A 72,089-nucleotide genomic window follows, 5' to 3' on the forward strand; every position below is an offset into this window, starting at 1 on the left:
GCACAATTGTGCTATTGGTAGAAATCACAAGTTACCTTTTTCCTCTAGTACTAGTAGTGTCTTTGCCAATCTTGAGTTGATTCATTATGATGTTTGGGGCTCAGCCCCAGTTTTATCTGTCAGTGGTTACAAGTATTATGTTCTATTTGTCGATGAGTTCACTAAATACACATGGCTATTTCCATTGAAGGCAAAATCTGAAGTTTTTTTTTCTATGTTTGTCAGTTTTAAAGCATATGTTGCAAATTTGGTTGGCAATAGAATAAAAAATTTCCGATCAAACTTGGGGGGTGAATTCACTAGTTCTGCGTTTAATTCTTTTCTTGTTAATCATGCTATTTTTCATCAATATAGTTGCCCTCACACTTTCGAGCAAAATGGGTGTGTTGAATGTAAACATAGACATCTCACAGAAATTGCTAGAACTCTCCTACTAACTTCAGGTATGCCTCACAAATACTAGGTTGAAGCCTTCAGCATAGCTTTGTATCTTATTAATCAATTACCTTTATCTACTCTGGACAAATCTCCTTGGGAATCACTATTCAAAAAGGCTCCAGATTATTCCAAGCTTAATACTTTTGGTTGCAGTTGTTATCCCTGGCTCAAACCATATGTCTCTTTAAAGCTTGATGGCAAGAGTACACATTTTGTCTTTCTTGGCTATAGTTTGCAACACAAGGATTACAGGTGCTTAGACAATCAAACACAACGGTTGTACATCTCAAGTCATGTCATTTTCCATGAGGATCATTTTCCTTTCAAATTTCAAAGGTCTACCATAGTCACAGGACACTGTCACATTGGGGTCTGCAACCACATTACCTATATCAAACTCTTCATCAACTTTTACTCTTCCATTTCCTGTCTCTCACACCAGTTTCTCTCAGCCTAATCCCTCAGTCTTGGATATCATTGCATCCTCATCCAGTTTAGCTCAGTTTTCACAGCAATCATCTTCTCCAATTTCAACTCAATCAACAGTGCCTGTTACATCCCAAGAACCTTTGTCCTCAGTACCTATTGCTTCCCAACCAACCCTTGTGTCTACAAATACACATCCAATGGTAACAAGGTCCAAGGCTGGGATTTTTAAACCCAAGATATTAGCTGCTACCAAGCATCCAATTGGTACTAGCAGTTTTGTACCTACTACTTATTCACAGGCTTCAAAACATGAGCATTGGAGACAAGCAATGTCTGAAGAGTTTCAAACCTTGCAAAACACTAGCACTTGGGCTCTAGTTCCATCCTCTCCGAATCAGAATGTTGTAGGGTGCAAATGGGTGTTTAGAATTAAGAGAAAATCTGATGGCACCATTGATAGGTACAAAGCTCGCCTTGTGGCTAAAGGGTTTCATCAGCAAGAAGGGTTTGATTTTCAGGAGATAGTCTTGTTGCCAAACCAGTTGCAATTCGAATCTTGTTAACACTTGCAGTTCAACACAACTGGTTTCTAAATCAATTAGATATCAGCAATGCCTTCCTTCATGGCACTCTCAAAGAATAAGTTTTCATGTAGCAACCACTCTGCTTTATTGATCCATCAAGGTCATCTTTTGTTTGCAAGCTCAACAAGTCTCTTTATGGCTTGAAACAGGCCCCCAAGGCATGGTATGATAAACTCTTTCATATTCTAAGCTGCCTTGGTTTTGTAAACTCCAAATCAGACCACTCTCTATTTGTTCACACAAAGCCCTCTCTAGTTATAGTCCTAGTGTATGTAGATGACATTCTAGTGACTGGTCCAAATGTTTCTCACTTTCAAGCCTTTATTCATTAGTTGAGCACTTTATTTCCTGTTAAGGATTTGGGACCTCTCCATTTTTTTCTTAGGTTAGAAGTTCACAGAACCACAGAAGGCATATTCTTGTCTCAAGGCAAGTATGCCCTTGATTTACTTGTTAAAATCAATATGGATGGCTGCAAACCATGTTCTACTCCACTTGGAACAGCTAAGTTGGATCACACTGGTCCTTTACTTACCAATCCCAAGGAGTACCTTACTTGGACAAGACCATATATCACTTTTGTTGTAACCCAAGTGTGTCAATTTCTGCATTGTCCAAGAGAACCTTACCTTCAAGCAATCAAACGAATTTTGAGATTTCTTAAGGGTTTTGGTACTTAAGGTCTGTTCCCTTACAATTCACAGCCTATTTCGATGCTGATTGGACTAGATACACATTTGACACAAGATCAACAAGTGGCTATTGTGTGTATCTCAATCCAAATTTAATTAGTTGGAGTGCAAAGAAGCAACACACAGATGCTCGATCATCCACAGAGGCTGAATATCGATCTCTTGCTCACACAGCTGCCGAGCTGACATGGATTTGCAAAATCTTAAAAGATGTCACCTTTCCTCTTCGACAGGTTCCTAGACTTTGGTGTGAAAATGTTTCTGCAATCTCTTTGGCTTCTAATCCAATATTTCATGCTCGCACGAAACATGTGGAAATTGACTATCATTATATTAGAGAACTTGTTTTAGCAAATTTGATTCAAGTTCATCATGTTAGTACTCATCATCAAATTGCAGACATTCACACCAAGGCACTTTCCAAGGCCAAATTCAAGTTGTTACAGTCCAAGCTTTCTCTCGGAGATCCTCCATTTAGCTTGAGGGAGGGTAAAGGGACATCTGATCATTAGATATTTTCTGTTTTTAACAGCTGTAAATCTGTTACAATTATGTTGTAACTAATCACTATGATTAGGTGTTAATCTAGTGTTATTAATCACTAAGCTTATTTAGCAAAGTATATATACTCTGTTCCTTATTAAAAAAGTGAATACAGAAAGCAATCTTTCTACCTAATTGTACATGTGCTGTTAGTTAGTATTCATCAACGGTACTGTGAGAGAGGAAGGTTCTTACACGTGATAGAGAGATCAGACACAGCAGAGCAGAGCAGAGGGTACAGAGAGATGAGTGGCATGTGAAGAGGGGTCAATGAGGCGGTGGGGGAGGCACGTGATGGAGCAACGGTCGATTCAGGTGGCGGTGGCAGTGACCGTTGGAACATTTATTGAGTTGACACGTGTACGTACTCTCAAGTCTCATCAACTTGGCTTTGCATTTGCACATTCGATTCGATAGGCTTATTATTTTGGTACACTATGCCATATCAGGGGGAGCTTTCCATTTCCACGCATCATGGATCGGATTCATGCTACTTTATTTATGGTCTTTTGTGTTCTTTAATCTCTTATCCCTTTTTATCTTTATAGTTAGAGGTGACATAATGTAATTTACCATTAAACATCTTAGATGAGGGTTAAATGCATAGTAAGAAGCAGAGACGGTGCTCTAGCCAACTTGAGTTTTTTTAGTTTTAATTTGTCATTACCCTTAATCATTTTCATGGGCCGAATTTTTCCGTAAGTGATTGAGTATCAACTATTGATGTTGTGAAATCTCACATGCCTTCACATGTCTAATTGAAATGTAAATCATACTACAGTATATTAACAACTAACAATTTTCATTGACTGTATATTATATCAGTTAGATCCCACATGTACAATTTTACTGTGGTCCACAAATATATATTGGAGTTGCTTATCTCAACTGAATATTTCACATTATCATTTGATATATAATTATATCAATAATTAACAGTGGTTGGCTCACTGCGTTTCAACTTCGTGCTAAGTTAGCCTTTTTCTTTTTTTTTTTTATTTTTATTTATTTTGTTGTGACTGTGCAACTACAAGGGCATGTTTTTCACTCCGTGCATGGTTTTTTGTTGACGAATACTCTATTTATTAATCGCAAATTACGCGATTTTAAGCAGTCAAGGATTTTTTAAGCCTTCATCCTTTTCATCAATTGCAAGATTGAAAAGCTAACACTTGTTTGAAAAGGTGTGGTGGGTCAACCTAGTCTTTACCTCATAATTTGCCATTAAGTCAGTGGTGGCGGATCCAAAAATAGTTATTTGGAGCGTCTCATGTAAAAGTTTGTAAACTTTTTTTAGGCATATATTAATGATCATAAAAATAAATCATAATTTCATCATTCACTATTTATAGAACAAATAACAATACAAGTTACAATTTTTCACGACACATTTTCATATTTTGAAAACGCTGTCAATGGAAGAAAAAATATTGCTCTCATTATAAACCACTATTCTATCACTCAAAATTGATCTCTCATTTGGTTACGCAATGGATTTTTCACAATATTCATAGCAAAATCATCTCTCCACTGAAGCAATAGCAACTAATAGAACCAAAGTCAATGTAATTAGCAAATATACATGATTATATGCTATGTTCCTCCCTGTTTTCACCTTTTTCTTTTTTAGCAAGACTACCAATTTCTTTCAATTGAGAAAATTCACTACTTGAATGCATATCAAGAATGTACCCAAGCTGATATTTTTCTTATAAAAAAAATAATAAGATCGTCAACTTCTCTTTAAGGCATTTCATCAAGCAGTTAGAGGTCATGTATAAAGGACAACTCCAACCTTCAAAAAAGCAACACCCAAGTCATTTATAAAGATTCACCGGAATTTGAGAGGTCAGCTAACCCCACTTGCTCCTTAATGGATCCGCCAATGCATGAAGTATTGTCTTTTAATATTGAAGTACTAATGGAAGGCTACTGAGTCAGTTAACAAATTTGCTATGCTATTAAAGCAAGTGTATGAGAGGAGATTAATTTATGTAAAACAGGTTTGTTGTTATTGGACGTTTTGTTTTAAATAAAAGAATGATATGTGCAAAGTTGTCAACACATAATATTATATTATTAGATAAATACGATAAGTGATAAACTTGTTTTATATAAGTTGTTCTTAAGTAAGAGTGAATTTTGTAATGCATTTAAGTGCTTTTGGCAACAAGTTCTTGTCAACTAGCAGGATGGAGACTTGGAGAAACCGAGTTATTTAGAAAGCGAAAAGCCAAAAAGCCGTATATGAATTATTCGTACATGCATAATGCATTATGAATAATGCAAATTATTGGACGTTTGCTGAGCACTAATTTGTAAGTTCACCAAACACTAATTTCAAGTTTGAATAAAAATAAATGTTTCAAAACAAGTCCTATATCCGTACTTTCGTACCACACTCCACCACATGGACACAAATTAGATGTTTCCCAGATCAACATGTTGACAAATCAAACACCATGCTCCACAACAAATAAATTTTTTTATTATACTCTAGTGTATAGTAGACACTGCATTATAAATGGTCAAAGGATTTATTTATTTATTTATTTGATCAAAGAGTTCAAAAAAATTGACAGTTTAAAAGCCTAATGCATACCATGCTTCGATACATAACAACAAAACCCTTAAAAATCGAATATCCAAACGACCCACAACACCACACCCCCTCCCTCCAAGAAGTTGATAAATCAACTTCAAGAGTTTGAAACAAATTTGTGAGGACACAATGTGTGAAAGCTCCACTTCTCTAGTCTCACACCCCTTTTAAGTGTGAAAAGTCCAAGAGCTTGCTTGAGAATAGCATTTAAATGATTTAAAGAATTTTTAAAGAAAATATAATTCTTAATAAAAATATAAATTAATTCTGAAAAAAACACTTAAATTGCTTTTGAAATTCAAAAATATTTTCTATAAAAATGTTTCAGTCATTTAAAACTATTTTCCGGACAAGCCCCAAATTAATCTATCTCAAATAGAACCCCACATCACGTGGCCCCCCATCTTGGTAAATATCAAGTTATCAACCATGCCCTTCCACTTCTAAAAATTACATAAATTTTGGTCCAAATGTTTAATCCTTAAAAAGTTCTTTTTGGATGATCTCACATATTCTATTGATAAGGGAATTAAACTTCTTATTGATTTAGCTATGTTCTAGTGACTTGAAGAGAATTAATGTCCTATACAAGCGAGCATCTGCTAAAAAGTTTGCATCTCTATTTAAAAGTGAGATGTTCAAAAGTCGACAAACAATCTTTTGAATATAATCAATCAATGTTTGCATTAAAGAATTGTATCCTCTTAATAGTTAGTAATAGCGTCCAAAATGCATTCATAATCATTTCAACCTCAATTGATCAAATTCTCTTAACAAGAGCTAAATCAATCCATCCAACAAGTCCTGTTGAATGAAACGTGCAAGGCCAAAAATTGCTGAGCAAATTACGTAATTGTAAATATCTTATCGATTGATTGAAGAAAACAAAGTTCAAATAATACATGAACAAAATCCTCTTTTTGGAACCAAAATTCACACACCTTGACCAAGTACTTGTGTTGTGTCTCTTAAAAGCTTAACACACACAAGGTTTTCTTTGTCAGGCTTCATTCACTCTTTCCTTTTCTCTTTTTTTATTTTTTTATTTTTTTTATCAGAATCTTTTTCTTTTCTATAAACCCAATATTTTTCCTCTTTTTTTTTCCCCAAATTTCAAGGAAAACGACCATTAATAATATCCCCATCCTATCGCTATCTCAAAAGAAGCAAATTTTCCCCCAGACATTTTCCTCCTTTCACTTCACACCTGCCATTCTTCCCACACTCCCAGACTCCACCGCAGTCCCAGTGTTTTCACCATCACAAACCCTACTTTACTTTCACTAAAATTTTCCCGGAAAATCGTTCCCATCCAGGAAAAAGCCCTTTCCTGTTCAGGCCCCATGAGAACGGTGTCTTTTAGCCACTGCCTCCTGGAATATATAGCACGAATCATCTCACAGTGTCCCACGCGTTCACAGAAACAGCGCAGCGCATCGCACCATCGCCAACTCTTTGATTCCAGCGCTCAAAATTCCAAATTTTAAAAAGATAGCACACGTGCGCTCTACCCCCTACAAACCATAACCCCATTCCTTAATTCCATAATTGATATTGAGTGTGCAGAATTCCGCTAAATTACACAATAAACTAGCGAATAATAACTTATGATATCCAAAAATCAACTCGTACAATTCGTGACTTGCTCATGAAAGTCAAATAGAAAACCATTAGCCCATAAAAATTAAACTTAAAACCATCACTTACAAGTAAAGAAAAGCAACTAATGGCAAAAGAGAAGCCGTCGAAACCAAAAGGCATGAATAATAATAAAAATAGGTAAATATTATTTTTGTTTTTGTACAGCTAAATAAAACCCACGAGTATCAGTAAGTATGAGCTGTATCCACATAATTAAGGCAACAACATAATTACAGAAACCATAATTTTGTCTAAAAACATAGGATTATCAATTATTTATGTCTATATTATTTCCTTGTAATTTGAACCCTTTCATCTTGTTTTCTTACTTATAGGCTCTGTTTTAACATTCATAGAACAAACGCGTCCCCCTACGTATTTGAATTTTTTTAACCCGATGGGGAAACCCAAATCCAGAAACCCGAGGCCCCATGACCCTTTCAATTTTCCCAAAGAAAAATAAGAATAGTAAAATAAAAATATTACCGGGAAACCGACTCGGCCAGTTTCCCTATCTTTTCCACGAGCTCCGGAGACAGCTTCTTAGCCGGTTTCCTCTCCTTCTCGGGTCGAAAATTGAAGCCCAAAGCCTCCGAAACTTCCTCGGAGCTCCACCCGGCTTTTCGGAGCGAGTCCGAGAACCGATCCGCTTTGAGCAGCAGCGCGTCGAGTACCGCTTGGTTGTCCAACATAACCATCTCTCCCTCGAAAAACCCAGACGCCGATACCGAAACCATCTCCGATATATCCGTATCGCTCCACCCGCCATGTCTCAAAGCCGACCCGATTTGATCAATGTACTCGTCCACCCATTTCGGGATTTCGGACCTCGACGGCATATCGAAGAACCTTTCCGGAGAAGAGCACGACGACGACGAAGAGTTTGAGTTCCTCCGGCGACGATCCACGGCTGCGTCGCTCCAGAACTCGACCCATCTAGGGGTTTTGGTTCCTGAACCGAAACCAGTGTCCAGGCTCCGCCGCGAGAAATTAGAAGACGACCCGGCCGATTTCTCGCTCACTGACCTTTGCTTCTTAAGGATATACGGGTCGGTCTCCGATTTCCGAAACAGAGACTCGCGCTCGAAGAAATCGGATAGATCCAAGCCACAACAGAAGATCCGATTCTCGTCGACGTAGAAGATGGGGTTCCCCGCCAAACAGGGGTTGCACGGAATGTAGCAATGGTTGAAAATTGGTATCAGCAACGGGGCTCTCTTCAAAGCAGTTCTCGCGACCCGCAAGGCCTTTTCCGGGTCGGACGGTCTCAGACCCCAGGATTTGGACCAGAGGGTGTTCCTTGCGATTTGGAACGAAATCGCAGCGATCGGGAGGTCGAGCGAGGCCTTGAGACCGAGGCGGGCACCGGCGGCTCTCCAGTCGGGAAAACCGGGGCCAACAGGCAACCCGGCTGAGAGAATGGCTCTGAGGTCTGGAGGGAATACGAAGCCGAACTCCGCTTCAGCCCGGGCGAACTCGGATTCAGATAGACCCGGCTGGACCTGGAAACCGGAGCTTTTGAGGTGGGATATGACGTTGTCAGCTAAAGAGGAGAAGGAGAGAAGGCCGTTCCGTACGGGAAGAGTGGATTTTGCGGCGGTTGTTGGGGTTGGTGGGCCGGCGGCGGCTCGGGCGGAGAGACGGCGAAGGCCGGCTACGTGACCCGGGTTGAGGCCGGTCATTCTCCGATCGACGTCGACCATTGTGAATCGGAAGTGAGCGGGGAATCGGATGAGATATGGAATGCAGGTGGCGTATGTTGTGAAATGGTCTGTGTGAAGTGAAAAAATATAGGAAGTGTGGGAGGGGAGGGGAGTGGAGGGGAGGAGGTGCCGAGTGGTAGCGCTTTTTGGTAGGAGAGAAGATGGAACACTGGGGCTGTGGAAAGCAAGATTGTATATTTATAGCCGCTCTATAGTGGACCCCATTCAGATTTTGGTCTTGGTTTATTTTAATTTTTTTTTCATTTTCTAGGTTACTATTTAACTAAGCCTAGTCGTTACTCAATTTACTAATTTTTTTTTTAATTTTTTAAAAGAAACAACTAATATCAAATCGCGATTATCTACCAATTTCGAATATCGGAAAAATTCACAGTGGTATTTTAACCACGGATATTAAATTTACTAATTAATTTTCATTGAATTTAGTTTTATAATGACTAACCTTCTAAATTTACCAATTTATTTAACTGACCAAGATCTGCTAGAGCATCAACTATCAAGTTAGGTATGTTTATAGTTCAGTTTTTTCTTTTCCTTTGTACTTGAAATCTTCAATTCAATTTTCCTTTTCATTAATATCACCTGGATTAAAACATAATCTATAAGGTATAGCTTCTCCAAATACTAGTCTAAAAATAATAGAGGTAAATCGTTGCGTGATCTGTTAGATGGATTATTCTTCGATGTATGATTCTAGACATTAAATCCGATTAGTAAATTGTTTGAGAAAAGAAATTTACATTCTTTTAGAATTATAATTTTATCAACTTATTGAGCAACGGTTAAAAGTTAGAATGTGTGGTATTTGGGGATTTGATTGTGATGTGCTGGGACTGGGAGGTTGTCACTTTTTCTAACGGGATTATAGTGCAACAAATGTCAATTTCCTTGACCTAATTAATCATTAAACGAGCTTCCTTTGTGCTAATTGCTGTTTTAACTACGAAAAAAAGGATAAAAAAAGTGGCCCATAAATAATGATGCATTTTGGTTTGATTCTTGGCAGAAGAGATAAAGGGGTAGCAGACCTCATCATATCATACAACCACATTGCTGTACAATAGACGTTAATTTGCTTTCTAAGTATTTTATTTAGGAAAACAAAGCAAGTTTTAACCTTTTTTGCTGCGAAAATATTAATCCCTAATCATTGGTCATCAGAATAATAAGACCAACAAGGAGATAGATACATGTTCCTCAAGGTGCCAGCATGCTTAATTTGATCATTCATTGCCAGGACAAGTGTCCTAGCTAGTCCCCTCCAAATAAAGCTCTCTCCTTATCAATTTAGGTAATGTAACAAGTTAAGTGGTAATTCTGGATTACGTCAGTTGGTTAATTAAGTTAGTGTGTTTATTTTCTATAAAATGAAACAGTTTAAAATAGATAATTGTATATCATTCAAATCTACTTATTTTCGTATAAGAACAAGAACGTTATTAGTTCAGTTAATTTGCAGACTTTGATTGGGGTGTTGTGGTTTATGACATGCATATATACACTAGATGAATGCATCGTTGAAAAAAGTCCAACAGTTAAAAGATTTAACGGCCACAATTTTATCGTATGGTGTAATTATTAGATAATCTCATATTACCATTACTCATGTTTACATATGTCTCTAGCAACGAAATCAAATAGCAGCTTACCAAAAAATAGAATCCAAAAGTGGTACCATGCAAAGGATTTACATTACAAAAGTCAACCTAAATTGATCAGAAAGTCAGCAACAGCGGCCATGGGGGTTTCCTGGCAAGCAGGACAAAGCCAGTTGCATGTTGAAATTCGAAAGTCTGGTTTTTCAAACATTGGATATTGGATTTAACATATTCTCTCCCAATAATAATGACATATTTGAATATTTCCCATGCCATTAAGGACATGTAAGTCATGTTTGATCCAGTAATTTGGTTGGTGTAATAAGATTAGTGACAGAAAAAAAAAAATTTGTACCCTTTTTAAGAAACTACAGAAATAGGACAGATATAAGGATGAATAATTTCGAGTTGCCATCTTATTATATTATATATGTACTCTCACGTTTATTTATTTTGACCAAAGCATTTTACGTACTCTCATGTTAATAGCAAAGTTTGAATCTTACCTTGTTTTTCCTCTACACTAAACAAACAATAAAAACGAAATTAAATCCATGCTTAACACAAAACATAATTACTTAATCCTGCGAAGTACATTGCTGGGTCGATATAAACGGGATATGATCCTCTCCGGATCCAACCCATCCAGATCCTCCCGATCCTTCTTCTTCTTCTTTCATCTCTTTAGTTTTGCTTCTACTTCCTCTCGTTCTTCAATCTTCTTCTTCTTCTTCTCAGTCCTGCTTCTTCTTCTTCATTTTTTCTGCCTGTTTCCGGGGAACTTCTACGCATCCTATTTTTCAGAACGACGAGCGGAGTTCGTCGTTCCAGACGATTATGACGTTGCCGGTTACCAGCGCCTGGGAAGCCACCACGCCGACTCCGGGGAAGCCACCACGCCAACTCCGGGGAAGCTTGGATGCCGACTCGGACTATAACGAAGAAGGATCTGGAGGATCCGGATGGGTATGCTCCGGAGACGATCCTATCCCAATATAAACGGCTACTTTCTCAAGTTGAGCACGTGATGGAAACACTGGTATTTGCCCTAGACAACAAAAACGATAATTAAACTTATTAAACGGCAACTTTTCTCAGGAAGGCTAGTTACGGTTATTGTTCTGAACTTCTTGCTTTGGGCAGCTTAAATAATTCACCTGACCATCTCAGATTATCAGGACATGTGAGGGTGGCCTTGTTTATTTCGGTAAAAAAATTTAGAATTTAGAATTTGAATTACATAATTTATATATAGTGGGTCAACGGTTCGTGCAGTATACTTATATAATTTCACTGTAAAAAACCCATGCAGGTACGGAAATGGTAAACCCAATAAGAGGAAGACACGATGAAGCAAATATCCACTTGCAGCATCTTAGTTTGGAATAAACGCCATGCGAAGCCAAGTTACTAAGCAATAAACGCATCGAAAGCTGCTTTGCATGGGCGTGTTATATAAGCTGCTTTGCATGGGCCACACGCCATGCGAAGCCAAGTTACTAAGCAATAAACGCATCGAAAGCTCATCCACCAAATTTGTACATACGGATATTTACATGAATATACACGCATACATACATTTGTATACGGATATTTGCATACTTTACAAATTTGTAATCAAAACGTGTTGAGAGTATGAATCTCACGTCAAAAAAGAAGAGACATTGTATGTGTTTATAAATAATCGAGCTACTCCTCTCATAATGTCAATTGGTTTTATAGTGAAACTTCAACTTCTTCATGGTATCTGAGCCATGTTGTCATGTGTGAAGCCCAACTATGTCACCTGATTTGTGTGAAAATGAATCCCGCATCCAATATAGAAAAAACCTTACATGTATTTAGAAATAATTGGGCTACTTCTGTATTGCCAAATGTGGATAAGAATTCATCTGATTAGCATGTAGAGGAAAAATAAGTCTTAGTTTGTTAATCTGGAATTGGCACTTCCTCATCTTGCGCCATTTGACATACATAAACGAAATATAATTATAATAAATCGTTTGACATATCATCTACTCGTAAGTCAACTAGAACGATAATTATAATAGATCGTTTAGTTCTTTTACATGAGGATATATAATGATAAAATAATTGATGATCCTAGGACTTACGATGAGGTGATGTTTGATATTGATTCGAGTAAATGGCAAGTCAACATGAAACCCAAAAATGATTCAATGTTTTCTAACCAAATTGGACCTTGGTTGATCTCCTGAGGGTTTAGTTCCCATAGGTAACAAATGGATCTATAAAAGAAAACAAAATTCAAAGGCAAGTCGAAACATACAAAGCTAGACTTATAGTTAAGGGGTATAGGCAAATGAGAAGGCATCGATTTTGATGAGACTTTTCCACCTGTTTCCATGATGAAAAACATTCTAATTTTGCTTACAATAGCCGCTCACTATGACTATGAGATTTGGCAGATGGAAGTGAAAACTACCTTCTTAAACAACTATCTTGAGGGAGAACTATACATGGAACAACCAAAGGATTTATTCCTAAAGTTGAGGAGCATAAATTATGCAACTTCAACATTCCATCCATGGCCTCAAGTGAGCATCTCGACAAGATCGAAAATAGCTATTTTTGGAGGGAAATTTTGGTGCCACATTTATTTACATCGAAACTTGTATGCGTCGGTAATAGTTATAATTTTTACGAGGGCATGTTTAAATTATCAGAAATTGTTTATTTTCAAGGGCAACAAGTGGTCGTCGGTAGTAATTTCTCTATTTTCAAGGATAATTAGTTGTTGCCGGAAGTGATTGTGCATTTGCGATAGGAATTAGAGGCCGTAAAAATAACAATCTATTTTCAAGGGCAATCAATAATGGCTCTCAAAAATGGATATTTATTTATGAGGGCATATAATTGTCAGAAAAGATCATTGCCTAGCTAGGTTATACATTTTGTTCTTCTTCAATAGTTCCTCTTCACTAGTTAGGAGACTGTCAATTTTAGAGTTAATTTAAAAAGATTTTTACGCTCTCTTATACTCATAAATGTTTTATCCTCTCAAACTCACATAGATGAGATTCAAAAGGTCTACAGCATATTAAAGATACTAAAACAATTTTAACATACCAAAACACATAAAAAATTCATAATAATTCATTTATACATGTAAAGAGTGTAAAATAATATGCAAACACTCGTGATTGCATCCTCTATGCTTTATCGATGGGTACTTCGTTATTTGAATTTTTAAAACCCTACAAATCCTTGTGAAAAGTGTTTTACGGGAGTTCAAAATAAATAAAAATTCATAATAATTAATGTACAAGTGTGAAAAAGATATAAACACTCGTGATTGCATCCTCCACGCTTAGACGATACTTACATCGTCATTTAGATTTTTAAAACCCTCCAAACCCTCATGAATAGTGTTTTTGTTTGAGTGAAAAATTATTAAAAATTCATAATATTTATTTTAGAACTATGAAAAACGTGTGTGTATATTATATATATAAAACAAGCTTTACAACTTTTGCAAAGGGATCAAATTCGAAATCCGACACCATACTCCATAAACCCTAGATTTATATTTGTTGATGCACAAAACCAGAGGTCTTGGAACAACGTAAATCTGACCGTGAATCTGCAAGAAAGTAAATAACACAAGATGTATCGTGGTTCACCCCAAGGTTTGAGCTACGTCTACACTGATTATATTTCTGAAGGAGAGAGAGCTCTGAGAGTGAGAGCTTTAAGAGGGGTGAGAAGGCTTTGGAATTCGCCTCCCCTAATTGTGAGGGTGATGAGTCCTTTTATAGAATAAGGGCTCCTCGCTTATTACATATTTGCCCTTTCCTTTATCACATAATTACATTTAAGTCCCCCGAGTATTTGTACGAGATCTAAATACGAGGCCCTAAATATGGTATAAACAGTAGTCCCCTAAGTCTTCAGTCAAGAGGGTCTTTTGGCTGGAGACTTGAAATTCAGTCCATGTGTGGGCCGAAGTAACTAGATGTTGTCTTGAACTGATGCTCGATATGAGGCGGTGCTCAATCTGAAATGATGCTCAACTAGAAGTAGCACATGCTGCGGGCTGCTCGGCTCGTGGCTTATGTTGTCTTGGTTGGCTCGGCTTGTGGCGTTGAAGGTGAGGGAGCCATTTTTATAAAATAAGGGCTTGCTCCTCAATACATGAATGATGGGCTAGAGTTGATGCTCTCTAATGTTGGTGAGGGAGTCTCTTTTATAGAATAAAGGCTCGCTTCTCAATACATAAGTAATGGGCTAGAGTCCCCCAAGTATTTTTCATGAGTGCTCTCTAATGAAAGTGAGGGAGTCCCTTTTATAGAATAAGGGCTTGCTCCTCAATACATAAGTGATGGGTGCTCTTTAATGAAAATGAGGGAGTCCCTTTAATAGAATAAGGGTTCGCTCCTCAATACATAAATAATGGGCTAAGTCCCCCAAGTTTTTTTTATGAGGCCCAATTGAGGCCCAATATATGGTACATAATGTAGTCCCCCAAGTCTTCGGTCAATAGAGTCTGTTGGCTGGAGACTTCAAATTAAATCCATGTATGGGCTAAAATGGCGATTGTTCGGAGGCGGTATTTGTATACCTTGCACTGAAGCTTTGTAGGTGAAGCTTTGCAAGTGAAGCTTTGAAGCTAGAGCTCTGTAAATGAAGCTTTCGAAGCTAGAGCTTTTGTAAATGAAGCTTTTGAAACTAGAGCTCTGTAAATGAAGCTTTTGAAGCTGATTGACATGAGTGATGCTCATGAATGTTTATGTTGATTGACATGAGTGATGCTCATGGATGTTGTCATGAGTGATGCTTATGAATGTTGACATGAGTGATGCTCATGAATGTTGACATGAATGATGGTAATGAATGTTTATGTATGATTGTCATGAGTGATGCTCATTAATGTTTATGTATGAATGACATGAGTAATGCTCATGTATAATTTGGAGTACTGGGCGTACTTTTGTTCACCTGGTTGGTGGCATGAAGGAGAGTACGAGTTGTACATTTCATCACCTGGTTGGTGGCATGAATGGCTAGTTGCCAAATGATATTAGAGTACGGGTTGTACATTTCATCACCTAGTTGATGGTAATAGCGGCAGGTTGCCGAATAATTTTGGAGTACTGGGCGTACTTTTGGTCACCTGGTTGGCGATAATAACGACGGGTTGCCGAATAATTGTGGAGTACTGGGCGTACTTTTGATCACCTGGTTAGAGCTATTTTAGGCTTTGCGTTTTTTTTATTACCCTCTGATAGGGTTTATACATGTATCTCCGAAAGATACGAAAAATAAATTACATCATTCAAAAAACAAGAAAAGTAAATCACATCATTTTGGTAGGGTGTTTATTCCTTGCTTTTGCTTTCTGCCTTTTCTTTTGCTTTCTGCTTTCTCCCTTTGTTTTTGTTTCCTCTTTTCTGCTTCATGGCAAACAAGAATGATTAATAGAATTAATAATAAGAAAAGAATCTTTTCTTTTGCTTTTCTTGATCTCCTCGCTCATTTTCTGTCCCTTCTTTTAGCAGACAAAATGAGTCATAACAATAGAAAGCTTATCTCCGCTTTTGCTTTTGCAGACTTGCTTTACAAACATCTCCATAGCTTTTCCCACCAGGTGCGCATGTACTGGCCAGAGTAGAGCTGGCCGATCCGGCTTGGCTTCCAACTCAACCTTACTCGGCCCTTTCCAATCAAGAAGAAATTTAATTATCTCACTCCTGTTGTAACCAGCAGAAACATGAAGATGAGTTTGTGCCATAACGACGAGATGGGTTTTCCCAAAGCATCTTCTGAAACCCAATAGGGTTGCCGAACTGAGTGCAGCCGTGGATGGTAGTGGGCTTGGCGGATCTCAACTATTGATCTGTACTTTTCTCATTGAGAAGAGATGGACGATATGTGCGAGTACTGGACAGTACGGATCTCGACTGTCGATCGCAGTTGCAGGAATGAAACATCTCGGTCCGGTTCCAAATCAAAGAACGAACCATTACGACATCAACAAATCTGACGCTGGAACCTCTATCTCCAGAACATCCCACAGAATCTCGTTCATGGTTGACGTCGTGGTGGGGTCGTCGTGAATGAGCGAGTTCTTAGATCTGCGACGTGAATAGTTCCCTGAGTCAGATCTCCTCATTAGCACGAATGAAATCGCCTCTGGATTTCGGAAGGAGCTTTCGATTTCATTCTAAGGCACATAACGGAGCTTTTGGGTCGAAACTTTCGACGGCAACAAAGGGCATCCACAAGCTTTAGAAATTCCTTCATTGTTGATGAAACTAGAGTGATAAACCATCTTTCTAAGCCAAACAACGACGTGTCACCACAACTTTGATTCCAAACAACCAATTGGGTCCCTGATCGAATAAAATTTCCGATGGGAGTTTGGAAATGTTGAAGCCTTCAGCTTTCAGAGATTAGAGAAGGAGGGAGAGTTCTCGGAGACTTGGCATTTGGTGGGGCTGGTCAGCGTCGACCCATTAGAAACATTGAAAGATCCAAAAAGGGTCGAATGGGATCTGGGCGGTGGAAGGAAGCAGGTGTGCTTCATCTTCCCTGTGGGCTTGTGAGGTGAAGTTGGTCCAAGAGAGCTTGGCGTTAAGGAGAAGTCTTCGTTGACTTGGTCAAGCTTCTCCACCTCCTTCCTCTTTTTCTTCATCGTTTTCATCAACATAGGTCTGAGACAAAGTAGTCCTCCATATGAGAGATTTCTGCCACTCTGATTCTCTTCTCCGCCGCTAAAATGTTGAGCTTTTGAACCATTTTGATCGGGTTCGAGCTTGATTTGATAGGATTCGTCAGTGGAGATGGACGGTGGCGATGGGACGATGAGGCTCAGTGCTCTTAATTTGAAGCCTGGTCGGGTTGGCGGCTTCGAGAGCCTTGAGCTCCTGCTACTTGAAAGACCAGTCATTAGGAATACCCAGGTCCTTCTTGACCTTCTAGTTTTTGAAGCCGAGCTTTTTGGAGTCCTTGGCCTTCTTTTTGTGGTGCTCCCTCAGCTTCCCTATCACCTTGTACTTCTTCCTCAACGTCACTCTCTTACCCCTGCTCTTTTTGTTTTTATATCCTTCTCTCCCTGTTTCCTCCTACCGCAAGAGAGAGAATTTTTCAGATGAAGCGTGTGGATGGAAAAGAGATTTTGGGAGATGGAAACAGTGGAAGATGAAACAGCTCTGTAAATTGGAAATTTCAGAGAAAGAAAGAGAGAGAGAGAGATAGAGAGCTGTGTTTGTGTCTTTGTGTGGGTTTTGCAGATCCACGACGGAGGTGAAAAAATGAAAGAGAACCGACATAGTTTTTTGTGTTCTTTCCCATAGACGGGGCCAAATGTTGATGCACAAAACCGGAGGTCTTGGAACAACGTAAATCCGACCGTGAATCTGCAAGAAAATAAATAACACAAGATGTATCGTGATTCACCCCAAGGTTTAGGCTACGTCCACACTGATTATGTTTCTGAGGGAGAGAGAGCTCTGAGAATGAAAGCTTTGAGAGGGGTGAGAAGGCTTAGGAATTCGCCTCCCCTAATTGTGAGGGTGAGGAGTCCTTTTATAGAATAAGGGCTCCTCACTTATTACATATTTGCCCATTCCTTTATCACATAATTACATTTAAGTCCCCCGAATATTTGTACGAGATCTAAATACGAGGCCCTAAATATGGTATAAACAATATTTAACCATCGATTGTCGTTTATTTTCTATTCTTCTCACCAGATTTCATTTTTCAGATTTCTTTTTTGAAAACAAGATTTTTAGCGGACGCAAACTAATGAACAGTTTGAATCGTTGATATCACGTTTCGATGTTTACGATTAATCGAAATATGAGTCGATGTTATATAGTTTCTAGAGACTTTATAAACTTCGAGTAATATTTTCACTAATTGTAAAAATCTAAACATGATATCAACAATCCAAAGTGTTCATCTTTCTACATCCGCAAAAAGATCATGTTTTCAAAAGACAAAATCTGGAAAAGGAAAAAAAAACTAAATTTGGTGAGAAGAATAGAGCATAAATAAACGGCAATCAACAAAATTTCGTAATTGACCTCTTCAAAAAAGTTGTAGAGCTTGTCATTACGAGAGCTTGTAAATTTTTCACACTTTTACATTAATTAAAAAACTTTACCACAATAATAGTCCTAGGATTTAATCTCACATAAGTGAGACTAAATTCTTACTGTTGGATTCTTTGATCTTAGTTATATATAAAAAAAATTTGGTCAACTGAAATAAGATTACAAAATCTCACAAGCAGGTTGTGGGATATCTCAATGTATGCTATGTATAAAATCCGATATCTACTTTTTCATTGGGTTGGTGAGTAGGTTCCAAGTGAACCTAGGACGCCAAAACTTTGGGATGTCGTATGGGCAATCCTTAAGCACTTGAGGGGTCCTAAGGATATGATATTAGTGTGTATGAAAAAAACATTGAAGGGATGTTGTTTGTGAAAGACTAAACTAATTCCGACCACATGGAATCTACAAAGTGTAGGTCCACATAAGAGTGTGTCTTCATTTTGAATAAAGGAGCTGTGAGTTATAAAACAATGTGCAGAAGTGCATAACGCTCTCCATGTGAATATTAGGTGATTACAATGGGGGATTACGAAACTTGTAAAATGTTAAGCAATATGCAGAAGTGCAAAACGCTCTCTATAAATGCTAATTGAGAGATTGTTTTTTATAAATAAGTTCATCACTGAATTGTAAATGTTCCTACCATTAAATTACTAATGTCATTATTAGGTGATTACAATGGGGTATTACTTTTTATATTAGCACTCCACAAAATGTTGAATGCACCCCACATTAAAATTTAATATTAAATAACTTATTTATCCTACTATGCAATCACAATTTTGACCTTAGTAGGTTAAAAATAAATAAATAAATTATATATACACTCCAAATCACTTTTAACATATTATTTATTTTCTTCAACTATCAAAACCCCTCCGACTCTCCATTGTTGAACAAAACTCTAATCAATGAAACTACAAACATGTTGATTGAGAAAATTTATTTTTGACGAATGAAACACGAAATCGATGTTTCGGAAGCTTCACATAAGGTAAGACTTCATATTATTGATTGTTTTAGTAATTTTGACGACATCGATAATTATTTAATCTTGCCTTTAATGCGTTATTCAAGCTTCTATGTTCGTATTCATCTTTTAGGGATCACAGGGATTACATGAAGAATTAAACACCTAAAATTACCACCAAATATTAAAAATAGACGACATGGGTTTTAATGGTAGAATTGAAAACAACCCACATATGCTTTAAATCCCAGGCGGCATCTTTTGTCAAAATTTTAGTCGGCATTATTTGTCCAAATTAAAAGCTTTATAAGATTTGAAAAATGTGGGGTGTATAGAAAATGTGGGGTACATATAGAAAATGTAAGGTGTATATTAAGAATGTGGGGTGTGAGGGTATTATGGGGAAGTAAGTGGGGTGTATTAAGATAATTTTTAATTAAAAAAGCAAATGTGGGGTGTATTAAGGATGTGAGGTTTATTCAACAATTTGTGGGATGTTAATATAATAAGCCCCAAGAAATTATGGTTTCGTGAGTCGTCCAAACAAAAATCTAAAAAAATTATCACCAAATTAGAAAATTTGTGAAAAAAGAAGAGTTTAAAGAATTAACGTTGTAGAAAAGTAGTGAACCCAATCACTAATACAATGACACAAAGCATCTTGATTTCAGCATAATGTATGAGGTTGTGACTATAGAGCTTAGTTATGGAAGTCTGTCGTTATTAAGGTTTTTATGATAAAGGGTTGTTGTGACTAAATACTTATTAGTCGTTATAAGGGTGGTTGTCACAAAGATTTTTAGTCATGAAGAGTGCTTGTAACTAAAACGATGTTGTGAATAAAAGTTAGAACTTTGTTTAATTTTCTAATAACAAGGTATATTGTGACTAATACATTTCTAGCAGGTCAGTGTGTTTTTTTGTAACTAATCAATTAGTCACGAAATTTTCAGTCACAACCCAGTTACAGAACTTTTTCATAACTAAACGTTTTAGTTAAACATTTTATACTTTTAGTAATAATCTTTGTTGTAACTAAAAGTCTTTTTTTCTTTTCTTTCAAGTAGTGTCTGACATTGAAGCTTGAATCTGATTCTGTCCTAGATCCCTCTTACAAAAATTAGCTAAATATCATGAATAGTTAAGGTTTCGCCATAAAATTAATAGGAAGATGGTGAGTAGCTCTACTTCTATAAGCTCATATATAAGATCCATTTTGTCTCCAATGTGAGATTTGTACTCTCAACATAGTGACGAATTTTCGATTCTAACACATGGGCAACACAAATTGAGTGACGTTGAGCACGTCTGGCCATTTGACATAATATTTGTGTCAACTTAGCTATGATACATATCCACATGAAGGATGATGAAGTTCCATCATAAAATAAAGGGACACTTTAGATGCGGTTCCTAACTATCAATGTTTTTTTATTGAAACCTTTGTGGTTTTTAGTTTTTTATCGAAGTTCCTGACATAAATGTAATAATGTATTTCTATGTTGGTTATTATATTCTTAAATTCAAAATGAAATTTGTAGTTATTTATATTAATGAGGTTTTAATAAAACCCATAATTTATGAGATTAAAAATATTAAAGATGAATTATACTCTCCAATATATATATGGGTACGTTCATCAAAACTAACCAAAAAATTATTGTACCAAAACATGGGTACATTTTTCAAAAAAAAAAAAAGATATCAGGCTTATTAACATTATTAAATTTCTTCTATTGTACTTGACATGGATACGTTCTCAAATCAACGAAATATAATGTACTCATATAAGTTTAAAAACGGATTAGAGAAAAGATTGAGAGAATATAAAAAAATGGGTACATTTTATATTAAAAAGGGTACATTTTTATATAACAAATTGGTATATTTAAGAATTGGTAATATAATTTAATGGGTACAAACTTATTCTAATTTTATTTTTTATATTTTGGAAATGTTTAAATTACAAAATTAATTAGGAGTTTAATAAGGGTGTGAGTATTAAAACTCTAAATCAATTACTATTTTTTATTATAAAATTATGTAACTTACATGTAATTTATTAATATATTAATGATAGAAACTTTGATCTAAATATAAAAACTGATAAGGTCTTAGTCAATAAGCAACAGAAACTAGGGACCAGATACTAATTTTTCCTAAAATAAATTGGCAACATCCATAGCAGTTCAATTACTTATCAATACATACAAAATACTCTTAACGTGGGATACTCTCTACAATATATGAAATCATTAAGCTAATTGATTATCATCATAATCATTTCGAAAGAATATCCTTATCTTTGAATCTTACCACAAAAGATTTCCAATTTAACTTATTATAGGAAAGATCAATCAATAGGAACCTAAAACATGGATGGTCATTCCACTACATTGTGGGGTGTCCCCAACAATGAAGTTCACGAATTTAAACTACAGAGAGAGAGAGAGAGAGAGAGAGAGAGAGAGAGAACTTGTTGTATATGTACAAATATATCAAAATCTTTGACTAACAAGGATCTTAAAAAGAAAGGGAGGTCGGCATTGGCTAAAGATTTGTGGGAGTTGAGATATGGACCATAAAGCATGGTCTCTTTTAACATACATGAAATTAACACAAAAGTTGAATTTAGATTCGTAGGGTTTTTGATAGAGACGTCCTCGATCGATCGCAAGGCATGGACCCAATATATAGCCTGGTCACAAAACCATACGAGAAATTACAGAGATGTCTAGGTCTTGTCTTTCAATGGTAAACTGAACGTGGATGTAAGATGCCACTTTGCATGGAAGCCATTGGAGTATGCCACTGTCTTGTACGTAGAATAGAAGACATGGTGAGGGTCCATATACAGCACTTTCTAATCACCGATATCTACCCAGTCCAGTGGACCTATCGATAAAGTGGGCAACTTTGCATGCTTGTCTTCCTCAATCCCACATTATGTTCCCTTAAACATTGATTAGTCAAGCTATATATCAATTCTCTTGCTTTGTCTGTAATCTTTATTTGTTATGAAATGTAAGTTTTCGATAGAAATACATTTGTACAACATTCATAAGTCAGACCAAAGATACATTTTGCTTGATATAATTAAAATCGATACTCTGTTTAAAATATTAGCAGAAGCAATAATACTATTATTAATTAATGCGTAACCCTTTCTATCAACAGAGACTGATGGAGACTAGTATGGAATCAAGCCAGCCGTTTGAAATTTACTAAATAGTTTGGACATTTGGTAAGATGGTCAAAACATTTTTAGAAGGTAATGTTAGGGTGATTTGATTTTGTAAACCAAATAATGTTGTTGTTGAGAATTGGATTATTACTTAAGTGTTGATTAACGTGCTTATTTTTTTATTGGTAATACATCATTTGATTTGTAAATTTAGTTTACCTAGCATTACCCTTCTTGGGATACGAATTTACATACAAATATTCTTTTTAAACTCTCACACACTACAATTGATTAATAGCTTTTATCTTGCAAACTGTGCATGTAAATATGGAAGCTTAATGATCTCTTTTCTTCTCGACACCCATGCTTAATCTTGCATATTATTTTCGTTTGATTTATTCAATCTTATGGCTAAAAATAAAATATATGTAAAAATCAGCTAAAAAACTATATATATATCTATATATATATAACAATTGAAAAGTTGCATGAAAAAGTAATAGTGTGTGAAAATCAGCCTAAACTCTATATATAAAACAATTAAAAAGATGTGTGAAAGGCTTATAATAGTGCCTGAAAATCAGCACTATGTTTTTAATACAAGTATAATAGTGTGTGAGACATAATAAGGGTGGAAGATTGAGCTAAACACACCATCGATCAGTAATAATTTGATATTAAATTCGTTATTTATATGATAATCGAACTTAAAATCCTTCATTTATAAGAAGAGAAAAAATTTCACTAAACCAATACAATTATTTTATTTATATGGGGGTAAAATAGTAGGCTTGAACCCCTAAGGCTAATTAAGATGAAAGTTAGCTTGGAAGCATGGAGGTAACTGTCCCTATATGCCTAATTCTAGTTAGATGGTCGTTTTCTAGTCCTTAGTGGATGAACATGCATAGGATTGATGCTCGGTCCCATCTAGGGAATCTTAATTAGCATATCTCTTTTTCGTGTTCTTTAAGTTTTTTTAATACAACCTAAGCTTGCAGATAATACTTTATTCCAATGGAGGAAAGTTATGTATTTTGGTGGATAGATTCTTACCAATTCTCTTTTCTTTAACAACTAACAATTAAATTTATTAACTCTGTTATGTAAAAAAAAAAATACAGCCTAAACTTTTTAGTTGTGACAAAGTTAAGCTAAGTGGAAGTTCATTACATGTCAATATGAATATTTACATGAAATTAACCAATCTATTAAAGTAAACAATTAGTTTTGTCTTCACTCTGCTGGCTACTTGATCCACTTTCACAATCATCCTCATATTAGTTAAAAACTTTATCTGACACTCAGATATATCTATATGCAACACTTAATTAAATACTTAATTAATTATTAAATGTGAAGATCTGTGATGTCACTATGATGTCGAAAACGCATGGAGAGGGGAGAGGGGAGAGGAGAGAGGAGGGAATGGGAGTTTTAGGTCATATATTTTAATTAAGGTTCAAATAACTGGGACAGAAGGAAATAGAAGAAGATTTGCAGTGGTTCGTTGTGGTTAGGATGATAACATAATATGAAGGCGATTAAAAGATGGGACTGCATGCTTTGAAGAATAAAATCATTTTGTAGGGTAGGGTCTAGACTAGGATTAATTTTATTTTATACACTGTTGGATTGAAGATTCAATATAATTTCTACGTTGATCCAAGAGAGATACACCACCTCATGTGCTTCACTTAATTATTAAGTTCAAAGATATGTATTTTATAGTTATTAACAACATAACAATAATTGTACCTAATTAAGGTTTGTAGGAAGAATGGGGTCATATATTTAGAGTAGAGATCCTTGTTGGATCTCTGTATCCAAAATCGATGGACTCGAAAATTCTGACCGTTCAAGAAAGAGACTCGGGCTGTTTAAGGGCTTAGTGTTGTGTGAGTGAGCTAGTGAGATGGGCTAATAAAGATCGCAAAATTTAAATTAAGTGGTTTGAATTTCTGGATCTGTTGACTCCATACACAGGGATTAAAAAAAGATCTCAATTCATATATTTTAAGCCTAGCGCATAGGCGCAGGTGGGATTAAGAGGGAGACAAATAAATGAATGAGATTTGGATTCATTTCTTTAGGTAGAAAGTGGGAAAGGCTTAAGCATATACTATTTGATAAATGAAGAAACCTAAAAGAGGCCATTGATTGTTGTCGGTTTCTTTTACTATAAGTTTGAACTAGACTATTGTTGTTCTTGATAAATGAGACTATGGAAAATGAAGATGATATTTAGAGTAACGTTTTGTGGTTTAAAATTTGATATTTTATATGTTATGTTGTTAAGATGTTAATTTCAATCATATTCAAACAAAACTTACTTTACCAACATTTGGGATTTGATTGACAAATGAACGACATAACATATTAAACCGTTTTGTAAAAAATATTAATTTCATGCTTACTAAGTTGACATTTGTTAAATCATCTTTCGGCCAATTAGTGTACTAAATTGAGACAAAGGCTACCCTAACACATTCCTAATTGCATTTTTTATATTTCCCAACCATCACCATTAACCAAATTGCAAACCTATCTACATCGCTAGCTTAGACGTGAGTAGTGGGGTTTTGAATGGAAATTACTTTGACATCAAATTATCATATTCCATCACAAAGTTTAAAGGGAGATTATAATTAGATTAGAGGCTCCCTCGTGTGGTGGTAAGAATTCTTTTTATATGACAACTTTCTCTCCAAAAATCAAGTAGCTAGGAAGGAAGGTATTCAAGTAAAGGTAGGGTTTGATGAAAAAATAAAGAGTAAAGTTGATGTGAATATATGATATGCAATTGGGCATCACTTTCACTGAGAGATATATAAGATACGTGCGTGCGTGCGTGTGATACGGATGGAATAAAGGGCAAAGGCAGATGGAGGTTTAATTTAAATCTGAGCTTTTTGTGATGGCTACGCTTTAACAGAAACCCAGAACAACTCCCGTGTGGCTCACGGGATGCAAAGAAAGATATAAAGTGGCCAATAAAAAGGAAGATGGTGGATGCATCTATGCTATGCCATGCAACTTGAACTTTGCCTTTATCTTCATCCATCTTTACAATCTTCCTTTGTTCCCATTACAACATTAAAATCTCCAATTGGCACTTTGATTCGGGAGGCCCTCAATGATTTATAAAGTTATGAATGCATGCACGCTCTAACAAAATAAGCATAAAAAAATATGTATAAGGCAAACTGTAAACTTAGACATCTACATTTTAACAAATGGGAACATGATATAGCGCACAATATTTTCTTCCTTCCAAAAAAACGAAAGGTTTTTCATATAAAAGCTCGTGATAATATTGTTATATTTTTACATACAAACATTTCAAACTCAATATGTTAAGGAAAAACTCAAGCTCTACTAACCTTAATGAAAATAATTAATCAAAAGAATTTCACAATCACAAATCAATTGGAACACAACAAGAGACTAACTAAGGGGAATTTTATTTTTTTCTCCAACTAAATTAACTGTGTTTTTTTTATAAAACTTATGGTTGTTAGCGTGTTTATTCTAATTTATTAAGGTTTTTTATATTAGCACCTCACAAAATGTTAAATGCACCCCACATTAAAATTTAGTATTAAATAACTTATTTACCCTACTATGCAATTGCAATTTTGACCTTATTAGTTTTTTAAAAAAAAAAGTACTATATACACCCCAAATCACTTTTAATGTATTATTTATCTTCTTCAACTATCAAAACCCCTTCAACCCTCTATTGTTGAACAAAACCCTAACCAATGAAACTACAAACATGTTGATTGAGAAAAATTATTTTTGATGAATGAAACACGAAATCGATGTTTTGGAAGCTTCACATGAGGTAAGACTTCATATTTTTTATTGTTTTAGTGATTTTGACGACATCGATAATTATTGAATCTTGCTTTTGATGCGTTATTCAAGCTTCTATGTTCGTATTCATCTTTTAGGGATCACATGGATTACATGAAGAATTAAACACCTAAACTTACCACCAAATATTAAAAACTAAAGATATGGGTTTTAATGGTGGAATTGAAAACAAACCACATATGCTTTAAATCCTAGGCGGCATCTTTTGTCAAAATTCTAGCCGGCATTTTTTATCCAAATTAAAAGCTTTCTAAGATTTGAGATATGTGGGGTGTATAGAAAATATGGGGTGCATGTAGAAAATGTAAAGTGTATATTAAGAATGTGGGGTGTGAGGGTATTATGAGGAAATATGTGGGGTGTATTAAGATAATTTTTAATTGAAAAAGCAAATATGGGGTGTATTAAGTATGTGGGGTTTATTCAACAATTTGTGGAGTGCTAATATAATGCCATTTATTAAAAATGTATTTATTATGAAAGAGGCTGTTTTAGCTTAGTTGTTTCCTGTCAATGTGCATTAAGATGGACTGATGGGGAAACTTGACCTAAGCCCCTTGGTTTAAAGTTGGCAATGAATAGAACAATCACCAAACCTGGACAGTGGACTTGTTTGGAAAGCTCACAGTTTTGGTGGAACATAGTTTGTTGATTCCATTTTCTTTTCAAAAACTAATTACAACATAATTTGTTTACAAGGCTATTACTTCCATGAAAGGGTTCACAGGAAGTACAATTATTGCCTTCACCGGAAACAAAATGCACCTTCAAATTCAATGCATGCCTTTGGTTGTTACCGTAATGAGAAATTTTTTTATATACTCGGAACATAAGTCAGTACACCACTTGCCATAAAGTGAAGATAAGATGTATTTTTCAGTGTTCTCTTTTTGTATTATGACACACATTACACATGGTGTATCGCCTCCTGTTTCGAGTACATTAAAAAATCTTCTCACCGCAACATATTTTAAATAAATTTCTAACTTATAGCATTGAAGATATATATTTTTATCTTGTAGCATAACATTTAGGAATTGAGACCAATGAACTTCAACATAACTGCTTCATTACTGCTAATAAAACCCAAGAGCACGAGAAGAATGCACAAACTATGAAACTGAGTTTTTTAACACCAATATAAATTTGACAAAACCAGGCACGGATGTGGCTGCAATCCTTGATGAGAACCATATATACCAGCCGTAATGATTAGCCCATTCACTTAGGCCCGTGTAGAAGTATGCATATCGTATATTTTGTATTTGTTTGTATTCCGTATTTCTAAATAATGTGAATTGTATTCTTATCATTCTAAGGATCATGAATTGAGTGTTGGAGTTTTGAGACTCCATGTTCCACATCAGGGAACATATGGTTTCCAATGGTCCTTATTTATGTTTTGTCCTTTATACTAGTGGTTTGGCTTTGGACCATTTGGAAAATGATTGAAGGCTTTAGCCTTATGGTTGTGTGGATTAGACTCGTATAATATAGTCTAATATAATTAATCAAGCCCTTAGAAGTTAAAATTAATCAAAGTTCATTAATTTTAATTTCTGATAAATTTTTTAATTAACATATTAATTAAAAACCGTTTTGATTTAGTGACACAACTTTTAGAAAGAGTTGTGTACTTTCAAATACGTTTAACATGTATTTGAAAGGGTATGAAACAACCTATATATTTGCAATCTCAGTTTCCAATAGAATCATCTTTTCTTCCTCTTTCTCTTATGTACAAAATTCCTAGAGAGTAAACACACAAAACAATTCGCCATAATTCTATAATTCAGTGCGGGTTGTAGAATTAGATAGTTGTATCCTGATCAAGCAAACGTCATAGAACCACAAGCACAAGAGTGAGACTTAAATACTATTCGAATGGCATAACTTTTGTGCTAGCCTCTATATGTGATTCAATCAAGTTAGTATCATTTTAATTCTTGTAATTATCTATGTTATTTCATTCTGTATTGCAAGTATTTTTCATTAATAAAGAATCAGTATTTCAAGTTCTATTATTTATATTTATTTTTTAATTGTTCTTCAACATTGAGTATGAAAGTATCATCTTCTCTCTTTACCCCTCTCTCTCATCTAGAACAAATTCACACATGGAAGAAAAGTAGACGATGATATCATTATCAAAGTTATTGCAAAATCAGAAGTAAACCCGGAAAACATTCAACCAAAAAAAAAAAAAATCCGGAAAACATCTTTGCTAATTCAAACGAAACGGAAAATCAACAAACAAGCATAGCTAACACCTCGAAGTTTACTTCCTTCCACCGTGGAATAGACAGATCTATAGGTATCAAAACCTAGAAGTTTACTCCTTCCAGGTTTCTAATATTATCCTTGTAAACCCAGCGTGCTTGGAGTACCTTGCACTTATAGGCATCGAAATTTTAGTGAAATAAATGTCCGCCAACAATTTAAGTTTTTGACATGTCAAGGCTTATGTGGCATATGTCATATGTCTCACAAATTATAAACATGGCATGTGACTCATTAAAAAAACCAAACAAGTTATCAAGGGTGTCACGCTTCGACATTTAGCTTAGTCAAATTAAAGTTGAAATGTGAAAGATAACTTGATTAAAAATGGGTTCAAGTCATAAACCAAGTCCAAAATGAGGCTCAATTCATTCGTCAATTAATCAGGCCCAAATCAAATCAAGCCACATCAAGATTTGAAGATCCTACAAATATGAGATTCCAAGATAAAGAAGAGGGTAGAAAACATATTTTTACGCTCAGACGCTCAAGCCTCCAAACGTTCTCAAACACTTAGAAGACTTTGAAAGTTCTTTGTATTCTTCGCCACACTCGTGAAGAACCGTTAAGCATCACTACACGTGCCAGTTCTTCCATTGCCATAAGCCAAATCCTTGTGACGTTTATCGTTCGAGAACAAGTCGTTACGACCATTAAGTCACTCTACATCTACACTTGGCAATTACTGAGATTGAATTAGAGGAATCAAACATTTGTAATAGAGTTTGTAACCCTAATTTTTCATTAATACAAATATCATTTTATACACATATTCTATTCTTATTCGTTGTAGGAAATTTCGTATTTACAGTACTCATTCCGATCAGGATTGAAGTTGAAACTATAAGCAAAATCAGATTGTGAGCCCAAGACATGTTGGGGAACGCGGGACCTGTTTGTATACGAGTTGAGACTATAGAACTGACTTCACCGGCAAGTGTTAGAGCATCACCGTTGCTATTTTGTCATTATCCATGTTTTTCTTATGCAGTGAGGGAAGAGATACAATAATCGAACCAAAGGGAAGAAGAGAGAAGAGAACAAGCTAAGAACCGGCAAAGAATCCTTAGGCTTTTCTATATACATGAAACTTGCTTTAGGGTATTTTTATGGTCAATTGCTTGAGGTAGGGATGGCAAATCAACTTATTGGGTTGTTAATGAGTACATATTAAGACCTATTTAGTTTGATTTTACCTTACAACAATATTACTACTACCATTCACACCCTCATCTCATGATGTTATCAATTTAAACGGGTCTTAACGGATACCCATTTACATTTCAATGGGTTAATTTGCCATCTCTAGCTTTAGGGTTTTGCCGCATAGGTTTACATTCCTTATTTGATGACTCATTTTATTGTATTTAGGTGTTTTTATTTATTTGTATTTTTGAAATTCTTTATAAAATGGTTGGTGTTGAGGGCAATTAACATTTTTTAAGGTCAAAAGTAACTTCATTACCAACAGAACAAGACTACAAAAAAAGGGTACCGAATACAAAAGTAAGCACAAAACAAAAGAAAGGACTCTCCATACAAACAAATACAAAGTAAGCCTGTGCCCAAAAAGAAATTGGAGCCCATACAAGAAGAAAAAGAAAAAGAAAAAAAAAAACATACATACATGGAAACCCCAGCAACTTCTTCTATCTCCCTACAACCACCGCCACCATCAACCCAAGCGCCAAAGAGGAGATCGAAGCCTCCACGGGAGATCTATACAAGACAATATTGTAGCATCCTCCCGGAGCTAGAAACAGGCGTCATCTTCAAGCGATCAAATGATATGTCAAACATGACTCTCGAACTATCCAAACAACCACCACAAACGTGAAATCCACAACCGTAGGAAGAACTAAAAGGTGCACCAGCAGCAAACAGATACAAGAAGACATCAAAAGCAGTTAGCCCAAAAGTAAAAACAAAAGTAAAAACAGCCGACAAAACCTTAATCCCCATTAAATAGAAGCAGCCCACATCCAAATCAACCCAAATATGACAAGCATACCCAAAGCAAAAATCAAATCTTAAAGTGTAGCAAATGAGATTCCAGATTGGGCTCGAAACTTTAAGATCTTGGTTATGGGAGAGGGAAGATGGTGGAGAAGAAAATTCATTGTTGCAAAGGATTGATGTGTAGGTTGGGTTGAGGGAAAGGGGCTGAAAACGAGGAAGAAGGTATGAAAAGAACGCAAAAAAAAAAAAGAAAGAAGAGAAATCCAAGGCTGACTCTCAAAACAGCAATCAGAGAGAGAAACTGAAGAAAGGGGAGGAAAAAATGGTAGAAAGGGTGAGAAATGGAAGTTGGTAAAATTCTCTCACAAACGGAGAGAAAAACCCCCACAAACGAATGTTGCAAGAAGAAATGAATGTCAATTTTCAAATTTTAACCAAGTTTAATTCTTGACGACTCCATGTTTTACCTTCAACTTGGACAAAATTTGGATGCTGACATCCGTTTCTTCATGCGGCAAACAATGAATCCAATCCAATTAGAGAACGAAACATAAAATCATACCAATCCATTTAATATAATATTTCATATACAAACAAGTTTGGGATTTCACAACTCACTGCGAGATCCCACAAACCCAGAAATTCAAGTATGATTGACCGGTTCTACCTTCTAGAACTAGAAGCAGAGAAAAACTCAAATAAAAGTACATCAAGTACCATGCTCACCTTCCTGAACTCTTTTTCCATCAATATCTTGAACGGCTCCTAACCCTGTAAGCTGGTCCGCTCTCGGTAACAATCCCCATGAGTACCAATAGGCCCCAGGCAACATAAGGAAAAGATACACAGTGGGGTCACCTTGGTGAGCGGGAGTAAGTTCGTGAACGATTACGGGTTCGAGAGCGGGAGCTAGACCGGGAACGAGATCTAGAATGAGACCGGGAATAACGTCTTAGGGAACTCTTCCTTCTCGGACTTCTACCACGTTGGTGTCTTCTGCATTTAACACATTTTCACAATCATGGGCAAGGCAATATAATTGTGGCACCGATTTTCGACCCACCATAAGAGATCATAACATGATTTGATTATCAGCCTTATGTTCATACTTATAGCCAGCACCCTTTATTATGTAAAAAGAAAAATCACCGACCTTGGAGGAGAGCGGCTATAGCTCCTACTGCGGCTACGATGCCTAGATCGACTTAATCGGCTTGTTTCTGCAAGTTTTTCCAGCCTCTGGCGTTCCTGCTCTCGCTTTTTAGCTATTTCAGCAGCAGTATCTTTCTTAACTGAAAAAGCAATTAAGTTCAAAATGATATTATATACCATGAGTCAGGCACTGATAACAAAAATGAATAACAATAAGCTGTTTAACATAAGCAATGCATTAAGTTATCGGACATACTTTGTTTGTTCAGTTGCTTGCTCATAATCCTTTTAAGTCGTTCTTGAGGAGTTTCTTTCTTCTCCACTGGTTGCTGCTTCAACGGCCCAACAGAAGTACTTCCCTTAGTTAACTTAGCTAATGCTGATGATCTACTGTGAGGTAAGGAAGCAAGCAAAGTTTAAAAAGTGAGAAAAATATAGTTACAAGGATATAGAAAAACCACAGTGATAAAAGCTGAGACGAAAATAATAAGCACAATGATTAATAAAGCCTCCAATGATTACGTTCCCTCAAACTTCAAATGTGAAGAAAAACAAAAGATCTTCTGATCCAGGTTCCATGAGATACCTTGCTGGTGGTTTCACCAATTTAGCACCCTTATCCTTCTCAAGGGATGCACCGGATGCAGGATCAATATGCAGAGCCTCAAGTATGAGACCAGTTGAGGGCCTGCAGGAAAGAAGAAGCATTAGGAATAACAATATCTGGGAACAAAATGAGCTTCAGAAATGAAGCCTCCTTCCCTCTTCCTCTTGGCAGTTAGGTTGATACCCCTAAGCCTGATCTATTCTAAACCAATAAATTTTGCTCACCTAACAAAATGGGTGAAAAGATGCAGCAGAGTAAAGAGTGTCCAATGGATCTTTGTAAGAATAAATGGTCGAGTGCTCCGACCGGTTTAACACATTGGCCTGTGAGGAAGGAGACGATGGTGGAGAGAACCCTTCACGCTTTGATCCATCCTTGTCCCCGGATCCCCCAAATTCAGTAATATATTCGATTTTAGCAATTGTTGGTTTGCTTCGATGACCATCATCAGAATGTCGTCCACGAGGATATCTCCGTGAGTATGATGGTGAATATGATCGAGATCTTGATCTACACACACAAATAACAAGAGGTAACAAGCAAAGGCCTTTTGTGGAAAGATTTAGACACGAATACGAATGATATAACGATTTTACCTTCTTGGGCGAGGATAAGCTTCATATGTTGGACTTCGTCTAGTTTCACTGCAGTGCAATCTTTTCATAAGTTATATGGAAGAAAAAATCCTACCACTTGGGCAACAGGAGCAAAAGTCAACTAATTTTGGAAAATAAAATTATTCATTGTTTACCGGTACGGGTCATGGTGGAGCACCCGAGTTCCAGTTACCCGTGCAGTTTCTCTTTCTCTCTCCCTTTCTATCTGAGAAGCCTTCCTTCTTTCCTTACGACTTAGTTTCCTCTACAAAGTTTTGCAAATTCAAATTATGGATTATGACTACTGGAACAGAAAGCACATGTGACCCACAATTGTGAGAACTTACAATTGCAGGATCGCCTTTGATCACTTCTTTTTGCCGTTTCTCCTCCTCCTTAGCTTTCTTATCCATGTAAACAAGCCAACCATATCTTTTTATTCCAAACTCTTTTGCTATTTTATCCATTCCTTCATCACTGCTGTCATCACTGTTGAAATCATCCTCATCCTCATCTTCGTCATCATCTTCATCATTATCATCAGAGTCCGAAAACTGGGCCTCATCTTTTCCATTCCCTTCATAAGAGAACCCCACCTGCGAATAAGAACCCTTAACAGCAGAAGGTTGTTGCGCCTGAGACCTACAAATGCATCAAAAACAAGACTTGATGCCACATGCAAAACTATCATAGTATGCTAAACTTACATACCACTAATAGTGAGAAGACCTGCAGCCGTATAAATGTAAAAGAAAATTCAAACCTGTCAGGAGCAAACGGGGCAGTAAACTTGGCCTCTATCTCTTGTTCCACATGTAGCAAACCCTCATCATCAGTATCTGTTAACGTAAGAAGCTTAAACTGTGACAATCTTAAATTAAAACCCCACATCACAATTAATATTTCGAACACCAGAGGTTTATAATTTTCGTCTTTCAATGCCCTTACGGATAGAGATAATTATTGCATACAGAAAAGCAATGTATAACCCACGAACTTAAGGCCGTTCGATTACATAAACATGGTGTGTAATCTACAATGTCATACACATTTAAATGAATACATATGATTAGAAATCAAAACAAAGTACCGACATCCTCTACGACGATTCTTAATTAAATCCCGATAACACTCAAAATTAACACACTCTTCTAATTCCTCCTCTTCTTCGGACTTTTCTTGAGCACGCAAGTGCGGCGTATCTCGAATAAAATCGAGCAGAGCTCGCCAATCAAATCTGCATTTTACATTTACCAATACAAAATTCAAGCTAAAAACCTTCACAAATTCAATATGAAAAATCGACAGTAAAACTAAAACAGAATTGAAATTTATACCTATCAATCAAAACATCCTGCTTCCCGTTCCAAGGAATCCTGATAGAAATTGAATTCGAACAAAACGACGTCGTGATTATACATACACATGCAAATTGAAGCTGAGAGAAGGAGAGTTGAGGTAAAGGAGCATTACAGGCCTTGCTGGTCCTCGGCGGCTTGGTAGAGGCCGTCATCGCGGCACATGCGGCAGCGAGAGCCGACGACCTGGATCGACTGCTGGGGGTCGCCGCGGCGCTTGGCCAGGAAAACGGCACGTCTTTGAGCTCGTTTACGAGCGGCGTCCATCATGTCGTGGACCTTCCGCTCCGACCTCCTGGCTTCGTGCCACATCGTTCCACCGGATTCGATTCGAATGCGAGGGTCGACTAGTCGAGTTGCGAACCTGAGAGGAGCCCTAACCCCCTTGGTAGTTACAGTTTGCCTCCTCTATCACCGACTTACGCCATGAGAACGATGAGGCGAATGGGAAATTTGGAAAAGTAATCATATTTTAGATCCATATAGAATTATAGTCTTGGTAATTTCTGACACGATTGATAACTGACACGATACGACACGAAATTAACAGCTGTTCAGGTCGACACGATAACGAAACGGGTCGTTATCGGGTAACTTAGATAACGGATTGGTTTGGTATACACGTGAGTAACACAATACACGATAACCAGAATATTAATTTTATAATTTTATAACCCTAAAAAAATACTATAATAATTATATATATTAATTTAACAATTTTATACCCCTAAAAACTATAATAATTATAATAATTATATATACTATAATAATTATACCCCCAAAATATTAACTATAATAGTTATATTATATATATATATATATATATATATATATATTAAATTTTAAATTAAATTTTATACCCCTAAAAACTATAATAATTATACATACAAAATAAATAGATTTAAATCTACTTAATAAATAAATAAATATATATATATATACACACACACCATTGAACTTCATGGGATACGACTTATACGAAACTAATTTCAACGATCCAACTATCAAACTTGTTTGTATATGCTTCGAGATCGCATCAGCAAAAAATTACAAAAAACAAACATTCACAGATCAAGTAACGCGACAAAACTTTTCGACGGTTATAAATGAAATCTCACGATTTAACGGTTATTTTAACTCTGATTTTGATGATTTTTTAAAGCTACACTCCTTGACCCTATATGAATACAATGAATGAATTCGATCTTCAATTTAAAATATTTACACTAGGGAATACCACAAAATCTTATGTTATACTTGATGAAAGTATGAATAAACTCTTAAGTGTTAGTGAATCTATTATTTTGATGGGATACGCATTCTACGAAACTAGTTTCAACGATCCAACCGTCAAACATGTTTGTATATACTGCAAGATCGCATACACCAAAAATTGCAAAAAATAAACATTCAGATATCAAGTAACGAGACAAAACATTTCGACGGTTATAAACGAAAAATCATGATTTAACAGTTATTTTAACTCTAATTTTGATAATTTTTTACAGCTATACTCCTTGACCCTATATGAATACAAGGAATGAATTCGATCTTCAATTTAAAATATTTACACTAGTGGATACCACAAAATCTTATGTTATACTTAATGAAAATATGAATAAACTCTTAAGTGTTAGTGAATTTAATGTTTTGATGAGATACGCATTTTGCGAAACTAGTTTCAACGATCCAACCGTCAAACTTGTTTGTATATGCTTCGAGATCGCATACGCCAAAAATTGCAAAAAACAAACATTCAGAGATCAAGTAACAGGACAAAACTTTTCGACGGTTATAAACGAAAAATCACAATTTAATGGTTATTTTAACTCCGATTTTGATGATTTTTTTATAGCTACACTCCTTGACCCTATATAAATACAATGAATGAATTCGATATTGAATTTAAAATATTTACACTAGTGGATACCACAAAATCTTATGTTATACTTGATGAAAGTATGAATAAAATCTTTAAGTGTTAGTGAATCTATTGTTTTGATGGGATATGCATTCTACGAAACTAGTTTCAACGATCCAACCGCAAATTTGTTTGTATATGCTTCAAGATCGCATATGCCAAAAATTGCAAAAAACAAACATTCAAAGATCATGTAACGGGACAAAACGTATCGACGATTATAAACGAAAAATCACGATTTAATGATTATTTTAACTCCGATTTTAATGATTTTTTAAAGCTACACTCATTGACCCTATATAAATACAATGATTGAATTCGATCTTCAATTTAAAATATTTACACTAGTGAAAATCTTATGTTATACTTGATGAAAGTATGAATAAAATCTTTAAGTGTTAGTGAATATATTGTTTTGATGGGATACGCATTCTACGAAACTAGTTTCAACGATCCAACTATCAAACATGTTTGTATATACTTCGAGATCGCATCAGCAAAAAATTGCAAAAAAAAACATTCAGAGATCAAGTAACGAGACAAAACTTTTCGACGGTTATAAACGAAAAATCACGATTTAACGGTTATTTTAACTCCGATTTTGATGATTTTTTACAGCTACACTCCTTGACCCTATATGAATAGAATGAATGAATTCGATCTTCAATTTAAAATATTTACACTAGGGGATACCACAAAATCTTATGTTATACTTGATGAAAGTATGAATAAACTCTGAAGTGTTAGTGAATCTATTGTTTTGATGGGATACGCATTCTACGAAACTAGTTTCAACGATCCAACCGTCAAACATGTTCGTATATACTGCAAGATCGCATACGCCAAAAATTGCAAAAAACAAACATTCAGATATCAAGTAATGAGACAAAACATTTCGACGGTTATAAACGAAAAATCACGATTTAACGGTTATTTTAACTCTAATTTTGATAATTTTTTACAGCTATACTCCTTGACCCTATATGAATACAAGGAATGAATTCGATCTTCAATTTAAAATATTTACACTAGTGGATACCACAAAATCTTATGTTATACTTAATGAAAATATGAATAAACTCTTAAGTGTTAGTGAATTTAATGTTTTGATGAGATACGCATTTTGCGAAACTAGTTTCAATGATCCAACCGTCAAACTTGTTTGTATATGCTTCGATATCGCATATGCCAAAAATTGCAAAAAACAAACATTCAGAGATCAAGTAACAGGACAAAACTTTTCGACGGTTATAAACGAAAAATCACGATTTAATGTATATTTTAACTCCGATTTTGATGATTTTTTTATAGCTACACTCCTTGACCCTATATAAATACAATGAATGAATTCGATCTTCAATTTAAAATATTTACACTAGTGGATACCACAAAATCTTATGTTATACTTGATGAAAGTATGAATAAAATCTTTAAGTGTTAGTGAATCTATTGTTTTGATGGGATACGCATTCTACGAAACTAGTTTCAACGATCCAACCGTCAAATTTGTTTGTATATGCTTCGAGATCGCATATGCCAAAAATTGCAAAAAACAAACATTCAAAGATCATGTAATGGGACAAAACTTATCGACAATTATAAACGAAAAATCACGATTTAATGGTTATTTTAACTCCGATTTTAATGATTTTTTACAGCTACACTCCTTGACCCTATATAAATACAATGATTGAATTCGATCTTCAATTTAAAATATTTACACTAGTGAAAATCTTATGTTATACTTGATGAAAGTATGAATAAAATCTTTAAGTGTTAGTGAATATATTGTTTTGATGGGATACGCATTCTACGAAACTAGTTTCAACGATCCAACCGTCAAACATGTTTGTATATACTTCGAGATTGCATATGCCAAACATTGAAAAAAACAAACATTCAGAGATCAAGTAACGAGACAAAACTTTTCGACGGTTATAAACGAAAAATCACGATTTAACGGTTATTTTAACTCCGATTTTGATGATTTTTTACAGTTACACTCCTTGACCCTATATGAATACAATGAATGAATTCGATCTTCAATTTAAAATATTTACACTAGGGGATACCACAAAATCTTATGTTATACTTGATGAAAGTATGAATAAACTCTTAAGTGTTAGTGAATCTATTGTTTTGATGGGATACGCATTCTACGAAACTAGTTTCAACGATCCAACCGTCAAACATGTTTGTATATACTGCAAGATCGCATACGCCAAAAATTGCAAAAAACAAACATTCAGATATCAAGTAACGAGACAAAACATTTCGACGGTTATAAACGAAAAATCACAATTTAACGGTTATTTTAACTCTAATTTTGATAATGTTTTACAGCTATACTCCTTGACCCTATATGAATACAAGGAATGAATTCGATCTTCAATTTAAAATATTTACACTAGTGGATACCACAAAATCTTATGTTATACTTAATGAAAATATGAATAAACTCTTAAGTGTTAGTGAATTTAATGTTTTGATGAGATACGCATTTTGCGAAACTAGTTTCAACGATCCAACCGTCAAACTTGTTTGTATATGCTTCGAGATCGCATACGCCAAAAATTGCAAAAAACAAACATTCAAAGATCAAGTAACAGGACAAAACTTTTCGACGGTTATAAACGAAAAATCACGATTTAATGGTTATTTTAACTCCGATTTTGATGATTTTTTTATAGCTACACTCCTTGACCCTATATAAATACAATGAATGAATTCGATATTGAATTTAAAATATTTACACTAGTGGATACCACAAAATCTTATGTTATACTTGATGAAAGTATGAATAAAATCTTTAAGTGTTAGTGAATCTATTGTTTTGATGGGATACGCATTCTACGAAACTAGTTTCAACGATCCAACCGTCAAATTTGTTTGTATATGCTTCGAGATCGCATATGCCAAAAATTGCAAAAAACAAACATTCAAAGATCATGTAACGGGACAAAACTTATCGACAATTATAAACGAAAAATCACGATTTAATGGTTATTTTAACTCCGATTTTGATGATTTTTTACAGCTACACTCCTTGACCCTATATAAATACAATGATTGAATTCGATCTTCAATTTAAAATATTTACACTAGTGAAAATCTTATGTTATACTTGATGAAAGTATGAATAAAATCTTTAAGTGTTAGTGAATATATTGTTTTGATGGGATACGCATTCTACGAAACTAGTTTCAACGATCCAACCGTCAAACATGTTTGTATATACTTCGAGATTGCATATGCCAAAAATTGCAAAAAACAAACATTCAGAGATCAAGTAACGAGACAAAACTTTTCGACGGTTATAAACGAAAAATCACGATTTAACGGTTATTTTAACTCCGATTTTGATGATTTTTTACAGCTACACTCCTTGACCCTATATGAATACAATGAATGAATTCGATCTTCAATTTAAAATATTTACATTGGTGGATATCACAAAATCTTATGTTATACTTAATGAAAGTAAGAATAAACTCTTAAGTGTTAGTGAATCTATTGTTTTGATGAGATATGCATTATACGAAATTAGTTTCAACGATCTAACCGTCATACTTGTTTGTATATGCTTCGAGATCGCATATGCCAAAAGTTGCAAAAAACAAACATTTAAAGATTAAGTAACGAGACAAAACATTTCGACGGTTATAAACGAAAAATCACAATTTAACGGTTATTTTAACTCCGATTTTGATGATTTTTTACAAGTACACTCCTTGACCCTATATGAATACAATGAATGAATTTGATCTTCAATTTAAAATATTTACACTAGTGGATACCACAAAATCTTATATTATACTTAATTAAGCTTTGAGTTCCATTGGCAAGGTTTAAACTTTTGAGAAAGGCTTCACAACCTTGAAAACAAAAACGCTTTCATTTTGCATATCCTTGCACATTTAATATTTGTAATAGATTAGTAGTGTATGAATGTATTTTTTATGAGACTCTTATTTTTTAGTGTAGATGTAGTATTTAAACGACAAATGTGTTTTAATATTTTGAAGTAATATTTATGTGACCATGTGTGGTATGTGCAAATTTAAGAAAAAAAAATATTTTTCTTAACGGGTCATAACGGGTCGGGTCATTTTACCCGTTGGGTAAAGTGACCCGACCTGTTAAGGACCCGTTAAGATAACAGGTGTGACACGACACGACCCGTTAAGATAACAGGTGTTACACGAAAACGACATGAACACGACTTACACGACCCGTTTGCCAGGTCTAATTATAGCTATTATTTTAATTTTATGATAATTCTAACTAAAATTTGATGTATAAATACTAATATACCCTTAATGACAAAAAAATTCCTCATTGCTCTTAATCATGAAAAACACAACAATTAGTTGAGATCTTGAAGCATAAAAAAGGTAGCCTCTTCAATACTATCCAATACCCCTACTCTCGAACCCCTCCATTTCCTACACTCTTTTATTTATTTATTTATATATATTTTTATAATCAATATATATAGTAAATATAGATATTCAAATGTAATCAAAGAATGTGAAAATTGAAGATAACCCAGTAAACTAAACATAAAAATTAATCAGGAACTGAATTTCCGAAGCAAAATTTGAATCTAAAAATAGAGGAGCAAAAACCCTTGTAAGCTAAAATATGTGTGAGGTTCTTCTGCTAAACTGGTGATTGAAAATATAAAAGTCAATAATGTGATAAATCCCGAATAATAGAAAATATAATAATGTAATTAATTCCAAAGAAAAACATTCACATCATGTGCTGGAATGGAGTCTAATTGGATTCTTGCAAGTTTGGCGATTGTAGCATGTCCCACCACAGCGACTGCTTCTTCACTATCCTTTCCTCCCCCTGAGATGGGATTCTGTTTATCTTGTGTCTTCCAGATACAACTTGTCTGATTGGAGGTAACACAACTCTATTCTGCACCTCTTCTGGCACACTCCATTCACTCTTGTTTCCAATCGGCCAAATGGGCTCCACATACGCTAGCACAATTGCATTGGCTGTGTAGAATTTGGAGCACATAATGTACACCGATGTGTTGCGAATTCGACATGCAACAGTTGCATGGACACATGGAAATTGGTCGAGATCAAACATTTTACACATGCATGACTTGGCATTTAGATCAACCATATGATATAAGTCTGCCTCATGTACTTGCAATGCATAGTGATTAATGGAAGATACCTGCATAGTTGTCAACCATGCGAAGAAAAAAAAAATTAAAAAATGCACACACAATCACTGTTTTAAAAATCCTCGCCTAGGCGCTAGGCCCCAGCCCACCGCCCCGATTAATGCCTAGGCCCCAGCCCACTGCCTAGACCACCTAGGCACCCGCCTAGCCCACCTAGGCACCCGCCTAGGTTGCAACTCACTTAGACAGAAAATACATAACTTTCATTTTGCATTTTGTTTTTTTTCCAATAACTTGTAAGAGACTTGTTGCATACTTGAATGAACAAACATTATATCCTTATTTCACATGTTTTCATTATGTTCCAATACTTCATGATATATATGCATTCTATTTTGTAGTTTATGATGAAATTATATATATTTCAAGTAGAAGCAGACACTTATTTACCTAAAATATGATAGATTTACTTAAATCTGCCTAGTCCGCCTAGGCCCCGCCTAGCCGCCTAGCCGCCTAGGCGCTAGGCCCCAGCCTGCCGCCCAACTAGCGCCTAGTGACTTTTAGAACCTTGCACACAATACCTTGAAGAAACACCAATGGGAAAAATTAGGGACTTAAAAACTTATTAGAATACGTCAAATTATTTGCAAATTGCAAATCTTCTAATCTGACAAGTGACAACCAACAACAAGAGACCAATTAATCATAATTATCATATTCTTTTATCAACCTGTTTATTTGTTTGAAACATTTTAACTATGTTTTTGGTTAACAAAATATGTGCACTAACCACATAGATTTGGCCATCATCCAGCTCACTCAACCACGAAATATTACATGCTTCCTGGCCACAACTGATTAAATAAAGAGTTAACATATGCTTTTAGCTTTTAGCTTTTAGATTTTAGCTTGTAGCTTTTGGCTTTTAGATTTCTATTTAAAATAATAGGTGATTATCGTGATCCTTATAAGAACAAAATGTTGGTCTTATTCAAAAAATTTGGAGAACAAGTTTGGAAAGTTTTTCTTCGACAGAGGCCTCAACCTTTGACTACGAAGAAGTACTTTTGGAAAAAAAAAAAAAAAACAGAGCTACTATTGTACCTAAATGATAAAATCTTTGTCAACACTGCAAGTATGGACGGGTGTCGGTTCTTTATTTTTTTTCTTTGTCTATTCTTGGTATGGACTCTATGTGGATTTAGGTGTCCAGTGTGCATTAGGAATGTGAGAGTGGATAAAAATGTAAAAAAATCATACATACCGACATACGTAAGTCTCTATTTTGATTCTTGTGCACTTTTTCCTCTGCCCACTTTGTCAAGGTCGAATTCCATGAACTTGTTGTGTTTCGACGTTCGTTGAACCACTCTTGGAGTATACCTCTAAGATGATCTGCTAGAGTAGTGATAGGAAACTTTTGAGCATCCTTTAGATTTGCATTCATGGATTTGGCAATGTTGGTTGTCATCATGTTGTATCGTTTTCCATTGAAATGTGCATGAGCCCATCCATGATACCCAATTTCTTGAAGATGTTTTCCTACTTTTCCATCTTTGATTGCCCAAATATCAATCATAACAATATTAAACTCTGACACAAGGTATGCTTTTACTGCAGTGGAATATAACTTAAACATCATTTCATCATCACCGAATTTATTCCTCATGTTGCCAGCTACATGATACATACAAGCTCCATGATATGCCTCTGGAAACACAGTTTGCACAGCTTTACCAATACTTTCATGTCGATTAGATACAAACACCAAGTTTGTTACCTCTCCCATGGCACTTCTCAATTTTGTAAGAAACCATGTCCATGAAGCGTCATTTTCTGAGTCACCCACACCAAATGCCAAATGATATATTTGATTTTGTCCATCATGGCATACAACGACAAATAAGGTGCCAAGATATTTACCCTTTAGAAAACTCCCATCAACTGCTACCACATGCCTCATAGAACCACGAAATCCCCTTATAGAGGCTCCCATTGCCATGAAAAAGTATAAAAAGTGATTATTGTCATCCATTTCTATATGTGTTACTGTCCTAGGATTTTTACTTTCTAACATGGCATAATAGGCAGGAAGTGCGGCAAAAGATTCCTCTGGCGATCCTCAGATCATGTCAAATGCATGCTCTCTTGCTCTCCAAGCTTTCTTGTAGCTCATATTAACCCCAACTTGTATCCTCAATGATGTCTTTAGGTCTATATGCACGTGATGCCCCTTATACTTTGACTTTATAAATTGGCCAACAACAGAACTACTTGCTTGCCGATGATCACGCTGAACAACATCTAATGAACATAATGATTAGTTTCAAATTTTCTTAATTCAAAAAATTCTGACACTTGTAATTTGGTTGCACGAAGTCACCACTTGCAATTATCATCCACACATCTAATTTCCAAACGATCCTTAGTTGATCTTTCCACTTTAAACTCATAATTCTTCCTCATTGCAATCATAGCTAATTGTTTTTGCAACTCTTTCTTACTCGAGTTCAATTGTCCGACCATAATATCTCCATCTATATTCAAATCTGCAATATTAGCATAGCCTTGTATGCTCTTACGTTTATTACGACGAGACGACGATAGATTGACATTGGCATCGTTAGACTGCACATTATCAAAATGGGTACTATCATTGTAACATCCCACATCGCCCAGAGGAGTGGATCTTGTAAGCCTTATATGTATATTCCCATCTCTACCTAGCATGAGGCCTTTTGGCAGCTCACTGGCTTCAGATTTCGTAGGAACTCCGAAGTAAGCGAGTTTGCGCGAGAGAAATCCTATGATGGGTGACCCATTGGGAAGTTCTCGTGTGAGTTCCCAGAAACAAAACCATGAGGGCGTGGTCGGGGCCCAAAGCGGACAATATCGTGCTACGGCAGAGTCGAGCCCGGGATGTGACAATTTGGTATCAGAGCCAATCCCTGGCCGGAAGTGTGCCGACTAAGACGTCGGGCCCCTAAGGGGGTGGATTGTAACATCCCACATCGCCCAGGGGAGTGGATCTTGCAAGCCTTACATGTATATTCCCATCTCTACCTAGCACGAGGCCTTTTGGAAGCTCACTGGCTTCGGATTCTGTAGGAACTCCGAAGTTAAGCGAGTTCGCCTTAGAGCAATCCTATGATGGGTGACCCATTGGGAAGTTCATGTGTGAGTTCCCAGCGGACAATAATATCGTGCTACGGAAATATTGTGAGGGCGTGGTAGGGGCCCAAAGCTAACAATATCGTGCTATAGCAGAGTCGAGCTCGGGATGTGGTGGGGGCCCGGGTTGGGATTTGACAATCATGATAGTCATCAGTAAACTAAAAACTCACATATATTGAAGTCTCACTAACCTGGGCATTGTCTTAAAGAATTTGACTTGGTTGTTCATCACCTAAAATGTCATCATTCTCTTGAATTGCCATTGTTGGTGATGGAGAACTGCATGCAATTGGGTGTTCATCTTCAGGTTCATTTAGAGGATATGTTGTAACATATAACGAAATCTTGTTCGGTTTTGCAGAAAGACTTTCACATACGCAACTAGTCACATCGTCATTGTTTACAATCTCCATCATATTTTGCATCCCTAAGTTGCGCATGCATTGATAATGTACTGAGATTCTAAATTCACTCAGGCTAACACGAAGACGTTTATATATACCATGTATAAGATCTTGATGAGTAACTTTGATTGACACTACCATTGATTTCACTTGACCATCTGTGTATGGGCTATCAACCCTCCTCCATCCGTAATGGATCACGGTCATGAATTGAGTCATATTCTGAAGGGAAAACAATTAATTAGCGCATCTAACTAACATGTAAATATATTAAAATTAGGAAAAGGTTTTAGAGAAAAATTATTTAGCACATATAACTAACCTGCTAGGGTTTTGGGTTTTGGTGGTGAAATGGACACCTCCCTGTATACAGTGACGATGCCAAAGCCTTAAGAATCCACACCAAGCAAAAGCTCCCCTTGATTCCAAAACCCACTTGCAGGTCCTTTCTTCTCCTGATTTCTTCAATTTTTTATCTCTCCCTGTTTTTTTTCTTGTTTTTTTGTCAAAATCTCTCTCAGTTTTTCATTCTTGGTTGATTGCTGTTGATTGCCATGAAGGTTTTGTTTTTGTTGTGAGAAACCCTAATATTAAGGGTATGTTAGTACTGTTACATCAAGTTTTGGTTAGAATTATCATAAAATTGAAATGGTGACTATAATTCTATATGGGCTATGGAAGACTTGTGTATATTCGGTTTTTGGCCCAAATTTACTCAAGGCCAACACTATCAAATTGAAAATTTATTTTATTTTGGGGTACAAGTTGGATTCGAAATTCTAATTTTATCAAAAAAAATTTCATTTGAAATCCAACAATTCCGAATAAATTGTACGGATTACATGTGCAACATGTTTCGTCCCTAAAAAATTTTAAGCTTTTTTTCTTGTGAGCAAGGCCTTAGGTCACACCTTCGTATTGAAGTGTTTTTAGAGCATCTCCATCTGTTAATGAAAGGTAAGAGCAAAAACTTTTGCTAAGCCTTGAGCCCACTGGCAAAGGCCACGTCATTACGACACCAGCAAGTGGGTCCCACAACATAAATGTTGACCAGCAAGTGGGTTTCAAGGGGTAATCAACGGGACAGGTTTGTGCAAGGTAAATGAAGCACTATGTTTAGGTGCTGAAGGTGGATGTGGGACATCTAGACAATGCCCAAAGTTGACCATTGTTTCCGATCTTCATTGCTAATTCATGCCCAAAGTCTAATTTGTCAACACTTCATGCTTAAGTCCATGGTCAAAATTACTTCTTTTCGAAGTTTGGAAGAAGACGGTGATTACGGCTTGTGTTTTGCTTATAGTAGATACTATAGTGGGATTGTTAATTTGGTTTGTAATTCTACTAGATAAGGCCAACAAAGCATAAAAGATTCAAAAAAGAAAAAAAAACATTTGTGAATAGTACTTGTCATTGCTTGCCCTTGCCTATTCAAAGTAAAGGCTACTTACATGCCTTTATTCTTGTATTCCACTAACATGTGGAGATACTCTTAATATTAAAAAAAAAAAAAAAAAATAAAAAACCCAAATCACGCCTCCAGCCTTTTCTTCATATGACACTCTCTTTTCTTTGTATTTTTGTTTGAGAGAAGGGAATAATGATTTTTCCAAAAGCAAGAAGAACAATTTTTTCAATGAAATTTAAAAAATGATTTTATAAATACTCATATTAAGAAGGCCTTCTTAAATTTTCATCTCTTAGGCCTCATGCCTCCGTTTGGTTTCTGCCTATATTTCTTATGACGTGGTAAGTTATCGCATGAGGATAGAGATAAAGATAAATAATCGTATAATCACATTATAAACAAGGCACCATCTTATTTATTGAAAGTATGATTACTTGGTTTTAGCTGTTAATGTGGCGACTTGAAAAGAGCGGGAACCTACAGTAAGTAACCAAATATTACAATAAAAATCTCACGTTAATTATTCAACTCAAATGTTTTAATTCAAAAACAAATAATAAAAGTACTTGAATTGAGATATCAAAATGGCTTTTGGCTTTAGAAAATTATAAGTGGAAACCCCACGTTTACTTTAAACAACTCCGCCGACTTGGAACTGCTGCGTTGACTAATTACTACTAATTACAAGTGCTTTGGATTAAAATTCAAAGGACATGGGACAGCTGACATGATGATCCGCGCTCTGCATTATTCCCATGCCATCATTCTCTCAGTTTTGTGTGTTTAGGGTTTGGCATGGAAGCGTCGAGATATGGGAATCCAAAGTCACAACTCACACACGGTCAAATTTCCAATTAAAATAAAAGGTCATTATTCATGCAATAATGTAATATAATGCTAGCATATGAGATAGCGGAAACGAAGAGTAACTTATATGATACTAGTACACAATTATATATCAACACGTCTCGTATTAAAATGGATCTTATTATATTATGTAGATAAAAAGTTACATGTATCTTTATATTATTAACATAAGACGCTATAATGAGGATGTAAAATACCGGTAATAGTTGAGACTTTGGCACTAGCAAATCGGCATCCACCTTCTCTTCGTGGTCAAAGAATGAAAGAAAGTTGCATGGATTCACCCCTCTACTATATATTTGTCCAAACTTTCTGGAACTTATACGACTAATTGGGTCAATATACAAATCTATGAAGCATCTCTATTATATTCTAATGGAAATTAAGCCGCCAGAGACCCGCCTTTCCTCTTGTAGGCTGCTGAAACACGAAGGAAATTACATGTAAATTGTAATATAGCTTAACTTTGATTAGTTGGTAATTTATAGAGAGGTTTGCGTATTGTGAATTCATTTAATTAAATTATGAGTAACGCTAGGAAGATTAAATATGTAGATAAAATTTTGTAAACTAAATGACATATGAGGATGCAAATTTCCATCTTTCCTAGATTACAATCTACACCTGCAAAATAATAACACCTAAGATTAAGACCAAAAGCCTCACGCACCCACAATGAATGGGGGGGCTTTGGCCGAAGAATATCCGATGCCAAAATTAGAATTCTGAAAAGAATGTGTTTGAGTGTTTGTAGGAAGCAAAAAACCTCTTTAGGGATGACTGAAGCTTCTTTGAATTTTGGAGATAAATAGAGTATTTATAGGAGAATTGGAGGAGATAGGCCGGCCTTCTAGGGTTTAGAGGTGGACAACCCTAGGGTGGAATTTGGGTGAGAATATTCTAAGACAATTGTGTAAATAAATATCTTAGAATAATTAGGTAAATATCCTAAATAAGTGGGATTATGATAACTTACTTGAAAGAGGTCTTATCTGATTAGGAATGTATTTATGATAAGAATAAGGGATTATTCTATTATAAATATCTTTGACTTTTCCTACGGGCAGGGGTGCCTTGAGCAGTCATTGATCTCTGCCTGCTCTACCTTAGCTGCATGTAGTGAATGAGGTTGCTCTGTCCTCATTTAATAGGGACACTCTTGTCTTTCTTGGGAAATAATTCACGTGTCAGCTCCATGATTTTTGGGATTATTTTGGCTCCACAAATGTCCCCACATCTACTGGGCTGCTCGCAAGAAAGTGCAGGAGGTGTAGGAATCCAAAGCTGTAATGGAGTTTGTGTCCCAATTTGATGTAGATTCCATCTTTAATTTGGAATTTAAATTCTTCTAGGAAAAGGAATGTAATTGCCACCAAAACCTATTTAAGTCTGCATCAAGCAGGGAGTTAAATAAATTTGGAGTACAATTAAAACCCCACAAGAAAGAAAGAAAGCCAAAAGATATTTGTTCGCCCTCCCCTAGCAATCTTTTTCGCTTGCCGGTACAAAGAATTGTGTTCAGTTGCTTTTCGTTTCCAAGGTAAGAAAAAAATTAATTTTCTCTTTCTTATTGATTTTTCAAAGCCTCAGGGCTCAAATTTTGGATCGACGGGGGTCGAGAAAGTGATAAAAAGTGCAGCCTTGGGCGGCTGTGCTGTTGCTGTTGCCGTAGCAGTTGGGTCGGCTTGGCTCACCGCTAGGGCTTGCGCGATGAGTCAGCTCGGCATGTTGGGCTAGGCGAGAAGGAGGAAGGTCGGTGCTGGGCTTGGGCCTGTGTGTTGCTTTGCTTGGGTCTTAGGTTACTGTGCTCAGGCCCATGTACTATTGAAAAATACGAGAGAGAGAGAGAGAGAGAGAGAGAGAGAGAGAGAGAGACAGACAGACAGACAGACAGACAGAAGGAGGCGTGGGGGTACTAGCCCCCTCCAGGTGAATTGGGCCGCAAAGCCATTTAAGCCGAGGGTGATAAAAGATGGCATGCCTCCTGCCTATTGGGCTAAGAGAGAAAGGCATGACGTGCTGGGTCCATGGGGCAGCCAGCTGGGTTGCGGCCTGGTGCGCTGGTCCATGCATTTGTTTTTTTTGGTTTCTTCTTCGAGCAGCCTTTTAATAATTTTTCCTTGCATCATTGTAGGTAAGCTAGGCTACTTCAGGGCTGTTCATGTCAAGGTAGGTTTCGATGAGCAGTTTAGGTACTTCCTCGAGATGTTTAAGCACGTAATTCTGTTTGGGGTTAGCGTGAAGCGGGCCAAGGATGGTTACAGCCGTGGGCTGTGTGGTTCTAGGAGAGCTATCAAGTTTCACCCTTACTACTTTGTGTTGAGGTTCACCTTTCCTATACCTCGATTCTTCCAACAGGTGATCTACTCCATGAAGTGTGCTCATGCTCAGTGCTCTTCGAACGTGGTCTGCGTGATGATGGGGTTCCACTACTTCAGCAGGTTCTTTTTCTTGGACTTGACTGCCAACAAGTTTTTTGTACTCCTTTTACATAGGTTACATCAATGGTGTTGGGCAGCTGAGGACCCGTTATAGGCTCTTCAATCACTCGAGCAAATGAGATCATGATTGGTCTAGGGAGACCCTTGAGATTAGTGGAAAGTGGGAATCCGACTCATCGCCTAAGTTGTGCATTCCGATTGCCTTCATCGATGGTAAGTAAGCTGCTTAGTCTCTAAGCTGCTTTACACTTTTGCTGAGTTGCCTTCTGATTTTTCCTCCTCTGTTTATGTAGATTCAAAATTCGGTTCAACTCCCAAGACTTCTCCAGACATGAAAAATGTGCACATCACTTTGGGGATCCTTGCTGAATATCGTGAATGGCGTTGGCTGCTCGGTCATTTTCCTAGGGAGAAAGGTGAGCTGCCTTCATTAGAAGAGATTAGGAGGATCAAGGGTGAGGCGTTTGCTCGTCTGATCGCCATTGTAGAGCCTGCTGCAAATGAAGGGGAGAGAAATAGATCTTCATCGCCTGGTCGAGAGCCATCGGTGGAGAAAAAGCTGAAGACCTCATCTGTTGTTCACGGGGGTTCGTCCACTGCTTGGAGGCTCGTTATTAACTTGACTTTTTCCAAAAAAAAAGAAATAGGTTACTGGATCTGAGCTTGTGAAGCTTGTTGTTCCGAGGGTTACTAGAACAGTTGCTGACATGATTACACATCGGAGGAGTTCTGTCGTACCCTCTATGCCTGGTTTTATTCCAAGGTAGCCTTCTGTGCCTAAGTTCGATCCGATTCCGGAGGTGCGTGCAACGATAAAGAGCGAGGATGGTGATTCCATAGCTAAGACTGTGTCATAGCTGACCATTCTTATTAAGAATTAAGCGTCTGCCTGCATGAGTAGCCGTGATCAGCTTGACAAACCAACTTTATGGGAGTTTTTCAAGATCCATACGTTGTTGAAGCTTGATCTGCTTGAGGACATAGAGGTATATGCCAAGTTTGTTGATGGCATAAACAAAGTTGTCGACTCCAGTTTCTTTGTGAGGCGTGAAGCTCAATCGCGAAGGGGTTTTATGCTTGCTATAATGCATAAATATGTGATCTTAGTAGCCGAGTATACTCGTATGGAGCAGGATAACGCCAAGGCTGCTAGAGAGGTAACGGCAGCCATTGTAGCAGATGCTTACTTGGCTGCTGATAAAATTAAAGAGTTGGAATCTAGACTTGCCTTTTTGAAGGGATTTGATGTTTCTGCCCCCATTGCTCGGAAGCTTGAGATCGCTCGCCAAGAGATCAGTGACTTGAAGGCTTAGCTTGACGTGATCTGAAGAAAGTATGGCATTGCAGAGAATGAGATTGAAGTCCAAGTGTTGCTAGTGCAGGACATTGAGCGTGCCATTTCAAAATTTTTGTCTGCCCATGATGCCAAGGATGTAGAGCCACTCGCCATGCATAATGATGTTGTTCGACTCAAGAAAGTTACCAGTAGACTTAAGTCTAAGAAGGTGGAGCTACATGGAGCGTTGTCCTCTAATGAGAACCTGAATAAGGAACTAGATAAGTTGTAGACTGCTTGTACTAACCTGATGGAGGAGAATAAACAGTTGATGAGCGAGAAGTCTAGTCTTGAGGTTGTCCTTACCCAAGGTTAAGCTGACTTTTACAAGCTTGGCTATATTAATCATTTCTTTGTCACGTCGTCTGATTACGCCTTTTCTGATAAGGACCTTGAGCTTTTTGCTATTTCTTCTAAGGATCTGCTTAAGTTTTCATTTGAGAGAGCGTCGTTGGTAGAGCAGCTGAAGATCAAGTTACCCAGGTAAGTGCAACCGAATGTGGTGCCACCCAGGTAGAGGCAGCTGATGACAATGCTACCCAGGATGGGACAGCTATAGATAAAACGCGAGAGGTTGATGTTAGTGGGAGCGATGCAGCTGCTGAAGATGTCCAAGCTACTGATGAGTAGTCTTTTTAGATAGACTGTAGGATTTACTTTCTTTTCCTTTCTTGGTTTGCTTTTTCCATTGCTTGAACTCTGCTGGCCTTCGTGCTAGTTTACCAATTTGCTAGAAATTAATAAATTGTTTTTCTTCGCTTTACTTGAGGCGCAAACTTCGGCTTGTCGAGTAAGAATCTTCCCTTGCTTGAGGCGTCTTTTGAAACTTCTAACTTACCGGGCCGAATAAACTCCGTAGTTGTATATTCGTATCGGTGGTCCACTAGATCTTTAATCATAAGGTTGTTTGTGAAACGTGCTGCTTTTTAATAAGTAAATAGACTTGCCTGACCTATGTGACTGTCGATCTAGGATTAGGACCTCTACAAAGCTGTTAACCAGAGAGTTAGCAGCCTAGCGCCTTACTTACAGAAGCAGACGAGTCTGCATGACTACTCGGTTGTTAACTTTTATCTTCTAGGGCGTTGAACTGATGAGCTTTATCTCATGTTGTTGCCCCTGACCATAGCCTGCTTAGCTGGTTGTCTTTTCTCTAATCCTTTGAGTTGCGTGGCCTGCATCACAATATAATAAAAATTGCTGGGACACGAAGTTTGCTAACCTTTCGCATCAAAAGTGCGTGGTTCTATGAAATTTCGTGGGCAGTGGTTTGAAAAAAACTTTGCACTTTATATAACTAATTATGCAGGCTGCATAGCAAGTAACACAACACTTTAGGAATCAGTGTAAACCCAATAGGTTGTTCTGCGCTAAGCAGTGCATGTTCACATTAACCTGTTAACATTTCACAAGATTGTGTGGTTGTATAGGTTTATGCGGCTAACTGCTCGAAGGGTGTACCGTAGGTTGCTCGTTGAGTTGGTAGCAGTTTTAAGTTCCCAGGTATTTCCAGATGTTATAGGCTGCTCATTGAATTGGCAGCGGCTTTAGGTTCCCAGGGATCTTCCAGAATCTGTGGGCTATTTGTTGAATTTGCAGCAGCTTTATGTTTCCAGGGATACGCAGAGATCGCTAGTTGGTCACATATAAGATGCTCAGCTACTTACGCTAGCTAGTCACATCAACATGCTCAACCGCGTGCACCCATGCATGTAGCCGGAGCTAGAATTTCGTATCCTCGTAGAGATCACCTATGTATTACACCAGGGATGCTCAACTGTGAATGCTAGCTAGTCATATCACAGATGCTCAAAAGGGATGTTCTTCTAATGGGTAGATGCAATACTATTCTGTAACACGAAGATCGCTAGTTGGTCACATACATAATGCTCAGCCGGGGTTACCATCTTCGTGGGTAGCCGTCCAAAGGGCGAGTTGCGCAGCGTGCCTCCTCCGTCTCTGAGGCTCGGGTCTCCGTGGATCAAACTAAATGCCTAAATCCTTCAAATCCAGCTAAGCTTTGAAAAAGATCATTATGGCTACTTCTAGGGATGCCGGTGTAGGCCATCGTGTTTTAGTTACACCAGGGTAGCCTGATCCATCTACGGCTGGATATTCGGAGTGCGTAGTTTACCCTCTCCCAATGGGGAGCAAGGTTGGTCCCTGGGGGGCGTAATTCCTACGATAAGTTCTTGATTAGGCATGATCATCAATAAGAGAAGGAGTAGATAGTTGTTGCAAATACGCGATCGAGCCAAGTGATGAATAACTTCAGAAATCTTCATTGAAAAGTGAGATGAAAGATATCGAATTTAGCTAAAAGGTAGAAATTGCATAACAATTGAATAGTCATCAGCTTTCGAGGTAGGGCTCGTCGAGCTGTTTGAGTCTTCGAGCTTTATTTGGTCTAAGCAGAGCTCAGAGAGAAGTGGGAGGTCATGTGTAGTACTTCCGTAGGTTGTAGGCATTCCACTACTTGTCAATCTTTGTGTCGTTCATGGTTGTGAGGGTGTAACTACCATTGCTATTTACTCTGCTGACTTTGTATGGAACTTCATAAATAAGATTCATATTTTTTAAGCCTTCTCTTTGGGCAATGATGAATGTTTTTCTTAGGACCATATCTCTAGGCTAAAATTGCCAGATCTTCGCCCTTTTGTTGTAGCTGGAGATGAGGTACTGCTAGTAGGCTGTAATGCGGGTGTTAACCTTTTTGCGTTCCTCCTCTGTCAGATCTAGATTTGTGGCTATCTCATTTCTATTATGCTCCAAAGTTGACAGTTTGGTGTTGATGCTTGGCAAAATGACATTAGGAGGGATGATTGCTTCTGAACCGAATGCCAATGAGAAATGACAGTTGCTCGTCGTTTGGTCGTGTGATACACCCATAGGACACCGGGAAGTTCGTTTGGTCACTTTCCCTGCTTGGATGTGAGGGATTTCTTGAGGCAGTCCAGGATTGTTTTGTTGTACGTCTCCACCTGCCCGTTTCCTTAGGGATATCTAGGCGTATACATGTGCTGCTTGATGCCATATTTCTAGAAGAACTTCTCCAAGTTTTTGCCTACGAATTGCAGGCTGTTGTCGGTGACGATAGATTGAGGGATGCTGAACCGACATATGATGTTCCTCTATATGAAGCGCATTATGTCTAATTAAGTATTGGTGGTTATGGGCTTAGCTTCTACCCACTTGGTGAAGCAGTCGGTATTCATGATCATTATGCCCCTGCCCCTATTAATGAACGACATAGGCCCTATCAAGTTGATTACCCACTACATGAATGGTCATGGGCTTGTCTGTGGGTGGAGCACGTTGATAAGTGGTGTGAGTAGAGACTTGAAGCTTTGGCAACTGTCACATTTTTGAACAAATTCCTTAGCCTCTTGATGCACGGTGGGCCAATAATAGCCAGCGTTGAAGACCTTTTATGCTAAGGATTGACCTCTTGAGTGGTTTCCATAAAAATTTTCGTGGATCGAATTCAGAACTTTTAAGTTGTCAAGAGGCGCTAAGTAACAAAGATGTGGGCCTACAAAGGACATTCGGACGAGAATATCGTTCTACATATAGTAGCGTACAACCTTTATTTGAACCTTTCTAGCTTCCAATCTTTCTGCAGGGAGTGTCACATTGACAAGGTAGTCAATGATGAGATCTTGCTAGCTTGAGGTTGTATTGACTTGTAACATATTAGCTGCTGGTTCTTCTTTTATACTCGACTTTCCTAAATACTCGATCAAGATGGAACGTTTAAACTGGTAGTCCAAAGTGGAGCCTAAGGCTACCAGGGCGTCTGCATGAGCGTTGTTTACCCATGCACATGTGTGAGGGTGTAAGTTTGAAACGCCTTAAGTTGATTTCGTACTTTCGTGAGGTATAGCACAATCCTTGGATGCTTTGCTGTATACTGCCCGATAGTCTGGCTAGTGATGAACTGAGAATCCGAATAGATTGCGAGTTTCTTGAGTGCCAGATTTTGTGCCATTAAGAAGCCTGCCAATATGGCCTCATACGCTGCTTCGTTGTTTGATGTTTTAAAGCCTAGAGTGATTGCTTGCTTGAGCATTGATCTGTCTGGGTTGATGAGAACCAAACCTGCTCTAGAGCCCTTGTAGTTGGATGAACCGTCAACGTGTAAGCGCCAAAAGTCTTTGTCAGAAAGGGTTGGTGCGGCCAGGGCGTGCTCGGCTACTTCAGTGGTACTTTTGAGCTGTGATGTTGCGTCTTCTAGGCTGGGAGTGAACTCTGCTATGAAGTATGCCAAGACTTAAGCTTTTATAGCCGTGTGGGGTCGGTAAACCAAGCCGTATTGGCCAAGTTCCAACACCAACTTCATCACTTGTTAAGAAGGGTTTATACCATATAAGATATATCGTAGAGGATACTAAGTCAAAATGACAATCGTATGCACTTGAAAGTATGGTCTGAGTTCTCGAATTGCAACAAATAGTGCCAAAATTAGCTTTTCGATCCTCGGGTATCTTGTTTTCACATCGAGGAGAGCTTTAGAAGTGTAGAATACTGGTAGTTGGGCATTTAGCTCTTCTCGTATAAGGGTAGAGCTTACTACTACGTCTGCGACTGCCAAGTAAATGTATAATTCCTCGGCTGCTTCCAGCTTGGATAGTAACAGAGGGGATGTCAAATATCTCTTCAAGTCTTGAAATGCTTTCTCGCACTCGTCGTCCCACTTGTTTCTTTGCGCCTTATTGATGGCCTTGTAAAATGGCTCGCATCGATCAATTGAGCACTAAAGGAAACGGTTGAGCGCAGCTGCTCATCTGGTCAGATTTTGGATTTTCTTCAAAGTGGTTAGGCATTTTATCTCTAAGATTACTTTGATCTGCTTGGGATGCGCCTCGATTCCTCACTGGGTTACGAGGTACCCTAAGAATTAGCCTGAGGAAACTCCAAATATGCATTTGGCTAAGGATACTGAATGTCTATGCCAAGTTTCTGAGGTGGTCTGACCGTTACTTTCCTTTTACAATGATGTCGTCGACATAGAACTCTATGGTAACCCCCAATATGCTTCTTAAACATCATTTTTACTAACATTTGATAGGTAGCTCATACGTTTTTGAGGCCAAAAGTCATAACCTTGTAGCAGTAGGTGCCTCGCTCAATCACAAAAATAGTTTTATCTTTGTCAGGCTCAAGCATGACAATCTGATTGTAGCCGAAATATGCGTCCAAAAAGCTGAGCAGCTGATTCCCTGTAATTAAGTTCACCAGTAGGTCAATTCGGGGGTCAGGGAGTGAATCTTTTGGGCAAGCCTTGTTGAGGTCCGTGTAGTCTACGCATACTCTCAACTTGCCATTCTCTTTCTTCATTACCAGCACGACGTTGGTTAACCATGCTGAATGCGCCACTTCCTCGATGAATCCAGCCTTCAGTAGCTTGTCTATCTCTACCTCAATGATAAGTACTCGTTCTAGAGCAAAGTGTCTTCTTTTCTGGATCACTGGTTTGGCAACAAGATCGACATGTAGCTTGTGGCAGGCTATCTTCGGATCGATGACGGGCATGTTAGAAGGTGACCAAGCGAAAACATCACGCCTTTCCTTAAGAAAGGATGTGAACTCTTTTTTTTTCCTTTGGGCTCTGTCATGAACTGATTCTAGTCGTCTTCACTGGTTGCTCAGGATCAAGAATGATGTATTCAACATCCTTTTCTAGCTTTCATCTTTTTTCCTTTGTCGGCATGTCCTCCTGAACGCTATCATCTTGATTCGCCTGTTGTAGTTGTTATTTGGTAGTAAGCTTGTCATTCTCAACCTCGGTAGTTTGCACAAGGGTGAAAGACTTCTTCTTTGACTCTTTTAACATTTGTACCGTGCATCATCAGGATGCAGCCTGGTCAGACTTGATTTCTCCGACTCCTTATTTCGGGATACTGAATCGGTTTTCTAGTACTCGATGAAGGTTCTAATGCCCAATTTCACTCACCAAGGCCTTCGAAGAATCCCGTTATAAAGAAACAGGTCGTTGACTATAATGAACGTATGCTTTAAGACTACTGGTAGTGTTCTCACACTGAGTGTTATGTTGCCAATAGCAGTTAAGGTGTATCCGTTAAATCCGATAAGTACCTATACTGGGCATATTATCATGCTTTCCAGGAACATCTTCTAAATGACGAATAAATGAAGTAGATTTATTGCGCTACTGTTGTCCACCATCACTTTATCGACTATATCGTGTACTAGTTGAACGGATACTACCAGAACATCATCGTATGGGAAGTCAACTCCATCAGCATCCTGCTCAGTGAAACCAACGATGGGCCCATGTTTGACGTCGACTGCCTGATCCTAAGAGATTGTTATAGCCTGTTGGATCTTCCTCTTCTTGGAGTTGTTTGGGCCCTCAAGTATTCGGACTCAAAGAAGATGTCGTTGATTTTTATGGTCTTGGCAGGCGGCTCATCGTCTATGTTTGCGTTCCTCCTAAGATGTGAAGCTAGCTTGTCTAGGTATCTGTCGTATTTACCTCATTTCACTAGCTTCTCTAGATAGTCCTTCCAGGTATAGCAAGTGTCGGTTATATGACAAAGACCTCGGTGGAACACGCAAAACTTGGTGTGATCTAGCTTGGAGGTGTCTCATTTGGGTGGTCTTGGCAGCTTGAACCAAGGCTCATTCTTGAAGTCGCGGAGGATCTAGTTAATCAGGATTAAGAACTTAGAATAGTTCTTGGTGGCTTGACCTCCCCTTGTTGGGCACTACTCTTTACATGGCCCTCTGCCTGCCTTGGTCATTGGACTGCTTCTTGTCCACTTTCTTCTGGGATGTCTGGCTTATTCTGAGGCTATTCAGGTGCCTTATTTACTCGTTGGGCTTCATCCCAAAGCGCATGCTTCTCTGCTAAATCAAACAAGTCTGTTAGAGTCAAGTCTTATTTCATGATCAATTCTCCGAATAAAGGATGATCTGCTGGGAGTCCTTTTTGGAAGGTTACATTGGCGATCAAGTCGTTGCAACCGACTATCTTCGCCTTATCCGTTTTGACCCTGTTGACATAATCGTGGAGTAACTCATTTGGATTCTGCTTAATGTTGAAGAGATAATTAGACTTCTTTTTTATTGAGTGTTATGATGAATACTCATTGGTGAGAACTACAAAAAGCTCATCGAAACTCCTGATGGACTATGGAGGCAGGATATAGAACCAATCTTGTGGCTCACCTTGCAAAGTAATGGTGAAATCTTGCATATTAAAGCTTTGTTAGCCCTGTAGATGATCATCGCGTTGTGGTAGTGCTTCAAGTGTCTTTCCGGGTCTCCATCTCCCTTGAATAGGGTGAAATGTAGCGTATTGAACTTACGTGGAGGTTCCGTCTGCTCGATCTCATCCGTGAAAGGTGATATGCCCATGTATGCCACGTCCCTGCGAATATGTGGTCTCGATGTGCTAGAATTCGCATAATCGCTCAATCAAGAGCCTCTCTACTTCTTCTTGAATTTACTTCTGTCGAGGTAACGAGGCTTCCAACTGCCCCCAGTTATGACCTAATGGTTTTGGCTGCTCTTCCCTACACTCGACTCGTCTATGTCGCGGCTGCTGTGCATGTAGTACGTTCTTGGTAGGCAAGCTGATTTCTTGTAAGCTGCAAGTTGAACTTGAGTCAGATTGTGAGATTGCTTCTCCTCATCCGTCGTGCTGCCTACTCCGATGTGAGGTAGATGATGCTCTTTGAGGGCCTAGCCGAGTATAAACACTCCGCTTGGAAGGTTGTCCATGTTAATTATCGGAGTGTGGCCCCAACCGTGAATGTATACTCGTTCGGGGGCCTAACCGAGAGTGAATGCTTCTTCGCTCGCTAAGATGAGAGTCTACGCTATCTTAGGGGCCCAGATGGAAGTGTACATTGCCAGAACACTTAGTTCATGGCTGGTCGATGGGCTGCTTGTCGAGACGCTGTTAGAGAGAAACGTCATCGTCTACCCTGGTCATGCTTCGGGACACCACATCTGGGGTATGCTACAAGAGCTGACTCACCAAGGTAGTCTGTTGCTCGATGGCGCTTGTGAGTTCGACGACTTATCGGGATATGTGTTGTTCGTTATTTGGAGTGGAAGAGCTAGGATGGTAAACATCTGCTTGAGTTGTGGAAGTGTAATAGACTCCATGTGTAAAGCTTGGGCCATGATAGGTCAAATCTGTAATAAGGTGGTGGTGAAAATACCTTTAGTTCAACCGTCAGCCTTGGGATCTTGATCTGGGTTGGTTGAACTGGTCTGGGACCATGTTGGACCTTTTGGAGGGCTACGGGAGCAGGTCGGGCGTTGGGCTACCTCGGTTGGTGTGGCTTGGGCTGCCTCAGTCTGGGTCACTAGCATCCAAGTGAAAGTGGTAGGCGCCAAAGGCTACTGGAGAGGGCAATCAATTGCCTGAACCTGCGGTTACTGGTTACTTGCACCATGGGCTTCCTACCCTAGGCTTTCATCGCGATGAGCGGAGGTTGCCCCGTTGGCCACAATAACGATAGCAACAGCTGCTGGCATGGCCACGGTGTCTTGTGGTGGCAAAGGTGCAGTCCTTGCTATGGTGAGCCTCGAGGAGAAATGGCATGGAGCCACGTCGCGATCTCCATCGGTTGGTCTATGTTCTTCAACGTAGGGGGTCCAATTGGTTATAGTTTCTGAGTTTCCTGCCATTGTAGTCGTGGATCTACGAACGAAGGAAGTTGAAAGCAAGAGTCTTCTTCGAGTCTTCAAATCAAAACTCTCAATGAAAGCACTAATTTGTGGATGCAAATTTCCGCTTTTCCTTGATTGACAAATCTGCACCTGCAAAATAATAACACCTAAGATTAAGGTAAAAAGCCTATGGCGCCCACGATGAATTGGGTGGGCTTTGGCCAAAGAATCTCTGATGCCAAAATTAGAATTCTTAAAAGAATGTGTTTGAGTGTTTGTGGGAAGCAAAAAACCTCTTTAAGGGTGGTTAAAGCTTCTTTGAATTTTGGAGATAGATGGAGTATTTATAGGAGAAATGGAGGAGATGGGCTTGCCCTCTAGTTTAGAGGTGGTCGGCCCTAGGGTGGAATTTGGGTGAGAATATTCTAAGATATTTATGTAAATAAATATCTTAGAATAATTAGGTAAATATCCTAAATAAATGAGATTAGAATAACTTACTTGAAATGGGTATTCTCTAATTAGGAATGTATTTATGATAAGAATAAGATATTATTCTATCATAAATACCTTTGACTTTGTCTACGAGCAAGGGTGCCTTGAGCAGTCGTTGATCTCTGTCTACTATTCCTCAGTTGAGCGTGATGAATGAGGCTGCTCCCTGCTCATTTAATAGGGGTAGTCTTGTTTTTTTTGGAAAATAATTCACGTGTCAGCTCCATGATTTTTGGAATTATTTTTTGGTCCACAACATAGAAGTTGAGGATTGGATGATTACTTAAACGTTAATAAATATGCTCATTTCTTATTGGTAACACATCATTTAGTTTGCATATTTTGTTTACAAATTTAGTCTTCCTAACTAGCATTACTCTTAAAATATTATGGCGTGTTCAACCAACTATATAATACAAAGCCTGCTCATGTATTTAATTGTTCTCATTAATTATGTATTATCACAATCAGGATTAACCATAGTTTCCTAACCAAAATAAAATTATAATTAATTACGTACTATTTTAATTTCTTTACATGCAAATGTAGCTAAAATTTGAGCAACCCTTGTTACCCACTCCATCAACATGAAAACGATGTAAAACTAAATTGCAAGATGATCGAACTACATTGAAAATGAAACAAAACTAAACTGATTAGCAAGTTACTTAATTAGTGTCATAAATGAATGTACCAATGGAGGCATGTTCCATCATGTATCGTGTGTGTCAAGTTATCGTCATTGTGAATCCAACCCCACCTCAAGCTCAATCCACCCTGCAGCTTTGCAACAATTTCAGCTTCACCAGTTATGAGGCTTTCAGTGTGGTTACCTAGACATCCATCCTAAGCCAACCAACTTTGTGTATGAACCACGAGCTGGTGGTTCAGTGATAAATAGCGGATTACGAGACTTTCTTAAATTAAAGACTGGAGGTTTCGGGTTCGAAACTCGTTGCTGATGTGGAAGCCAGACTTGTGGTCAGGAGGAGGCTAAAATGCCTATGTAAGTCTTCCCGGCCCCCAAAAGGAATGGATAATCGTGGCTTGCTACAGTTGTCCCCCTTAAAAAAAAAAAAAAAAAAAAAAAAAGAACAACAACAACATTGTGTAGGTAGATTTATCATGCACATATATGCGTAACTTCATCTTAAGTATTATTAATTAATTTTACACCATTAATCATTTGAACCTAATCATGATATTTTTGAGGCTACTCAAACTAGCACAGGACCTTAAAATTTTCTATAAAACCATAAACCCTAATTATAATAGTAATTTCCGCACTCTAATTTTTTCCTCGTGTACTTCTTTAATTACCCTTTGATTTATTCTACTGTACGAATATAAAAATTGGAAATAGAGTCTGAAAATCGCTTTCCCACTCATTAATCCCTCATGCATATCGTAATTACCTTAAAACTAAATTACAAGGTGGTGGGTATAACCACAAAAACCAATTTTCACTCATGTGAAGCATCAATGACGAACACAACCCCACCCTAACACACAAACCCCTTCCCCGCCGAACATTTTTCCGCAAATCAAACAGAAAATACATAATATACCAAAACACTCAAACAAAGAAGAAAAAAAAATGAGAAGTTTCCAAACACTTGTGAAAAATCAGCAAAGGGCACAGGTCATGATGACGAGGACCAACCTAAGCAAAGTCTCCACTGGGCCCTACTATCTACCTCCCCTCCTATTAAACCCTCCTCCTTCGTAACAAACCAAAAAACGCCAACCAAGCCATAAGCGCTCTCAAAGAGCCCCCAGCGCGCGAGGTCCTCCGACCTCCGCCGCAAATCCCCCCCCCCCCCACCCACCCACCACGCCAGGTGCGGTGGATGCGCCCATGTCTGAACCCGACGCGCCGCCTCCTCCACCGCTCTACAAGCAGCGGTCGTGGTCCCCGGACGCATACCGCGACGAGGCATGGCACCGCCGCAAGAAAATCAACGGCAGATCGAACCTCCAGCGGAGCAAGAGCGTCACCGACGAAGATCTCGACGAATTGAAAGCCTGCATCGAGCTAGGGTTCGGGTTTGACTCGCCCGAGTCCGATCAGCGACTCGCTAACACTTTTCCCGCGTTGGGACTTTACTACGCGGTTAACAAGAGTTACTGTGACTCGGTTTCTAATAAGTCTACTGCGACTCCAACATCGCTGTTTTCGCCGACGCCGTCTGAGTGCGACTCGGTGTTCTCCCCCATCGGCAGCCCCCATACCATTTTCGGACCCGGTATGTATATTTCATTTTTCACGTGACTTTAAAAACTTGGTTTTGCTTCTTCTTCAACTATTCATCATGTTTATGAATCAAGTTCCTGACTTTCTGTTTGTTTCTCGGGAAAATTGGAATGTTGCGTGAAGGAGATACGCCGCAGACGGTGAAGACGCGGCTGAGGCAGTGGGCACAGGTGGTTGCTTGCACGGTGAGGCAGAGTTCGTGAGGTGATTAATGTACCAAACCAGAGTTAAGAAAGTAACCAAAACGTCAACGTCAAACTTGTCAATGATTGTTGTTTATGATTCCAAATTCCCCACCCCCACCGACTTTATTGCTTGCATGGATTAAAAATTAATAACCAGAGGGATTAAAATTCTAAAAAGTAGTTGTTAATGTGAACCAACTTGTACTGGGAATGGATTGACTTTTTGCTTTTGGTTTTTCTTTAGTTTGTAATCTGGCAATGTTCTCATTCTATTTGTCTGCTCTCTTTTTTTCTCATTTAGTTGAATTAGTGTCTGAAGGCAAAAAAAAAAAAAGTCACAATTCGATGTTTGTTTGAATGTTTATGTCCGACACTTTGATTCTGTTTGATTGTAATAACAAATTATAATACACAAAACACTCCTACAACATGTCTTCTTTTCCTTTATTTTTGTTTTGTTTTTCAACTAATGCACGCCAACTCTAGCTCAAATAGCACTTCAAGAATCTGGTCTAGATTTCTAAAACTTCTTCTTCTTTTTTTCAGTGAGCTTTCATGTTTTAGACAATAAATAAATAAATTTTAGGTTAACTACATTTCACATCCTTTAATTTAGAATCATTTTCAAAATGAGCCACAAAGTTCTAAAATTTTCATACTGCATCATTAGTTATTGTAATTGAATCAATTCATTTTTAACCCTTCAACAAATTAATGACAAGATGAGCACGAGACCTATATATGAGATAACATGTAAATCACAATGACAAAACAAAATTCATTAATTTATTGGAGAATCAGATGTTCAAACAAATAAAAAGTATATATTGATACAATTTCAAAACCTCATAGTGTAATGTGAAAAAATCGGACCTCTTGTGATGCATTTTAAAATCATCTCTAAATTAGAGGGTATAAAATTTATTTAGCCTTAAAATATATGTAAATTGCATGGACACTTTTAACTCAAGGGATATTAAATTTGTCTTTTACTTTTGCATGGTATACTAGGGAAACTGAACAAGAAAGCTCTACCTCTCATACTTTTTTATTAATGGATACAGCTCTACTCATATTCTTTCCTGAAGAGGAAGGCAATGGAAGTAGAACTGTAGAAGATTTATTATGTTCATATATACTTTCATCTTAATCCTTAAAGTTTAGGATACCTTCAACATATCATTTTAATTGGGATGATATAGCGTCTACTGTATGGATATTTTAGCTACTTGTCGTGGATTTTACATTAATTTACTCAACAATGCTTAAAAAGCCATTCACTTCAACAATGTCATCAAAATTGCAAGTGGTTTTTAACTTAGTTAATTAAAAATTGCATTTTTGCACTTGAGGTTTTATTGAAATCCTTTCTTTTATATTTAATGTAACCTATCTTATCGTTCGTAAATAAAAGAGAAATTAGAAAGAAAAAAAAAAAAAAACCAAAGTCAATGAACTGAGTTTGAAGTGTTTGATTTGAATTTCAATCTCAATGGTAACATGTGCATGCTGCATTGGCCTTTTATTATAACTAATGAATTTAGGGGTGGACTGAAATCAAAGTGCAAAAAACAAGCTGGCTCCAACAAGCACCACTAAAAGCACTAAGCGTGGCCTTGATCCTTGCCAGTAGTATGAGAATTTAAAAATATGCATCATGCCACTTAGCACTATAATTTATTGGTATTTTTTTTTATTTGTAAATAAAATGTTTTAGTTTTAATTCTCGTCAACGACAAATTCAAACAAAATTATTATAACTAACTCATTATGAGATTTAGCCTACTTTCTCATTCATTAATGTTGATAATATCATATGCATTTAAAAAAACATGAACCATGCAAATTACTTTTTTGTGTATGATGTATATATGCACTCTGATTTAACACATCCTACTATAACTGAAAATGGGGAAGCCTCCCTTTCTCTCTCCAAAAGCGAACCCTAAATTTGCAACCAAGCCCAGCCGCTGGCTCATGTGCTAATAATTAACCGAAAATTTACAGAATTTTTAATTTTGAGCATAAATCCTAACAAACTTCATCACAGGGGCTTAAATCCTAGTTTTTTTTTACCACATAGGCTATCTTCCAACTACCACATCACCACGGGGACTATTTGTAGACATCGAAATTTCGGTGAAATAAATGTTGATCAATAATTAAAATTCCAACGTTCACCTATCACATAAATTTTACACGTAGCATGTGACTCAACAAAAAATCGAAAATCATCGGAAAAGTCATCAAATATGACACGTGTCAACACCTAGCAGAAATGATTTATTTCATCTGAATATTATATTCAAAATTAGGCCTTGGAAAATTCTATAAATACAAGGTCATTTCATCCATTTAGGGGACCAATTCACATCACACCAAAACCTTGAAGCTTTGAAACTCTAAAGCTCCCAAGCAAATCCCGAATGATCAAGAAAACTCTCTTCATTCTTCGTCAAATCCTCCTTCAAGATCAAGTCCCAACGGCCCTTGAAAAACTTCCACCAATTCAAGATCAAGCCCCGACGACCCTTGAAGAAAGTGTTCATTGTTCATCACCCATTCTTCAAGATCAAGCCCAAAAGCCCCTTGAAGATTCGTTCATCCGTTCGTCACGATCAAGCCCAACGGCCCTTGAAGAAACCATCTGTACACCACTGTTCATCCTAAAGATCAAGCTCCGATGGCCCTTTGGATCAACAACCCATCCACAAATCAACACCTTACGAAGATTGAATCAGAGGCTAAATTTGTAGAAGAGATTGTAACCCCAAAATCATTAATACAAATATTATTTTGTACACGTGTTCTTGTCTCGTTTCATCGCAGGAATATTCGTGTTTACACTATTAATCCAATTAAGCCACACAAAAAAAGATAGCAACTAATTGCCTCTTAAGCCTCTTGAAACGCCGCAAGTTGCGTTAAAACCCATTCAAGTATGGATAATACTTTCATCCCTTCTTAAGGAAATGCACATATTTCACTTTTTACAAATAGACTAACTTAATTATCCTTATATGAAAGTGGTACATTATCTTAGTGAATATAGGATTTCTTTACAACCAGCTGCATCTCGAATTTAAACCCTCTCTTGTTCTGTTAGTATAAAAATTCTCGCATAATATTACCCTACAAAATAAGATCGCATCTAAATGTAATTATCATCAGTGGCTCATTCATTAAAATTTCCAACCAATTTGCCATTGTGCGTAGGCCGACCTGGGCCCAGAGTTGTGACCTGTTACAAGATGTTTATCACCTAATATTAATCATAAAACCCATATCCATGTATATAGTTGGTCTTCATGATTTTGCCTACTTCTAAAGTCTCTGCGACACAATTGTACACTAAAACTTGGAACAGCATGTTGAGTTCCTGCTGTGGCGGTTGCAGACTTGCAGTGATCATTTTGAACACATGCGACATGCGTTTGATTATAAGATCATATATATGAATGCCCATGCCCATCTGTGTTCTGGCTCAGGTGACATGAAAAGATCTAGGGTTTTGTTCTTAATTAGCGATCGATGGTACTAATTAAGTTCTATCCTCTGCGAGACAAATATCATTCCCACCTTTTTTATGTGTCTTATTACTGTGTTCATAATATTTTTTCAAGTAATAGATTTACCCTATTGAATTTGATCTTCCTCTTGCGCCCCCAACTTATATTTTCTTTTTTTATATAATTAATGGGAAGGGGCATAAAAATTTGAGCAAAGTGTAAGTGCAACTGAGAAGCACACATATTTTTAGGTCAGTGAGGACCAGACCTAATTAAGCAGAACAACTCAACTCAAAGACGGCAAGCGTGTGCGGGTCGTGTATAACTGTATATAGCAGCTCATCTTTCTGCCCTTTAAGATTCATGCTTCAGTAATCATAGTTGACTAAAATTATACATACATTTACATATATAGAGTTCCATTTCGTTGAGAGATCCCTCAACACATTACGGTGCTCATTCTTTAGCTTTTTCAATGATCTAAATCATCTATATTTTAGTGCATATTATCTTTACGAAAAATTAGACAAATCTAAAACTACTAAGCCATCCAGCTGTAGTTAAGAATACAACTGAATACGATTTTTCAAAGTTGACAATTTGACAATAATATAATTGACAATTTAACAATACATACGTGACTCTCTACGATTGAACTTAACTACCGATTTCACACTTGTATTGTTTTATTTACAAATCAATGGATAGATTCAAAGTTGTGCAAGAAAGTTTTCTTTTCCTCGTATAAAATTGCTCAAGTTTTTATAAAAATAACCAAGGTTCTAAAAAACGTTAGGTGCTAGTCGGGCGGTGGGCTAGCGCCTAATGCTATGCGCCTAGGCGGGCACCTAGGCGGCCTAGGCAGGCACCTAGGCAGCCTAGGCGGATTTAGGTAAATTTTTTGTATATCTTGTGAATAAGTGTATATTGACACTTACAAAACATGTAGAAAATGTACAAAAGAAATATTTCTTTCAACAAATGAAGTAATAATCATATGGTATACTTGAGAACAAGGCAGTGCTTGCAACCACTGAAATGAAATGTGATTTCCAATCTTATGTCCAATGAATGAGCATTCTCAAAATTAGACACTGCTTGTAACTTGTAAGTATGGAAGACTAGAACTATGGAAACATTCAAGTCCAACACTACTAAGTCAAATGTACAAATGTTGCACAAACATGTCACATAATAGAATTAACATCAGTGAGTACGAATGATGGGCATACATTTCATAGAATTAACGAGTCAAATGTTCGAATGCTACACATGCAGACACTGACATAAAAGAAAATTGAGCTACGAAAGTTACTAGGCATCAAACTCTTCTTCACCATATCCCTCCAAGACTCTCTCTGTGTCGAACTCGAACTCAATTTCTTCATCATCTCCTTCTTCTTCCGTGTCCTCATCCGATATAAAATCTTCTTCATGAAGTTCTCTTACTTCAATATTTTTAGAACTCCCCCTAGGCTCCAGGGAACTACCTGCCTCCGATGTCTCTCCAATTCCCAAGCCAAGCTCAAGCTCTTCATCACCACCCTCCACAATCCATCCTTGAGCCATACTAGCTTCACTTGCAAGCAATATGTCCATCTTCTTCTCCTTCTCTCTTTTCTTCTTGTTCATAATCCTTGCATTAAATTGGACATAGACTAAATTATTTAACCTTGTTGTATCTAGTCTATTCCTTTTCTTGGTATGTATACCTTCAAAAGAACTCCAATTTCTTTCACAACCGGATGAACTTGTAGTCAATGAGAGTATCTTTATAGCCATCCTTTGCAAATTAGGCACACCATTTCCATAATTATACCACCATGCAACTAATGAAGAAAAAAAAAAACACACAATTAGTAATGAAAAATAAGTAGTAAACTCAAATTTAATAAATAAAATATAAGCATATGTGAATATTCATACCCGGATTATAGTTTTCATCATTCTCAGCGCATCCAAGTTCGGCCAAATGTCTTCCAAATCCACCTTCTTTTACTCTATACTTATGCATCTCAACATTTATCACTTGGTTTTGAACCTCATAGTTATCGGGGAAGAACTTCTCAACACAAGTAAAGATCCCCTCCATGACAATTGGATCGTGTTGTATGCTTTGATTTTTGAAGAAATAATAAGGGTTCAAGAGGTAGCCCGCCAAATGCAATGGACTATCAAGCCGCTCACGAGCTTTTCATCAATAATTTGAAGAATTGGTTGATAGTTGGCCTCATTGTTCTTGAATGTCTCTTTAATCTCCATCTTTGCTTTTTGTAGCTCTCCATACAAAAACCCCATTGATGGCTTCTTATCCCCATCCACAATTCGAAGTACCTTGAATAAAGGTTCAAACACTTTCAAGCAAAGTAAGACCCCACTTAAAAAATGTGAACTCAATACAGTAGCATATGCCACTTTCCCCTTTGTAGTCTTGACATGTTTGCATTGTTCCCATTCTTCACTAGCAACCATAACCTTCAAGTCTTTTTTCTTATCCATCAAACTTTGCAATGTGAGGAAAGAAGTTGCAAATCTAGTGACTCCGGGCCTTATTATGTCTCTTTTTTTGGTATGCTTCCTCATTAATGCCAAAGTTTTATGATGTGCATAAATGAAGATAGTGAAAGCCTTTGCCTTGTCAATAACTCCTTTGAACCTAGGGAGATTACCAATCCCTTGAAGCATAAGATTCAAAGTATGAGTGGCACATGATGTCTAAAACATATTCGGCCTTTTTTTTTTCATCATGTTTGTCGCCGCCATATTGTTAGAAGCATTATCAGTTACCACTTGAATCACATTTGGAGGCCCAATTTCTTCAACACACTTGTCAACATATTCGAAGATATATTCCCCGGTGTGTTCTTCACTAGAGCATTCCTTAGAAGAAAGAAATATGGTGCCTTCCTTGCAGTTGACACATAAATTCATTATGCTTCTTCTTTTTCGGTCACTCCAAGCATCGGTCATGATTGAGCAACCATTCAAAGCCCACTCTTCTTCATGTTTCTTGAGTGACTTTTTTACTCTTTCTACCTCTTCTTTCAATAATGGCTCCCTTAATTCATATTGGCTTGGAGGTAGGTAACCCGAGCCAAATTGACCAACCGCTTCCATCACACGCTTGAAGCTATCATTATCAATAGCATGGAAAGGAATACCGGCTTCATACACCCATCGAACCACATATTGATCCACTTGATGCGTTCTTTCTTTCCAAATTGCATCATGGATGTTTTGTTGCCGAGTCTTCTTACTTCCCTCATTTGAAGAATCGGGATTGATGGATGATGCAAACTTATCCATAGGTCCAAGAGTGCGAGGCCTTTTCCTTGACCCAATCACTTCAATGTCTTCTTCTTCTTGAATTTGTTGAAGTTGCACCTCTTCCCTCACTTCCACAATGTGCTTATCACTTTGTTTCTTCTTATTTTTTGCTTCTTCTAACACTACTAGAAAACCAGTTATTAGTGGCGTTTTGAAAACCGACAAAAAACATATATTATTGTCGGATTTTAAGCAAAATCTGACAGAAAATGGATGCAGTGGCGGATATAATAAGCGACAGAATTGCTTGCGTCAGGAAATTAATTTTCCGACAGAAAATACTCTAAAACCGAAAGAAATTGTGTCGGATATAACCGACAGAAATATTTCTGTCGGCTAAAACCGACAGAAAATCATTAAACCATCCGACATAAATGAATTAAAATTGAATAAATAAAACCATTTCCTGTCGGCTAAAACCGACAGAAATTAATTAAAAATAATAAATAAAATCATTTACTGTCGGCTAAAACCGACAGGACTTATATTAATAATAAAAAAAATAAAATCACTTTCTGCATTTTCCATATCCCCGCATTCACCATCCAACCTCGCCGGAGCTCGATCTCACCGGTGACTGTCAGGGCCTTTAAAGTCTTAGGCAAGGGAGCAATAATGGGCACCGTTTTCTTAGTCCACGACCCGTCATCCGACCCCTCCACCCATCCCCTACACTGACAATGATAAACAGGGAGGGTCATGATCATCCTTTCTAGGCTATAACAAATTAACAATATAGATAAGAGAAGCTTGCTAATATTCATTCTAAATCCTCAACCTAAGTCTTCGTATGGTTGCAATCAGGGAAAGAAAATCACAATAACAGACAAGATATCGCAAAATTATCGCAGGTAGAAATCTTAGAAGTTAAAGAAACGAGCGATAATGTAATCCATCACCCAACTGCGGTTGCATTTGGATTTTATACAGATACATTCTTGGCCAAACAAAATCGGAAAAAATGGTTGTATCAAGTACCCTTATTCATGTCAAGCACAACATTTCATTATGTAAAGAGACTAGACAAACATCCATGCTAACATGAACAACATCTCTTCAGTTCGAGGAGAGGAACAAAATAACACAGATATTTTTCCAGAATCCCGTAAGCCTGCAAGAAGCCAAAACAAGCTAAGAGTCGTTGATACAATATAAACACGAAAACAATAAGCAAGCAACGCCAAACATAAGTACATAACCTGAGAAACCAAAGGATATAAAATATGCAAACACAATGACAGGAACCAAGGAGAGGAACAGGGAAAAGCAAAACTAAAAATTAGGAAAGAGCATGTGGATAGCCTCTATCTCTATTTATCTTCAACGGCCCAATCATTTATGGAAACAAATTAGCACATCCAGGTTCAAAGTCAAGTGTGGATTAAAGTTCCACAACGAAGTAAAAGCTTATATCATAACCACAGTCCAATCACCCTCCATCAAAACCACAGTCCAATCACCCTATTCTATATAATGATCAAAAGGAAGGTTCGTACCGCAAGTAAACAATTGAGCTGAAGGAATATTGGTGACTTCCAAGGCAGCAATAACAGCTAGCACTAAACTGATCGATGGATTGGAGAGAGCACCTGCATAGCTGCGCAACCAAAATAGCAAATCCAATGTTTAATAATTTCAGAGGAGAAGCCATTCATGTACCTTTCGAATAGGAAGGATGCAGCAGAATGAATTGAAAATTATTTGTTACCTTTCGAATAGGAAGGATGCAGCAACCCCTGACAAATCAACCCATACTTCTAACTCCTATGTCCTTTCCTCACTCTTTCTCTGTACCCGTTCCGTTCCCCTCAACCCTAACCCCATACTTTTCCCCATCTTTCTCTCTCTCTCTCTCTCTCTCCGCAACCAACGTCAGTGGACAGAACCCACCCCCACCCCCCTCTCTCTAGCTCCTACCCTTCCCATCAACCCTCCATCCACGCCCAACCCTTCCCATCAACCCTCTGTCCACGCCCTCTACAGTGTGTGTGGAATTGTTGGTTGGAATGGGTTGCAAGTGTTCGAACAGAATAGAAAAGAAGAGAAGAGAAGGAGAAGGAAATGAGGACAGGAGAATAGGGGGAAGGGGGAAGCATCGGCGCAAGGAAGATGGATGGGTTTTAAAAATTTAGGTTATTTTATTTACTGTCGGTTAAAACCGACAGTAACATTTTTTAAAAATAAAAACTGACAGAAAATTTTTATTATTGTCGGTTATAACCGACAGAAACAAAAAATGGCTGCAAACTTCCCTTCGAAAATTTTAAAATTTTCCCTCAAAATTTTAAATTCCCCCCCAAATTTTGTTACAATTTAAAAAAAATAAAAAAATAATTGTTTGGTTTAATAAATAAATAAATAATATGTATTTAAATATAATATGTTTTTAAAAATTAAATAAATAATTGTTTGGTTTAATAGATAATTTTTACACTTTTGGTTTAATAGAGAATAATGCATGTAAAATATGCGATAAAGAAAAAAAAAAGAATTGTACAATGAAAATGTCATCACACAAACTAAATATTGTTTAATCTACCGTTTTGATGGGATACGCATTCTACGAAGCGTTTTTCAACGATCCAACCGTCAAACTTGTTTGTACACACTCCGAGATCGCATACGTAAAAAATCACAAAAAACAAACATT

At 37.3% G+C, this 72,089-nt stretch overlaps 4 protein-coding genes across 8 annotated transcripts; 1 reads left to right on the plus strand and 3 right to left on the minus strand.

The window, feature by feature from the left end:
* Positions 1 to 7,052: 7,052 nt before the first annotated feature.
* LOC126602042 (uncharacterized) lies at positions 7,053 to 8,815 on the minus strand. Its single transcript, XM_050268859.1, has one exon. It carries the CDS (start codon positions 8,630 to 8,632, stop codon positions 7,412 to 7,414), a length of 1,221 nt encoding a protein of 406 aa, XP_050124816.1. The 5' UTR covers positions 8,633 to 8,815; the 3' UTR covers positions 7,053 to 7,411.
* Positions 8,816 to 30,140: 21,325 nt separating this feature from the next.
* On the minus strand, positions 30,141 to 34,786 carry LOC126602041 (uncharacterized). 5 transcript variants are annotated; one of them, XR_007615959.1, is made up of 13 exons: positions 34,436 to 34,785; positions 34,300 to 34,338; positions 34,057 to 34,199; positions 33,726 to 33,801; positions 33,310 to 33,604; positions 33,118 to 33,227; positions 32,963 to 33,010; positions 32,673 to 32,876; positions 32,346 to 32,447; positions 32,016 to 32,149; positions 31,761 to 31,899; positions 31,334 to 31,603; positions 30,141 to 30,458 (listed from the first exon to the last, which is right to left on the minus strand). XR_007615959.1 is itself a non-coding variant. In XM_050268857.1 (12 exons), the coding sequence occupies exons 1-12, from the start codon at positions 34,630 to 34,632 to the stop codon at positions 31,462 to 31,464; spliced, it is 1,626 nt and encodes a 541-aa protein (XP_050124814.1). In that variant the 5' UTR covers positions 34,633 to 34,786; the 3' UTR covers positions 31,159 to 31,461. The 5 variants fall into 5 exon arrangements, 3 of the variants coding, with proteins under 3 accessions (XP_050124814.1, XP_050124815.1, XP_050124813.1); XR_007615958.1 differs by having other exon boundaries at positions 30,141 to 30,506; XM_050268857.1 differs by lacking the exon at positions 30,141 to 30,458 and having other exon boundaries at positions 31,159 to 31,600; positions 34,436 to 34,786.
* A 6,234-nt stretch (positions 34,787 to 41,020) lies between these two features.
* On the minus strand, positions 41,021 to 43,428 carry LOC126602842 (uncharacterized). Its single transcript, XM_050269688.1, has 2 exons — positions 42,658 to 43,428; positions 41,021 to 41,440 (listed from the first exon to the last, which is right to left on the minus strand). Exons 1-2 carry the CDS (start codon positions 43,426 to 43,428, stop codon positions 41,021 to 41,023), a joined length of 1,191 nt encoding a protein of 396 aa, XP_050125645.1.
* An 18,474-nt stretch (positions 43,429 to 61,902) lies between these two features.
* On the plus strand, positions 61,903 to 63,031 carry LOC126602044 (uncharacterized). Its single transcript, XM_050268862.1, has 2 exons — positions 61,903 to 62,410; positions 62,542 to 63,031. Exons 1-2 carry the CDS (start codon positions 62,023 to 62,025, stop codon positions 62,619 to 62,621), a joined length of 468 nt encoding a protein of 155 aa, XP_050124819.1. The 5' UTR covers positions 61,903 to 62,022; the 3' UTR covers positions 62,622 to 63,031.
* The last annotated feature ends 9,058 nt before the right edge of the window (positions 63,032 to 72,089 follow it).

Source organism: Malus sylvestris, chromosome 15, assembly GCF_916048215.2.
Source record: "Malus sylvestris chromosome 15, drMalSylv7.2, whole genome shotgun sequence".
Lineage (NCBI taxonomy): Eukaryota > Viridiplantae > Streptophyta > Magnoliopsida > Rosales > Rosaceae > Malus > Malus sylvestris.

What these genes read in the sequence shown, in the direction of transcription:
- LOC126602044 (XM_050268862.1), top strand. Translation starts at nt 62,023, where the DNA reads ATGTCTGAACCCGACGCGCCGCCTCCTCCACCGCTCTACAAGCAGCGG. An exon ending in CCATACCATTTTCGGACCCG is followed by an intron (nt 62,411 to 62,541) that starts GTATGTATATTT and finishes TGTTGCGTGAAG; the next exon opens with GAGATACGCCGCAGACGGTG.
- LOC126602041 (XM_050268856.1), bottom strand. Translation starts at nt 34,632, where the DNA reads ATGTGGCACGAAGCCAGGAGGTCGGAGCGGAAGGTCCACGACATGATG. An exon ending in GCCGAGGACCAGCAAGGCCT is followed by an intron (nt 34,339 to 34,435) that starts GTAATGCTCCTT and finishes AATTTCTATCAG; the next exon opens with GATTCCTTGGAACGGGAAGC. An exon ending in CTCCACCATGACCCGTACCG is followed by an intron (nt 33,011 to 33,117) that starts GTAAACAATGAA and finishes ATTGCACTGCAG; the next exon opens with TGAAACTAGACGAAGTCCAA.
- LOC126602042 (XM_050268859.1), bottom strand. Translation starts at nt 8,632, where the DNA reads ATGGTCGACGTCGATCGGAGAATGACCGGCCTCAACCCGGGTCACGTA.
- LOC126602842 (XM_050269688.1), bottom strand. Translation starts at nt 43,428, where the DNA reads ATGGATGACAATAATCACTTTTTATACTTTTTCATGGCAATGGGAGCC. An exon ending in ATAGAGACTTACGTATGTCG is followed by an intron (nt 41,441 to 42,657) that starts GTATGTATGATT and finishes ACAACTATGCAG; the next exon opens with GTATCTTCCATTAATCACTA.